Below are 72,089 nucleotides of genomic sequence, written 5' to 3'. Positions count from 1 at the left end.
TAGAACTACCATACGATCATTTGACATTTCTTAAACTACAACCCTATACTGCTTCTCTAAACATTGTCTATGAGCCACTTGCATTACATTTCTTAGGTTGCTGATTAAAGATGCAGATTGCCATGGCTAACATAAGACCTACTAATATAAACTCTTTGGATGTTGAGCCAGGTAATCCACATTCTTGCTGAGCGTCCCAGGCGAATCTGGTACACATTAAAATTTGACCAAGACAACAAATTAAAAATGGGCAATTGTTTTTATATAGCCATCATATTAGTGATACTGAAATCTGAAAAAAATAAAGAACAAGAAAATTCCAACCCACTCTTATTTATTAATACTGATGCAAAATTTAAAATCATATAATAGTAACTGGAGCCATCAGGACATTCAAAAATTTAATTTATTCCAAATTGAGTTTATTCTAGGACTTCATAGATTGATTGACATATGGTATTTATAACTAATACAAATTCAAAGGAGAACAAATATATTATCATATTTGATCAACTTAACACATGCCAAAAAGATACTTATTAATGTTTAATATTCACGCCAACTCAAAAATTAAATATAAACAAGCAATGTAGAAAGTTACAGTAGAATACGCAGCTCCATGATAATTCTAACAAATATATTTCAATTGATATAAACTAAATTTGAGAAATAGCCCTGATAAGACACAAATTTTATAAAGGGAAAATATATACTCTCTGGCTACCTTCCTAAACGTAATTGTTTCTACCAGTTAATTCTCTTGAATATTTCAGACAACAATCACATCATCTTCAATAATAATTATATTTCTTCTATCACCTATATCACCTTCTCCTATTATTTAAAAAAGATAAGTCTCTTTTGCTTTTCTAATTTTGTTGAGTAGCACCTCCAGAAAAACATTAATCAGTAATACCATCAAATATAACCTTGTGTTATTTTTCACTGTAATGGGCAAAACTATAAAAATATCTATTTTTCTCTATTACGTGATAAAATTTAGCTTGCTAGTGAGATATCTACCTACTTAGCTATTGCTCATTTTTATGGTCATGGACTCCTTTGATACAAAGTCATGAAGGGTATGGACCCCCATGCCTGAAGCCTCCCAGATGTGTATTAACATATATATTGGAGTAAAATTAAAGAGTAGTTTAGAGATGCACCTTAGCCCACCCATGGAGCATCTAGGAGTCTAAGAACCAGTCTGTGAACCAACCACCCTCAGCTGCCTGCACTCTTCCTTTTTGGCTGCTTCTCTCTTCTACCCCTAGCAGCTATTCTCTACTAACCACCTCCACAGCCCCCTGTGAATCAAACCCCTTGGCTGCACCTCCAAATTCGCCATCCTTATGCTAACGGTGCCTCTTGGTTATTGGCAGTTAAGCACTACCACCACTTGGGTAGTACTTTCTTTGAGACTTCTCCATTCCCATGGATATTACTGAGCCCAACTCTGTGATGGCCTCATCCGCTGTCATCCTCGGCTTGCAGAGAAGAGCCCCCACTGAATTTAGTGCAGCTGGTTCCCTTCTTCCCAGCACACTCCTGATGGCCTTGATGAATAGTTATGTCTTTCAGACCTTTCCTTGGAATGTAAACTCTGGCGGGCATCCTGACCTGATATAATATGTCCATTCCAGCATGCCCATTTCCCTCAGCCTCTTTACTTGTTCTCTGATGTTTGCTGGGGCAACTCAAGCATTTCCACTTCATTCAGAGCTGGCCATCGGTTATGATAGTTACTGCAGACTTCCATAGGAAACTCCAGCAGTCAGTTTGCTCCAGCCTCTGCGGATCTTATCAGGTTGTAAAGTCACGTGCTGTAAGAAAGTGCTTCAAAATCAAAGAATTCTTGCTTATCTGGTCTTGTATTCTGGCCTCTTGATTAAATATGCTCAAACTCCAATCACGGGAGTTTGGTTCCTGTCAGTACATGCAGGATAATTCTTGCAACTTTTGATGTATACAGTCTCTTTCCTCTTTATCAGGTTCAGAACATTCCTCACTGAGTGATGCTGGGATTTCCCCTTAGTTATTGGTCTGGCAGTGATTGGTCTCCAGGAGAGGAGATAGAGGCCATTCTCCAGGGAGGTACCCGTTGCTTTGAACAGGGGAGGTTTCTGCAGTGTTCTTCCACACAGCTGAAATTCGATCACTCACTAAGGAAGTATGGGCTGCTTCTGCAAGCCCACGAGTTCAGGGAGCCTGCAGAGTCAATGTCCGCAGAGGCATCTGTCCAGATGTCCCCATCCTAAGTTTTCCAAACTAGGTTTTGACTTTGCATAATAAGCCTTCCCTGGCTGAGCATTCAAACAAGTCTGAAGCTCTGCCACTCATTCACTCATTTATTCAACAAATATTTCTAACTGTTTTTCAGGTGAGCTGGTCTGGATGGCTGGGTATTTGACGATGAACAAAAATGACAGGATTTCTGCCCCTGTGGTTACACATACAGAACAAATAGAGAGTGAATAACACTCTGTATAAATGTGTAAAACTTTGCAACATGCTTCTACAGATTATAATTATTTCCACGTATTAAAATTATTTTGGAATGTTAATTAATTAATTATTTTGGTATACTGTATGGAAATATCAAAATTTAATCATTTAACTCTTCTTTCATTGTGACATTTAGGTTTTATTTCTAGTTTTTTAGGACCACAACAAACACTATAATTAGGATTATATCAGCACCCTTTCAGTTTCAGAATTTGCAGTTCTAAAATTTTTTCCTAGTTCTTTATTATCATTTCCATTTCTCTCCTGAGATTATCTCTTTGTGAATAAGGTCTATATTTTAAGTTCTTGAGTATATTCATAATACATTATAATTTACAGTATATATGTGTCTATTAATATATATATATTATGTTTCATTCCATGAATATATTTATATTATATAACATTAATATATATAATTTTGTAATTTCTGTCCTTGATAATTTCAATATGTGGGTCGTGTGGCTTCTATTAACTACTACAGTTGTTAATTATGGGTCGTATTTTCACCCTTTGTTAAAGGTCTAGGACTTTTATGATTGCCTGATAGAAATTATAAATCATATATTGTACCAGTTTAGGTTTACATTTACTTCATTTTAAAGTTACGCAGAAATTAGTTAAATTACAGATTGATCCACTTGATCTTTTTAAGTCTAGTCTATTTAAGTTTAGTGTTTAGTCCTAGAGTTTGTCCTTTATTCTAGGGCTTGGTTCTAACTCAATGGGGGAGCGTTCTACAATCTTCCAGAGTGAGGAGCGAAGCCAGAAGCTCACAACTTCCTGGCCCTGAGGACGTCCCCACCTCCACTCAGCCCTCAGCCTCACGGAGCCACCCGCTGCAAGTGTGCAGCACTGCACTTGGCAAATGCATTGGGGACTTGAATGCAGATTTCCGGACACTGACTCTGTACGACTGCATTGTTTCTAGCAAATTTCAAACAATTCAGCAGCCAGGAATTCTGATCTCTCCTCCATTAGTTCAGTGAGATTGTTCTGTTCTGCTGGTATATTTCCTTCCTGTGTTCTGGTCTGAAAAGGGCTCCCTGTCCAGAGGAGTGATCATGTAGCTTACCTTGTGTTTCCTTTGTCTAAATAGTCACTGTGTACATCAAAACGGTTACTTCATATGTTTTGTTTTGTTGCATTCTTGTTTATGCCATAAACTGAAGCCTACCTTCTAGCTAAAGAAAAAAAATCGGTCAACCTAATTCATGAAAATTGAAAAAGATAGAATAATAAAACATTTTCAAATCACTGGAGGTGTTTTAAAATACGCAAGGGAAAGATCTGTAGATTTGACATTAAAATTTTTAAATTTTTGAAGAAGGGTAAATGAAAAGTATAAAGTTTTGAAAAACTTCAAAACATATAAAACACTTGCTTGAGCTTTACAAAGAAAATACTGAGGATTCTGAAAAGTAAACAATAGTAAGGGAGTTGGGAACTGAAGTAAAAATCATAATGACACATAAGGGAGATGGCCTCATTTGCAAGGAATTGCACGAAACTATGGAGGACTTAAACTTTTTAAAAATAAACAAATTGGCATTCTGGCCAGAAGAATGGAGTAAGGACCCCTTAGGAGCCAAAGAATACAAGGCACATCCCAGAGAAGGGAGAGTTAGAAAAAGCGATCTCTTAAGTTTAATGGATGAATTGACATACATCCTGAACTGACTATTGAGCCATTAATGTACTAAACAAAACCAAAGAAGGTTAACAAAGGCAGTTAGAACTAAACTATGTCATAAACCACTGCCCACATTCAAGATTAACCTCTGAGTGGTACATACACTGAGAAGACTCAAACAATACAATAAAAGCTTTGAAAACTGAACTGATCCACAGAAGGGAAACATAATGTGCTGTCTGAAACTAACTGGGTTGATTACTGCTAAGCAAAACAAACAAACAAACAAGCATCAACATTCTTCAGAGAATTTTAACAGAACCCAGAATATTATAACATATTATTCAAAATGTCCTGAATATATAAAATATATAATATACAAAAATTATTTGACATACAGAAAAATAAAGGAAAATTTGACCATTTCTCAAAAGAGTAAACAATTAATAGATGTCAACCCTGAGATAACTCAGAGAGAATGTTCAGACAGAGACTATAAAGCAGTCATTATAACCATTCTCCCTAAGTTAAAGGTGAACATCCTTGAAGTGGATGAGAAACAGGTGAGAAATAGGTGATTGAAAATAGAAATTTTAGAATGAAAAATTATACAATCTGAAATTATAATATTCACTGGAGGGACTCAGTAGCAGAATGAAATGATAGAGGAAAGCGTTAGTGAACTTAAAGACAGATCAATAGAAATTATACATTCTGAAGAAAAAAAAGAAAAAATGACAAAAAATATGAGCAGACCTGTTGCGACAATATCAAAACATCTAATACTAGTACAGAATTAAAGGAAAAGATACTGGTACAGAAAAATGTGTTTAAATAAATAATGTCTTTTTAATTTTTTAAATTTGGTGAAAGAAAGTTACAGATTTAAGAAGCATGGTGGATCCCAAACAGGACGAAGTCAAAGGAAACCATACTCAGGCAAGTCATAATCAAACTTCTGAAAACCAAAGATGAATAAGAAATTTTGAAACTGGCCAGAAAAATATGACACATTACATATAAGGGAGCTACATTTGAGGTAACTGTTGGAATCATAAATGGTGGAAGCAGGAAGGAAGTGGAACAACAGCTTCAACATGCTAAAAGGAAATAACTATTAACACAGAAGGTTACATTCTGCAAGAAAAATTCTTCAGGAATGAAAGTAAAATGAAGCATTCTTATGTCAATAGAAGACATTTTCTAAAAAAATGCTAAAGGAAGTTCTTCAGGGTGAAAGGAAATTTACCACAGTGAAATTTGGAACATCAGGATGAAGAGAATAAGAGAAGTAATAACTGGATAAATGTAATAAAACTATATTTCTTCTCTTAAATACTTTAAAATATGTATGGTAGTTGGAAACAAAAATTACATGATTTTTTTAAGGAGGTTCAATGTATAAAGATGCAACACACAAAAATATAACATAAGGGTCAAAGGACCTGTTTGGTTATAAGACTTCTAGGTTTTTCTTACAGTGGTAAAATATTAAGTCATTAGACTACTGAAAGACAGGATCACATATAATAATCCATAAAGCAATCATTAAATACAGAATAAAGTGATATAAGCAAAAAACTATATATATAAAGTATAATGGCATACTAGAATACATAAATTATATATACTAGAATAGAAATGACAAATAGAATAAAAAACAGAGGGGACAAACAGAAAACAAGCAGCAACATGGTAGACATAAATCTGACCAAATCAACAATAACACCAATTAAAATATAGAAATTGTCATATTGGAAAAAAAAGTCAGTTACATGCTGCCTCCAATATGATCATTTTAAATATAATGATTGGATTAGTTAGAAGTAAGTGATATAAAAAATTATACTATAGAAACATGAATTATAAGAACTCTGCTACAGTGATTTTGATATCAAAGTACATTTTAGAATAAGGAAAATTGTCTGGGGTAAAGAGAGACATTGCAAATTGATCAAAGGATAAGTTCACCAAAGGAACGTAAATATCTTCAATGCACGCCCCTAAAAACAGAAGATCAAAATGCATTTAGTAAAATTGATAGTGTAAGAGGAAAAATACTCAAAAGCACAATTATACTTGGAGACTCTATATTCTCATTAACTGATACAACAAGATAGAAAATTACCAAGTATTTAGAAGCCCTGAACATCATTGACCAATTTGATTGGCCTAACTGACTGTGATGGTTACTTTTTGGTATTAACTTGACTAAGTAGTCATGTCCAGATGTTTCATCAAAATCTGGATGTTGTTTGATCCAAACAAATCTAGATGTTGCTGTGATGGTAATTTTTAAGATGTGATCAACATTTAAATCAGTAGATTTTGAGTGATGCAGATTACCCTCCATAATGTGGATGGGCCTCATCCAATCCAATCCCCTGAAGACATTAAGAGCAAAGACAGGATCCCTGAAGATGAAGGAATTCTGGCTGGAGTTTTCAGTCCATTTGCCCTTTAATTTAATTTCTAGATTTGTCAGTTCACAGTTGTGTGAGTCAATTCCTTGAAATCTCTCTCTTCTCTTCTCCTTTCTCCTCCTCTCTCTCTTTCTTTCTCTTTCTCTCTTTCTTTTTCTCTTCTCTCTCTCTTCCTCTCTCTTTCTTTCTTCCTCTCTTTCTTTCTTCTTTCTTTCTCTTCTCTTCTCTCTCTCTCTCTCTCTCTCTCTCTATATATATATATATACACACACACATGTGTATTGAAAGACAGTGATAAATACAACAAGGGAAGGGATTGGTCTTTTATAGAATGGGATCATGCCTGTGTGTAAATCAGAGAAAAACAGACGAAAATGAATAGACAGAAAGGAGGATGTGGAGGTTTGGAAGGTGAGAAAACATAGAGGTTGCTGTTTAATTGTACCTATTTTGTTCAATGAAGTATGAGGCAGGATCATCAAATGATATTGTGTGTGGAAGGCTGAAGTTTGGGAATGTGAAAAAAGTATAACATTGCAAGATGTCTAGGCAATGCTGAGTGCCATTAACAAATGTAGGCAATTTGCATAATTGTTCATCAATCGTACCGAGTGTCAGGACTCTATCAGGTCTTTCTGGGGGCTGCATAGCAGAGAGATGCTGTCCATCTCCAACCTTCTGACCAGCAGGCTGGTGGGTCTCTCTCTTCTTTCTGTTTTCTGCTAACCTCTTCTCCTGATGTGGGGGCCTGATTCTGGGAATTCTTCAAATCTTCCTCTCCACCCATCAAACCCTGGTTTAAGACTATGTGCACTCACCTAATTTTATGAATTGCAACCCAGTAATCATTTTTGCTAACTCAGCTGCTTAATAAGCATATGAAAATACTTTACCAGTGAATGATAATTTATTAAAATAATTCACATCAATTTTCTCTGAAACCCATTTTTTTCCAAACCCACTGCATCACACAGTTCATTTGCATTTTTAAATGTGTAGTCTAACAATCTAAAAGTCATTTCATAATAACTAAATTATATTAAAACTTTTTGTGTGCAATATGCCAACATACCAATTAACTACTTCTATTTTCTTAGATGCATAAATCAACTATAATTAACTATTAATTAATTAACTCTTTCAAAAGGAGAAATTAAATGACTAAAGAAAAATATTGAAAATTTTTTATTGTAGACAGTGCATTATCTGGGAGACATAATGGAATGAAAATATATGTACAGGGGTACTGAGGTACTGAGTTCTATTTTCTAACTCAGTGACAGACAGTAGAAAAAAATAATAAAATCAAGGTCCATAGGAAAATACCTCCTGATGGTAGCCACACTACACTAGCTCAGCTTATATTTCTTTGCTGAGACCCTCTCCAAAAAACTCAGCGTGATTGAATTGTGTTGTTCTCTTTAAACATTGACACAAATTTGTAAGTTTAGATAATTTAACAAGAGAACAATGGTTCTGCCTCATTCATAATTTACCACAGTTGATTCAGCCTTCTGTTCCATGGACACATTTTATCATATTTCACTCTAGTAACTTTTTGTTAGCAGAAGAATTTCATTTTTTTTTTAATCCCAGGGTACAAGCCTTGTTCAATATTTGAAAATCAATCAATGTATTCACCATATCAAATCTCAATTTTTAAAAAAACACATATAGTCAAGTAAAGAGATTCAGATTTGATCTTTATGGTCTTGGGTTAAGCAAATATTTCTTAGATAAGACATTAAAATCATGAGCTGTAAAATAAAAAGCTGATAAATTTGACTTCATCAAAATTAAAAACCTCTGCTCTTGGAAAGATACTATTAAGAGATACAGAATGGTAGAAATATTTGCAAATCACATCTCTTGAAAAATGTCTTATATCCTATATATGTAAAGAATTATGAAAACTCTATAACAAGAAAACAAAATAAAACAAAACAAACATACCCAATTAAAAATGGGCAAAACTTTGAATAGACACTTAACCCAAGAAAATGTACATTTGGCAAATAAGGACATGAAAAAATAATGTTCAAAGTAATCAACTGTTGGAGAAATGCATATTAAAACTACAATATCACCACACACATCAGAGTGTCTAAAATTAAAAAGACTGACCATGCTACATGTTAGCAAGAATATGGAGTAACTGGGACTCACATCACAGAAGACAGAAACATGAAATGGTGCAAACACTTCAGGAAATAGTGTTTCTTATGAAGTTAAGCATACACTTCCATATGACCCAGAAATCTCACTCTTAGTTGTTTAACCAAAAAAGACATGTGTCTATGAACCAGGAAATGAGCTCTCTCCAAATGCTGAATCTTCCAGTACCTTGATGTTCCCATCCTCCAGAACTGTGAGAAAATAAATCTTTGTTGTTTAGGTCACTCAGATTGTGGTATTTTGTTATGGCAGCCCTAGCAAACTAATAAAAACTTCTAAGACAGGATAAGATCTCACTATTAAAACAGTAAAGAGACTGAAAAGTTAAATAAGGGTGCTAAAAATGACCACTGAGCGCTTCCCTGGTGGCGCAGTGGTTAAGAATCTGCCTGCCAATGCAGGCGACACGGGTTCAAGCCCTGATCCAGGAAGATCCCACATGCCGCAGAGCAACTAAGCCCATGCGTCACAACTACTGAGCCTGTGCTCTAGAGCCTGCAAGCCACAACTACTGAGCCCACGTTCCACAACTACTGAAGCCTGCATGCCTAGAGCCCGAGCTCCACAAGAGAAGCCACCGCAATGAGAAGCCCACGCACCACAACAGAGAGTAGTCCCTGCTCCCTGCAACTAGAGAAAGCCCGCGCGCAGCAACAAAGACCCAATGCAGCCAAAAAATAAATAATAAATGAATAAATAAATTTATTAAAAAAAAATGACCACTGAACCAATCTCAGAGAAATATGTGTCATGTTCCACCAATAAGTTTATCATTGGGTTATTTATCAGCTTATTTCTTAAGAAGATAGGGTTACACAATTCTGATCAAAATGGAATCTCTGAATTTTAGAACTGGAAGTTCCTGTGTCCTTTTTGTAGATTTAGACACTGAGATACAGAAGTTTTAAAGAACTTGTTAAGACTCACAATTACTTGAGCAAAAATATGTCTAAATCAGCATCCAATTTTAGTTGAAAATAGTCAATAAGTCCTTAGACTACCTTTGTTGTTACCTTAAGAAAAAAGCAATCTGTCTTTGACATTTCTTCCAGCCAACAAGATTTCACTCCTTACACATTCTCCTCATTTTTCATCTTACTTTTCAGTTGCCCTTTCTTAGCCCATTATCAGGAGTGTGAATCACTTTTTACATTTCCAGTTTCTGTCTCCATGGCAATAGAAAAATCAATTTCATTGCAATATTTTTTTCTTAGCAGTTCAAATATCCTTTGGCTTTTATGTAAAATCTTCTTCCTTAATGTTTGTAGCTTTTTCTCCGGATTCATTGAAGCTAACGGTTTACTAATTTTGAAAAAGACAGTGCTTCTCTTTAGCATTCACAATTTTTCATTTGCTTTTAGCAACAATGTTTAGCTCAAATTTGCATGTCCTTAGACTTTTGCCAAGTGAGCTTGTCCTTTGACCCTTAAATATTAAAGAGAAAAAGGTCTGAATTCTTCAGTGATTGACCTATATTTCAACTTCAGATCATATTTGGTACTTATCACAATGTAGTTTCACTTATATTATTTTTTAAAGAAATTCATGAGTAGCTTTAGTGACCTCTTCATAAATAAAGCATGTGAAATGTGCCTGAATATCTCACAGTACAATTCTCAATTTAACTCCGCATGATGAAAATACTTGATTCAATTGTTTCGTCTGTGCGAAATAACAACTAAAACACAGTTAAATGCCATAAAAACTGGGCAAAAGCTTAATAAGTGTACTGTCATAATAATCATATTTCTTAAATATTATAGCTTGCTAATATTATTATCTCCCAGGGTAGAATTTGAGTCATTGCTGACAATTTAAATTTTTTTCCTTCATTTTTGAATTAGAAAGATTCCTTCCCTCCAAATTAATCAATTTCTCCAAATTAATTTTCAATAAGCACAATATTTCACATGTCAAATTCTCATGCATTGCGGGAAACTCTGAATAAATGCAATAGGTTTTTTTTTCAATTTCACCATCTTTATTTCCTCATCTGAATCACAAAATTAAAATTGTGATTAGAAACGTGTTATATGACAGAAGACTGGTGTTAAAGTCCCATAAATTCCACTAGATAGCTGTAACAAAATATATCTCATTCCTCCTATTTCACAGGCTTATTGGGTCTTAGATAATGTATATAGAAGCCCTTTGAACACTAAAAGTGAATACAGTAACAAATGGAAAGAATAATCCTTGAGCAGGCTTCCCCTGCTTCACCATTTTCTCCTGTAATGACTCAACATTCATTATTCCAGTATCAAAGGTCTCCCTCTATCATTTAATTTATTTCTCAAAGGATAGTCATTAGATCATTTCTATCAGTATCATTGAGAAGTGAGATGATTTTATTTAACTAAAGATTTCTGGGCCACATCCTAGGCCCAGAAGCATAATATCAGGGGATTTGGCCCAGGGATTTGCATTTTAATGAATATCCAAGACAGTTCTTTTTCACATTAAAGTTTGAGAAACACTAATCAATGTGTTTTTCATCTCTTTCTCACTTTTTTTCTTTGGTAGGTTAACTGTGAGAATGGCCAAATTTTTCATCCCTGTTAATACCTGTGCTCTTTGAAATGTGACTTTGCAGCTCCTCTCATCAATAGGTAGAATCTATTTCCCCATCTCTTCAATTTGACTTGCTTTTTCTAATCAAATGTCATGGAAGTGGCAGTGTGCCAGTTTCAAGCCTAGGTATTAAAAGAATCTGGGCAATTCCACTCACTCTCCTGAAACCCTGCCACTACCACCATGAGAACAAATTTAGGCCAGCCTGCTGGAGAATAAAGACGGCATGAAGAGATGAATGGGTCCAGCTATCCCAAGTGAGAACCCCCAAGACCAGCCACCCATCCACCACCTGATTAACCACCTGCAGACACATGAGTGAAAGCAATTAAGACAGAAGTATCCAGTTAACCAATAGACTCATAAGCAATAATATATGCTTACTGTTTAAGCCACTGAATTGTGGGTGGTTTGTCAGGTAGCAATAGCTAACTAAAGACTGCATGTATCTAGAAACTAAGGCTTAGATAATTTGGGCAGTTTTCCAAAGTCTTCATGATCAAAGTCTACCCTTTTGCCTTTAACTTAAACACACAAAGCATGTAAACACTTTTACAATTTGAAATTCTCCTCTGACTCTTTCTCAACTTGCAACGTTTTTTGGTCGTATCATCATGTTATTATTTAAATTTCATATATTAAATATGATCTTTAAAAACACTCATCTGAAATTATACCTCAATTATGATTTTTCTAAATAACTAAAAAATGGGCATTTTAATTTTACTTCACATAGTAAAAACATAGAACCATGTAAATGTACTTAGTCCACATCATTGTCTAACTTAGAATTGCCTTCAGGGTTGAAATGTTTGTAGACCTTTGTATGACTATATAATCTACATAATTTTACACAGATTGTTTGCATTAATTCTAAACTTCATTTGAAGAAACAGAATAATAGCTACCTGAATAACTGAATATCTAAGATATTTAAATATCTAAGATAATGTAACTATATAATATCTGGAAAGGGAGAAATAACAATGGAAATTTTCTCTTTGGTCATTGACTTTCCTCTGCTTCTACTTTTTGCTTTCACATATTCAGTCACTTGTTTACTCAGTTATTAACTGAAACATGCCTTTAACTTACACTTAAAAATTAGCTTGGCTTTTTGCATAGATGCAAGTAAAGCCTTTTTTATGCATGTTCGCTTCGTGCTCTATGACAAGAGGTAACTTCAGAGTCACTGTGTCTTTGATATACATTCACTTAGAAGGTCAGAGTCATATAAGCTCTTTCTATAACCTCCTTAAATCTATGTAAGCACAAAAGCTGCTTGAAATATCAACTCATAAAGTAACTCTATCATATACTATAAAAACATAGAATATATAAAACTCACGCTTGAGGTTCTATAGTTCTGCACCTTGATGTGACCTACAATGATTTGCCATTAAATGTTAATAATAGTTCATAGACCAGGATTTTTTTAAAGCATGAAAAGCTGACTTTGATGTGATTTCTTTGAAGAGCTATGATTTGTAGTCATATATGACATTAGCGATTTTCTGTGCTCTGTGACCCTTTCATTTGGATTAGAAACAAAAGCTACATATTTGCCACTTTCTGTCTGCCATACTCTCAAAGGTCATCGTGAATTTTTTATTTGCTCTTTTATATTTCAGTGTCAGTTGAGCATAATTGAGTCTTCAGTTTCCAAGCTGAGAAGTGAAAAAGATGAGAATAGCAATTATCAAGACTTCTTACTTTTTCCCCAGACCTTATAAGACTCTATACTCAGTCCTAGAGCTCTAAAATAACAGAAATCCTAGAAGTACAAGCTAGTACAACAAACTAAAAAAATACACTTCAAGAAAAAAAGAAAAAAAAAAAAACACAGCATAAAGCCAAGCTTCTTAGGAGCCAAAGAAAACAGAAAACGATCATCACAAACAGAAGATTGTAATGCAACATTTCAACCTGAATTTAAAAGAAAACTCTAATAGAACAGTTGCATTGACAAAGAAAAATCACAAATCAAAACTAAGAAATCAAATAGAAATATGGTCCAAACACTTGGAGTTTTAACTGAACAATGGGTAACACAAACGGAATTCACAGAACTCAGGAAAGAACTAAAGAAAAAGATAAAAATGTTTTCAGAAACGAAAGCTAAATTACAGGTGTGCTACTCGTGTAGTCACCACAGGAAAGCATAGAAAGGGAAGAAAAGAATAAAAATAAAGCAAATGAAGCAAACAAAAAGACAAAAAGGACTAGAGAGAAAGTGATTTTGGCTGGAATGACTGGCTTCATATTGCATAGCACAGGGCGATCAGCTCAAGACACAAGAGGGAGGGTATACGGGGATATACGTATATGTAAAGCTGATTCACTTTGTTATCCAGCAGAAACTAACACAACATTGTAAAGCAATTATACTCCAATAAAGATGTTAAAAAATAAATAAATAAAGCATTAAAATAAATAGATAATCACTCAGTCCCGATAAACTTTTGCTTTTGTATTAGTAACCCAGATCTGGGCTATTATACTATATTTTAGCACAAAATTCAACAAATTATGAATGATATTATAAGTTTCTCATATTTCGGATTCTTAGAGTACATTTTAAAACAAGTAATTGAAAGAAGTATCACATCCTATTGAGATTTTCAGTCTCACAATATTTACCACACAGCCATTAAATGAAGCCCGGGTAAAAAGCACAAAACATTTTTAGAGGGAAAATGTCACCCTTTGATACAAAAGCCGAATGTGTTTATATCCACACTCTACTTGGATTTCATACATTTTCATGCCAATGGAACCACAGAAATTGAAGACTAAATTATCCTATGTGAGAAGAGCCACCAGCTAAGCATCTTTAGAAAACAAATACAGTTTTATCGGAGTGGGCGGAATGTTGTATGTTGATTACTTGCATTTTATTTTAATACATTCCTACTTAGTCAAAAGGAAACTTAAATTCAACGGAATGCAACAAATTTTCTTAAGTCCTAAAGTATAATATATGATGAAGAAAGGCTTTAATGCATTTAAATTCCATTTCCATGACACTGATGCATACAAACTACCTTATTATCTCATCAGCTTCCACTAAAAGTCACACTGCCAGCTCTTGCTTCTCTTTGACATTTCTTTCTTTCTTTTTAAATATGAAAATCTGAAATAGGATGAATACTTGAAATCCATTAAAATTTTATTTGTCTACATATCATTGGTTTTAATTCCTTATCCACCTAGAAAGCAAGTAACAAAAAGGAATGATTGGAATTTTTACATCTTCTTAGTCCCAAGGTAGAGAATCAAAGGCGTAGACAGAGAGATAGTGACAGAGAGACAGCGATACTCTATAAACCATTAACAAAATAATTAGCACTAGAAAAACAAGTGGTCCTTAGGTAACAACTTACACATTGAGAATTTAGAGATTAGTCTATTTCACGTTTTCTAAAAGGCAGTAGAAACATCTATATAAATGCCACTTAATCAGGTGCTACCATGCCTACAATTCTCTAATTATAAAACTAGTTCATTATTTAAATAAAACTTGTCTCCTCCTGACCCGTACTTGTTGCTATCTTTTTTCAAGAATACCATTATTAACTTTCCTCTAGAAAGTTCTGCCCCTTACCCATTTGCTTTCCTATCCTTTCTCTTCCACTTTATTTTTCCCATAAGGATAATTTTTATAAAATAAAAGCCAAGTCATGTCATTACTTGCCTAAAGCACTTCAGTAGCTTCACAATGCACCTGAGTAAATCTAAGTCTTATCTTGCTCTACTAGGCCCTATATTATTGAAACCATGTCAACAGAACCCTCAACATATGTCACTGTTCCTTTTCCTCGCCAGGCACCAGCCAACACTCCCTCTTCCTAGAATGTGCCACTTTCCACTAGGTCATTTGTGTTTGTTTGTTTTATAAGCCCTACATGCTATTTTCTCCAGATCTTCCCCTGATTGCTTTCTAATCCCTCATTTCCAGGTTTAAATGGTGTCTCCCCGGAAACTGCATTCCCTTTTCACTCTAAATCAAGTGGGCCTTCTCTATAATTCTTTACTACCAAACATTGTTTTCTCATGGTTCTAGTCACAATAGATATGTATTTATGTGTACAAATTTTCATTGTTTAACTCTCCTAATTGAACAGAAGCTTCATGAGAGCAGGGATTGTGTGTGTGTTTTACCCATATACCCATCACCTTGCATAATATATATCACATAGTGGACAATAAATACCTTTCGAATGAATGACTGAAAGAAGGGTTGAATAGTTTTAATTATATATATAAACATATAAACACAGAATCCAGAATTTCAATGGGAGAGTACATTCTCATAGCTTTATTTCTATTGTCTATTTCATTTTTCATCCCTTTACTGAACAGAGTCCTAAAATCTAGTCAAAGACATTAAGTATTTATGATCCATACAAAGCAATGTGTTTTCTCTCTAAAAGTATGTATTTTGAGTGGTAACAAAGCCATTGCCAAAATAAAAATTCTCTCTTTTATCTAGCTGTGAAATAGACATTTTTAGTAGAAATACTAAAATATAAGTTCATAATCCTCAGACTGTTTTGAGGAAAAGATTTTCCAGAAAGTGATTTATAAAGTCAAGACATGAAGAAACTTGCAAGTAAACCTAATACTAAATCTCATTTCTTTATATTGCGTATATATTCCCCAGTCTTCAGGAAGCTGAAAGAAATAGGAGTTAAGAGAAGTAAAACAGAACATAGAGGAGGAAAATATTTGGTTTACATATTGGCAGAATATGTGTCACTTCTATTCCCAAATTTATTGGTTATTTAAAACAAATATTTTTATCATTTTTTACATAAGTATTACTTTAAGAAGTCGTTTCAAAATGTGTAGTGAGATGTTGAGTTGCCGGGACTTTTTATTAGATAACCCATGATCTGAATCCCAAGCCTGCACTTTTTTTTTTTTCGGTACACGGGCCTCCCTGTTGTGGCCTCTCCCATTGTGGAGCACAGGCTCCGGACGCGCAGGCTCAGCGGCCATGGCTCACGGGCCCAGCAGCTCCGCGACATGTGGGATCCTCCCAGACCGGGCACGAACCCGAGTCTCCTGCATCGGTAGGCGGACTCTCAACCGCTGCACCACCAGGGAAGCCCAAGCCTACACTTTTTAGTGGTACCGACTTAGACAAAACACGTCATTAGTAAGATGTGGATAAAAATATCAAATTCAATGTTTGTTGTTGAATTAGATTACGTAAAATATGCAAAATTACTACCGCAGTCACTGACCCAGAAGTCATACTAAAAATTGTGTTGTAATTGTGATTAAGATTACTTTTGATACAGGTATAAAAAGATGATGGACTTCCCAAACCACACAGACTGTTCCTGCTTTCTCTTGCCTACTCCAACCCAAGACCACAGAATCTGAGCCATTAGCAAAAAAATTGCTGCAACATTAATTTAATCCATATTAAATTTCTTAGAGTATATCCTCTCCTGATCATTGAGCAGCATTCTCAAAGAATTTGAGAAGCAGAATGTTAGATATAATGTTAAAGAAGCCTATATAGTAATTACAGTCATAAATGCTGAAGAAATAATAAATTTTGAAGAATGCAAAAAAATCTTTTGGCCTGAAATCTAAAAGCATAAATGGCATCACCATAATATATATGAAAGAAAACTGGATCATTCACTTACACAATAAAAGTTTACTGAGCATCTTCTGTGTACCATGGATTGTGCTACGCATTGGAAATACAGACCTTTTTTCACTTTTGCTCACTTTTTTTTTTTCAGTTTGTTTACTGAGGTATAATTGACAATTAAAATTGTAGTATATTTTTAAAGTATACAACATGGTGATTTGATATACATACATATTTTGAAGGGATTCCCACCATTGAGTTAATTAACACATCCATCTCCTCACATATTTACCTTTTTGTTTTTGGTTTGTCTGTTTGTTTTGGTGAGAACACTTGACACTAAAATTCTACTCTCTTGGCAAATTTCAGTGACGCAAGATTATCTACTGTAGTCCCCAGTTTATACATTAGATCCTCAGACTTTATCTTACAACCAGAAGTCTGTACCCTTTTACCAGCCTCTCCCTGCTTTCTGCACCCCTCAGTCCCTGGAAAGTACCATTCTGCTCTGGGTTTCCATGAGTTGGACTTTTTTTTTTAGACTCCATACACATATAAGTGATACCATGTAGTCTTTTGTCTTTGTCTTTCTGGCTTATTTCACTTAAAATAATGTCCCCCAGTTTAATTAATACTGTCACAAAAGGCAGGATTTCCATTTTTTAGGGTTGAATAATATTCCATTGTGCGTGTGTATATATATACATGTATATATGTAATATTTTCTTTGTATATTCATCTGTTGATGGACACTGAGGTTTTTCCATACCTTGGATGTTGTGAATAATGCTGCAGTGAACGTGGGAGTACAGCTATCTCTTTGAGATACTGACTACACCTGCTCCACGTGTAGCTGTATATTCAGTGCCTCCATGGGAGGGAACTTCGAGAACCTCCTATCTTGCCATCTTGGTCCCTCCAATAGTGCAGTTTTATAAATAGATATAATCCTGCCTTCATGGAGTTTGCAGTTTAGACATGAAGAAAGAAATTAATCAAATAATTAATATCAATTGTATTGTAAAACAGTTATTAATTGCAATAAATGCTGTTGAATAAAAGGGTTCTAAAAGTCACATGCAACATACAGGACAATGAGCTTGTAGTAGGGGGACCTGCACTGGAGTAAGGCGCTGAAAGAGGGGAGTTGCGTGTTTCATTACTAACAGAGAGTGTAGGGATAAAAACAGGAGCTAATGAGACAAAATATGCATAGAAGTCTTAAAAGATCATGATAGACTAGATGGGCTGTCACGTTAGTAATGGAAAGAACAAGGTCCTCACTTCAACACTTCTGAAAACTTACAATGGGCAGGTCAGTGTAACAGACATTGCAAGAAAAAAAATTACTAAGAAAAGATTGGAGTGATACAAGAACCATGACTAGAATGTGATCAATCATCCAATCTTACATAACAAGCAAACAATCAGAAAATAATCTCTTAATTGTCACTGGAAAGGGACAAATTCTAGGGACCACGATACTCCCAGTTCTGTCACTAAACAGTTGTTTGAATGGGTACACAACTTAGCCTCCAATGGTTTCAGTTTACTCACCTAAAAATCCTTACCAGTGAAATAGCCAATTTACTACGAAAGTTAACTATATCTATTGTAAAATAAAAGGTATTGACGTTTTGTAACACTTTTTGAGTGATAAGTTTCATCATTGTTTGTTCCTTCCCTTCAGAGGAGAAATTAAGTAGCTTCATTCCTCAATAAACTCCAAGTATGTGTAGCTAATAGTGTTCCTTCATTTCTGGATGACAAACAGTCCCAGGGAGAATTATCCCTGCTGAATTTGTCAGCTATAGAGAAGTGGGCCAGATGACACTGGGAACTGGATAAGAGCTCTCATCTGAGATGAAGTTACACAGCATCTGAAGACCATTAGTATAAGAGCTGCATTTTTAACAAAATGATACACAGCAGCCTAAAATTTACATGGAAGTTTCACATAATAGGCTTCAGGCAAAGCTCTAAAATATGTAGCTCATAACTGTATTACATCAGGGGTAAATTAGAAATGGTAAGCACCTGCTTTCTAAAATATTAGTGTGGTGATTCCTCGGGCTTTCTTATTTTTAAATTGAGTATGGATATAATAAATATTTCCCCAGTCTATCAGAATAGGTGTACAGTCAGAACACAATTAAATATCATAACAGTGTTTTTCTGCGTCTGTCTGTCACTCCAAATTTTTTTTTATTGAAGTATAGTTGATTTACAACATTGTGCCAATCCCTGCTGTACAGCAAAGTGACTCAGTCATACACATATATACATATTTTTTATATTCTTTTCCATTATGGTTTATCACCGGATATTGAATATAGTTCCCTGTGCTCTGCATTAGCACCTTGTTTTTTATCCATGCTCTATGTAATAGTTTGCGTCTCCTAACCCCAAACTCCCAGTCCCTCCCTCTCCCTCCCCCTCTCCCTTGGCAACCACAAGTCTGATCTCTATGTCTGCGTGTCGATCCAAATTTATTCCTCCGCCTCAGAAGTATGTGTGTTGCAGACAAATGATTGCTTTTCAATATGGGAGCATTTTCTCAGAATGCAGGAGTTAGCACTCCTGCAAGCACCCTGGGAAATGGTGCATCAAGCTACTAGTATGGTTCCAAGAAGGACGCAAAGGGATTGCCCACATAAAGTGACGTGAAAATGCCAGAATTACTCTGGCAGAGAGTAGCAACATGTGATGAAATTATTCTATATTCTGATAACTGTACATCAAAATCTTAATTTTACAGTATGTCATTTAATACTTTGTGATACCTAATATATAGTTAGTTCACAGGAGAGAAAATTTAGGGGTCAAAAGTGTATGACAGAATGCAGTCTTACAGTCTTAAGATTTATTGAGGATAATGGACATACAGAACATATGTCTATAAAGATTATATTTATCAATATTTAATGTATTTGAAGTTAAAACAGAAAAAATTTCAATATTTATTGCTTAATTTTGAAACAAAAATAATAAACCAATTATACATAACATATTCTTCATAAAACAACTGCATTTTTCAAAACAAGAGAACAGTGAAAAAGAGACATTGTTATACATTTTTGCAAATCTTTTTACTGCCTGTCTTAATAGAAAACACCTGGAGCTCTCATAACTACTTCCACATTCAATTTGCTGAGAAAGCACATTCCGTGTTACCGCTGGAAAACTCCACTCTGCGTTTGTGAGACAATGAGAGTGAAAAAAGCAAATAGTAACTTCTTATTTTATAAAGATAACTTTGTCCTCACAGACCCCAAACCACATTCTAAGAACTGTTGCCCTAGAGAAACTCCATACTTGTTTATAAAGAGTCATTCAAACATATTTGAATCAAATGATTCAAAGAGTCATTCAACATTTTCTAATGGAAGAAAAATGGAAACAACACAAATATCCATTCATTTGGAATTCAATACACTATTAGTGATAAATTCATACAGTAAATTTCATTTAACAATAAAAATGAATACCTAGAAGTACATGTACCTGCATGGATAAATCTCACAAATAAATTTGAGACCGAAAAAAGAGTTACAGAAGGATGCACACAGTATGATAAAATTAATATAAAATGTTGAAACAGGCAAAGAAAAACATATATTTTATGAGCATACATAGATTTGCCTTAAAAGATAAAAACAAGTATGAGATGGATAAATAATGAATCCATAGGAGTTGCCTGTTTTCTCTGGGTGTAGTAGAAGGAAACACAGGTAAAGAGGGGTACAGGTGATTTTGATTAAATTTGTTTAATTTTTTAAACTTGGTGACTATTTTATGGGTTAACTTAATTTTATTCACTTATACATTTTTGCATGTTTAAAGTAGTTTATACTTTTACTAATAATTATTATTAGTTATTAATAATTACCTGATAATTGCTCTGATAATGATTAAAATATAAATGGCACAGTGATACAGTATGAAAAGGTACAGACTTCCAGTGATGAAATAAATAAGCCTGGGGATGTAATAACTATAGTTAATAATACTGTACTGTATGTTTGAAAGTTGCTGAGAGAATAGATCTTAAAAGTCCTCATCACAAGAAAAACATTTTTGTAACTATGTATGGTGACAGATGTTAACTAGACTTATTGCAGTGATCATGTTGCAGTACATACAAATGTTGAATCATGTTGTACACCTGAAACTAATATAATGTTATATGTCAATTATACCTCAATAAGAAAATATGAATGAAAAGGTGAAATAATGAGTGAAGATTCTTTTGAGACACTTAACCACTAAAGGATACAAAAGGATATTATGTAGTAATTTTTTTATAAAAGAAATATAAGATTGAAGGAGATTTTATTTTCCTTTCCATGGGAGTGACCTGAGCAAGAGAGGGACTTGAAGAGAAGGGAGGACAAAGATACAGGGAAAAAACGGAATAATGGGTGCAGCAGGGTGCGTGCATTGTTGAAAGGAGGGGGAATCCACAGCATAGGTAGAAATGGATCTCAGAAGGAAAGACAACCTTTTAGTTGAGACTCTCTCGGGGGGTACAGAAAGATTAATGTTATTGCAGCTAAGTTTAGTAAGAGACAAAAAGTTAAGGAGAGTTCACATCCGATGGATTCTCCTTTATATTTTTTAATAAAGAATGAAGAATGTACTGTGTCAGAGTATGGAGGGCAGGTGGACGGAGCATTTCAAAGAAAAGAAGTTGACTTAAAAACTTCCACTTGGAGAGTAAGATATACAAGATTTCTGGTCAGGACTCAGGATTGTACCTACTAACTTTTTCTTCCCTATTGTTACAATGAATGAATTGTCCATGTTCCTTAGTAAAGCTTAGGCTTCTGCTGTATGGTAGATCCCATCCCCTTTCACCTTCTCAAGGCTATCATTCCTGTAGTTATATTCCATATCCCCTACAATATCAATTTTCACATTATCAATTTTCTGTTTTTACTGTGGCATTTCCATGACTTCGCTAATACAATATATTATTTCCTAACACTGAAGAAAAACTCTAACCTGACCTTAAGTCCCCTTTTAGTAGTTGTTCCTTTCCTGCTATCCCTTATAGCAAAATTTATATGTGGAATCTAAAAAAGTCAAACCATAGAACCAGAGAATTAACTAGTAGTTTCCAGGGGTTTTCAGGGGTGAGAGAAATGGGGAGAGGTTGGTCATACAGTACAAACTTTCAGTTATAAGATGAATAAGTTCTGGAGATCCAGTGTACAGCATGGTGATTTCAGTTAATAATACTCTATTGGATACTTGAAATTTGCTAAGAGAGTAGATCTTAAATATTCTCACCATGCACACACAACAACATGGTAACTAGTGAGCTGATGGATGTATTAACTTGGTAATTATTTTGCAATATATATATATAAAATCATCACATTGTACAGCTTAAAAAAATTCATATCATACAACCTAAAAAATAAAAACAATACTTTTCTAAAGTATTATTCAGACCTCTCTCCTGTGTTCTCTGTTTCATTCAGTTCAATCAAGATTTTGTCCCCAGTCCTCAAATGAAAATGTTCCAGTCAAGGTCATTGATGATCTCTCCTTTTATTTTTAATCTAAACAGTATTTCTCAGACTATCCACTCAACCTTTCTGCATCTTATGACACAGTTAAACACTCTCTCTTTCTTGGACCTTCACCTGGCATTCGGATAATTTTCACCTGTTTTTGATAAATAATTAATTTCATTTTGATAATTAATGCCATTAATATTTATCAATGATCTAACACATGTAAATACATGATTATTTTAAAAATTATTGAAGACGATTTTCAGTAGGAAAAATATTATTTTTAAAAGGTTATAAATCCTTCTGATTCTGAAAGATGAATTGGTTTTTGTAATTCTCTTTTATTCAAATTTTAATAATAGCAATAGTCTTCTGATTGCAAATATCTCCCTTCCTCATGTCAACCATGAGAGTAATTTCATACTACATTAATACACAAATTTGACTTGTTTAAAAGGAAATGAAACTAAGCAATATAATCAGACTCAATCCCTGCATGCCACATCTCTTCCTGTGTTATTTTTCTTGCAGTGCTATCATTTGAGTTGCTAGGCAGAGGTTAGAGAACACCTGATGATTGACTGAGCCTGCCCAGAATGGATTCACTGTGTAATTACTCTTCCCTATACGAGTGTCATGGGGAAAATAAGATAAATCAATAGTTCTTTCATCTGAGGATATATTTCTTAGACCCAAAATGTTGTGTGTGGGTAAGCAAGTATGTTTTTTACTTTGATAATAAGAGCAGCGTTTTGTTGAACCAATTATATTTAGTAATTGTCTAAAGATTTGTTTCTCCTTCAAAGGATATCTGGTCTCAGTGTATCTACCATACAATGCAGACATCTCTATCTTCCCTTTGTCCATTCATTTACATTCTCAACTTTTTGTGTCCCCCACTCCTCAAAACTCTACCAATGGTTTCCATTTTACATTATTTTTCTCTCTCTTCCTTTTTCATTTATGCCCATTGATGATTTTTCTCCTCCAATCTGAGAAGATCTCACAAGAGCAAAGATCATTGTTTAACAAAATAAAAAATGTCAGCTGTCACAAGCCAAAGACACACATTTATTGAATGTAGGTAAATGGTACAATAGCAACAGCAGAAGGTAACTACATATATCCATAGAAAATAGATCGCTATCAAGTAGATAGATGAGCCATTGGCAACTCAGGTTCCTACCAAAGCACCCAGCTGTCAATTTTATCATCTGACAGCATTACAAATTCCCTCAAGTCCTTAGTGAAACTACAAAATTCTTGCCCATGGGTCAGTATCCAACAAAATAGTAATCTCTTTCTATTTGTATTTTCAACATCTCTGTATCATTCAGGAAAACCTGTGCCTTTGGGTAAACAAAACGTAGCTTAAATTTTTGCAGACTTACCCTTTGTCCAAGTGAAGTTATAACAAAAATATCCAGAATATTTTAAATGTAAACATGATTGTCATAATACTGGCAGCACCCAAATGAGTGCCTCAAGGCCTTCCTGATGATGTTATAACCTATTGATGATGATAAAATTTTGACTATAGATGATATTATAACATATTGACATAACCATTTCTGACCTGGCCTTCTTGCATTTCACCAAAAAGTTAACTTCTTAAATAGATTTTCTATTTCAGTCTATTTCTGGCTCCTTAGGCCCTGAAATACCACCTGAAATCTCTAAATAATATTCTCTCAAGTTGCGGGAACAATTCATTCAGGAATTCAATGACTTTAACAAATATGCAGTTACCACGTAGGAACTAGGAATAGAAGAACAACAGAATAATAAGCATTAATTTTATGCAAGGCTTCATAATGTAGCAGGAGATAGAGACATTAAAGCCTGAACATATGATTACAACTTAAAGGTAAAAGGGCTCAAATGAACACCAAGCAACATTAGTGACAAGATATCCATGTCAACATACAATGTGCATTTTGTTTTGTTTTTGAAAGATTGGAAGTAAGAAAAGTTTCTACAATTATCCATGTGGTACCAAACAACTTATAGACACAGAAAAGTAAAAAATTGGATTGGCTCCAGATGATTCACCCACTATAACAATGCTAGAACACATTTCAAATGGACAATATTTATTTTAAAAATTCAATTTTAAATCGAGCTATTATTCATGTGTGAGGACATTCTTAGACATAGTCAATGATGTAAGTTTCCCATGTATTCTCATAAATAAAATTCTGTCAAAAATATTCCAGAGAAACCAGAAATTAATAAAAACAATGATCTGAAAAACAATGAAATGTGAAATTTTTAAAAAAGTGGTCAGTGAAATCAATAAAAGTGATCTAAAGTCTAATATATTTTAAACTATTATAAAGCTCAATTCAAATATTAATATAAACCTTAGAGGAAATATACACTATACAAAAATAATAATAATATAATAATAATAATAATATATTATATATATTATATATAAAATAATAATACATATAATAATAACATTGAGCTCATAACTATCTCACAGGTTTGTTTGTAAGGATTAAATTATTTAATACTTATAAGTGCTTAGAGCTATGAATAGTGCATAGTAAACACCTAATAAGGTTAACCATGATCATTGAATAATAATGCCAAGATGATATTACTATTCTTTAATAGCTCAGATTACTGATACCAAGTATGATCCTGGGGTGCTCCTGGGCACAAAAGCCTTTCTGTGTCCCCCATTTCTTGATTACAGGAAATAGGCTTCATTCAGCCATGACCTTCCCTGATTTCCAACAAGCAGGTTCAAACAGTTGCTAATTAGGGAAGGGAAGGGAAGGGAAGAAACTAGGGAGGAACAGTTGACAGAAACAATGGTGCAATCTTGAGGCAAGGTTCTGGTTCCCCATCAAGGGATATACATAACAATATCCTTGAACTGTTCTGCAGATACCGAAAGCCCCACCAGGTGGGAGAAGTTAACTGTATGCTGCTCACAAGCAAGGAAACCCCAGACCTTTGGAACCAGAAGGTTGATGATGCTGAGTCTCACTTACCTCACCACCAACCAATCAGAAGAATGTCCACAAGTTGATGATGCCCTCTTTGAATCATTACCATAAAACTTCTCACTACCCCCTCTGGATTCGGCTTCATTAGCTCACTAAATCCAGGGTATAAAATAAAGGGAAGGTGGAGCATTTTACAGTCTTACAGAAGAAGAGATCCATAGTGTCCGGTCTCAATTGGGCCTTAATATTACCCATTTTTTTCCTATCCTTAGACAACTCTCTTTCTGAATTCTCACTGGGCTGATACCAAATATTTAGCTTTAATTCAACAATCATCGCAGCCTTCATAACTCTGAAATAATATTGTTTCCTTCTCTATAGGGAAAATCATGCAGAAACCACCATACTGAAAATTGCTTAATTTTTACACAAGTAATTGTTTGTGTCCTCAACCATTTCTTCTTATTCAAAAGAAGAGGTAATTCTGCTCCTATGCAAATAATTAAAATAACCTTAAGGTATCACTTTACCAATTGTACTTTCAATACCTCTATTATAATATCTGAATCCTTTCAATCAGCATTTAAAATGCTTAAGTCTTGCCTATTTGAAGTAATAATAATAATTTTAAACCTAGATGACTATCATTCTGTCTTCCCCTCTTCTTCTTTTCACAGTGAAAGTTCTTGGGATGATGTTAGAAGAGACCAATAAATATCATTCCTTATACTCCAAAGTCCAGAAAAATGTCAGGTAACAAGACTTAGCAGACTGAGAGCCAAAACGTCATCTGCACTTGTAACCACTACTGCCCTACTATTGCTAATAAACATTCACTTTGTATATGTTTATTTTATTAACGCATCACAATATTTAAAATAAATAAATAATAAATTCCCTGCTATTTTGAAAATGTATTTAGTGGCTTGCAGAATTAGGCTATCTTCTCATAATTATTCTCACAGTTTTTTCTTAAAGACATAGAATGTAATTCTATCTACTGAAAATATTCTTTCTCTCTCTGGTGGAAACTAAACACGTGCATAAGGCAGAATTACTTTTACTCCCTGCAAAGAAGCTAATAAACATTTCTGGACCCAAGGAATTGGACACAATCTCCAACCAAGCATATGTTTAAACATCACAGAAACGTAAAAGAAAAAAATAATATTTGGCATATACAAACCAAAGCTTTTTGATACAATTATAAAAGAATATTTTCATAATTAAAAATTTGCAGGGCTTCCCTGGTGGCGCAGTGGTTGAGAGTCCGCCTGCCGATGCAGGGGACACGGGGTCGTGCCCCGGTCTGGGAAGATCCCAAGTGCCGCGGAGCGGCTAGGCCGGTGAGCCATGGCCGCTGAGCCTGCACGTCCGGAGCCTGTGCTCCGCAACGGGAGAGGGCACAACAGTGAGAGGCCCACGTACCAGAAAAAAAAAAAAAAAATTTGCATAAAAATCTTAGAAATATATATATATATACATATATATATATATATGTATATATATATTAGTATTATCTAAGAAAGCCACAAACACATATCTCCCATTTGGGGTTTGCTTATTAACAATCATGCTAATGAAGCCGAATCCATCCTTCATACCGTGACACCAAATTAAATCTCGGAGACAGAGTTCTGGGCAGAGTAGAAAAGACTAGCTTTATTGCTTTGCCAGGCAAAGGGGGCCACAGCACCCTAATGCCCTCAAAACTGTGTGTCCTGACCTGGAGGGGGTAGTGAGGAGTTTTATAGGAATGGTTCAAAAAGGGAATGATCAGCTCATGCACATTCTTCTGCTTGGTTGGTGAGGTAAGTGGAAGTCAGCATCATCAATCTTCTGGTTCCAACCAGTCTGAGGTCTACGTGCTTGTGGGCACCACACAGTTAACTTCTCCCACCTGGTGGAGGTTTCAGTATCCACAAAACTGCTCAAAGATATTGTTACGTATATCCCTTGATGGGGAACAAGGACCCAGCCCCAAGGCTGCATTTTTTTTTTTTTTTTTTGACTGTTCCTCCCTTGTCTCTACATTCCCTGCCTTCCCTAATGAGCAACTGTTTGAACCTGCTTGTTGGTAATCGGGGAAGGTCATGGAGGCTGAATGAAGCCTATTTCCTGTAATCAAGAAATGGGGGACACAGAAAGCCTTTTGTGCCCAGGAGCCCCACAGCATCCTGCTCAGTATCACTAATTGGTTTCTGAGAGATTTATATCCAACTAACATAAATAGAATTTAGGTACAAACATATAATTAGCTGGGAAATGTCCAGAAGGACAATTTTGGTGTACATTTTCAACGAGAAGCTTAAGTGGAGCCTCTGTTTCTCACTAAAACCCACATATAATTCTTAGGACATTATTAACAGCCTCTGGTTGGTCACAGAGAATAAAGAAGTCAGGCAGAGGGAAAGAAAGAAGATCCACTGGCCAGTCTACCACAAGCCAGACATGCTAACTAGATGTGATAAACGAAGCACAGTATACTGATCCTTCTGTACTGGCCTCTCAATTCGCAGGGACCCTAAACACTAGAATGTGCAACACAGGCAACCTTGTGACATTCTGTGTCAAAGACTAGAATTTCTTTGAATGAGAGGACAGGAGGGTCAACAATAAAGTAGTTGGCACTAGCGGCAAGCAGAGACACTGTCACCCCATAGAAAAATTGCATAATACAAAATTGTCCAGGAAAATAATTACTGCTATCCTCCTTTGTCCCACTTCTTCCGTTACATTAGCACTTAGGCTCAGTCTGTTATCACTGCAAAGACTCCTCAGTTTATACTCTTAACCAAGGCTTTATCAATATAATTAAGCCTGTATTAATATTGCTACTTTTTTTTCTTATAAATACCTATAATTAAAAAGTTCCTGACTTGTGTTCAAAGGTTTCTTTCATCCCTTGCCTCTTCCTCCCACTAAAGGTCAACACACATTTTCTTTTCTTCTCCATTAACCAGCCAACAGTGAGTTGAATCCCAGATTCAAGAGAGAATGAGTAGGGAAAGGAAGTATCACCAAGGTGGTCTTTGAGGCAGGAATATGTGTGGAATAACTCAGTGAGTAACAGTTCAGGAAGTTTTGTTTCCAAAGGCAAATGGGAAAGACTTATTGAAAAGCAGAGAGGAGCCAGCAACAGAAGGAGAATAAGGGCAGAGCTTTTCCAAAGGTTGTTTTTCCTGATTACTTCCAAATGTTTATGAATGCAGATGTCTGGAACAGTTGGTATATCACCCCTGAATTTTGCTTCAACAAAACCTCATAAAAAAGGAGTGGAGATGGATGGGCCAAGTAGCCATTTTATTTATATGAGGAGCTAAAGAAAACTAAGTGAAATATAATCCAAATAAAAAACGTATTTTAGACAGCAAAAGAGCAACAAAGAAACCAACACGGTATTCAGAAAACCAGAAACCCTAAACAAAAGCTTCAGATAAACCAAAATCAAAAGGATGTCAGAGCTTCAACTGACGTTAAATACTGCAGAAAAGGATGTCATTCTCAAATCAAAGGGCTGTCCCCAAAGGTAGTCTTTTCCATATGAAATTAAAAGGCAAAATTACTAGTTCAACTATATTCTCCTATATAAATGACATCTTCAGAGATTTACAAAGCAAATACAATAATAGATACATGTTATATGTTATACTCAAAGTAGCACTTCAAAAATTCTAACAAGTGAAACAAAAAAATTAGAATTATTAAAGTCACCGAGTAAAACAGTATCTTTAAAAATAAGTCTTGAAATCTGGACCTGATTCTAAATCCAACCTAACAGAAGCACTGAGTCATATTTAGAACTTGTTTAAACCATAAGCTATTAAACATAGGCCATATTAGTTCTGTTGTGCTATTCTATAGTAAACTTTAAACAACAAAGAATATCTTAACTGTTTAATATAACATCAACCTGAGGGAATCTTATTAGAAAACATATTATTTAAATGTGCTTAACTATCTAAAATAATTGGAATGGTGCAGTTTACAAGTATATAGATTTAAGAGCTAATTTTCAACAGGGGTGTTAGAAATATTATTTTTTCTATATTACAGAATAAATAAAACCAAATGAGATTTCTACGAAATTTACCGTCACTAATTTTAAATCACTCCCTTTAATTTACAACAAAATTAAACAGATATTTAAATACCTTTTAAAACTGATAGTTGAATATTTGTCTATTTACCTCAGTCTGGTAGCAATCTTAAAGAAAATAGCAATATGCTACCCTCACAGAGTGACTACTATGTTCTAAGCATTATTCTCATAAATTTAATCAACAGCTACCCTACAAAGTATATACTATTGTTATCCCCCTTTCACGGACAAAGAAGCTGAGATTCTGAGAAGTTAAGTGATTTACCTAAAAGGACACACCTGAGATCCAAATGCAGGGACTGCCCTCTTAATCATCTCATTATATGAAGAACATTTCCAATGATGTTAAATGAAGAATAAAGATTAGGTGAGTTGTAGTGGACCATCCTTTCTAGAGACACCAAAGTTTTCTTTTATTGCCTAGTTTTGGACTGGATATAAAATATGTAATAGTTACCATTATTCTGTGTATTCTTTGTACCCAAATGACTACTTCTAAATTATCCAACAATCCAGAGCCTGCAAGCTCTACACAAATGCCTCTCTCTCTCTTTCTATTCCCCCTCCCTCTCTTTCTCCCTCCCTCCTCCCACTCCCTTCTTTAAAAACCACTGATGGACTCAAGCATATCTAGTGAAGAATGTCTTAGGGCATGTGTAGCACCTGCACTGATGTTGACTGTAAAATGGTTATGTAAGAAGGACCTCAAATAGAACAACCAGGGGAGGACGTTTAATAGAAATACGTGGAGAATTCTGAATTATTTTTTCTGCCCTTTGGGAAGCTGTTTTTAATTGGAACTCCAATAAGGAAGCCTCCTTTTCCATCAAAACCAGTCAAAAATGACTCCTATATTATAACATAAAGGGCACAGTCCTTTGAAGAAGAGTATTGTCCTTAGAGAAAGAATATTGGTTCAAGACCCAGCAGAGGGGACTTCCTTGGTGGTCCAGTGGTTAAGAATCTGCCTGCCAATGCAGGGGACATGGTTTCCGTCTCTGGTCCAGGAAGATCCCACATGCCATGGGGCAACTAAGCCCCTGCACCACAACTACTGAGCCCATGCGCCACAACTCCTGAAGCCCACGTGCTCTCGGGCCCGCGTGCTGCAAATACTGAAGGCTGTGTGCCTAGAACCCACGCTCCGCAACAAGAGAAGCCACCGCAATGAGGAGCCCACACACTGCAACAAACAGTAGCCCCCACTCACCTCAACCAAAGAAAGCCTGCACGTGGCAATGAAGACCCAGCGCGGCCAAAAAAAAAGACCTAGCAGAAAGAGAGAGGGGAAAATCAAGTGAGCTCTAAAATTAAATAAGCAAAAAAAAAGAACAAAAACAAACAAGTAAACCCTTTTTCTCTGGGGTAATTAAATATGTGTAGTGCAGCCAAGACATTACCAAACAATATACGCAAGGGAGTCACAGAAGAGAACACACAAATGACCTATAAGAATATCAAAATTTGCTCAATCTCAGTGAAAATCACAGCAAATTGCTGATTAAAACACAGGTGACAGATCAAGAATACCAATTAGAAAATTTAGCCTCCTCTTGCCCAATTAGCTCTCTTTCCTCAAGGAATAATTATTCTGTTTATTTATCTTCGTCTTTTTGTGCTGTTGATCTCCTTCAAAATTCTGGTAGTCTTTGCCTATCAATCAGGTTTATGAACGAAGTCCTTCGTTGCTACATATAGGTGGTTGGGGCCAGTTTTGTTCTGTTACGTAAGCCTGCTTCCCATTGCCCCAGTAGTCCTGAACCAGAAGGCTGAGACCAACTTTTAAAAATCATTTAATTTTAATAAGAGACTTCAACCAAAAGACTGGTTAAGAACACATCTAGTGTTGGATAGATTTGCAGAATTGGCACAATTCACGAAGCCTCTAGTTGGTGAATAAAATGAGTATCGTACTGCACCACATTGACTCTTGAAAGACCGCTACATAGAAGAAAAGCTAAATATTTGTATGATTACCTATATCCAGATTTACCTAAAGAAAGCAACCTTTATAAATCACTAATATTGTAAAATAAACAATAGCTAGATAAGCAAATGTTAAGGAAAATAAATGAGGAATGGAAAATTTCCTTTTTTTTTTTTTTTTTTTGTATCTCAAATATGCCCTGGAGGTCTAGAGCTGGCCAGCTTCAAGAAGGATATCATTCAATAAAACAAACATATATAAAAGAAAAACCAGGAGAGGATTCTTATTCAGGATTAGGAGGGATTTTTCCATAATCTTAAAACGTCAAAAAATTTCCTATGGTCAGCTAACTGTCATGTCCCTGCCCTGTGCAGTGAGTTTCTTGGGCACTTTTATTTAGGTAATGGCAGCTCCTAGCATCATTGGCAGGTGCTCAACATGTGGTAGGAATTTAAAAAACTATTGTGGAGTGGGACGAGGGGAAGATGGTGGAAGAGTAAGACGCGGAGATCACCTTCCTCCCCACCGATACACCAGAAATACATCTACACGTGGAACAACTCCTACAAAACACCCACTGAACGCTGGCAGAAGACCTCAGACCTCCCAAAAGGCAAGAAACTCCCCATGTACTTGGGTAGGGCAAATGAAAAAAGAATAAACAGGGACAAAAGGATAGGGACGGGACCTGCACCAGTGAGAGGGAGCTGTTTCCACACACGAGGAAGCCCCTTCACGGGCGGAGACTGCCGGTGGTGGAGGGGGGAAGCTTCAGAGCCACGGAGGAGAGCACAGCAACAGGGGTGCGGAAGGCAAAGCGGAGAGATTCCCGCACAGAGGATCAGGGCCGACCGGCACTCACCTGCTCGAGACGCTTGTCTGCTCACCCGCCGGGCGGGCGGGGCCTGGAGCTGAGGCTCGGACTTCGGTCGGAGCGCCGAGAGAGGACTGGGGTTGGCGGCGTGAACACAGCCTGCAGGGGGTTGGTGCACCACGGCTAGCCGGGAGGGAGTCCGGACCTGCCGAACAGGCAAGAGACTTTTTCTTCCCTCTTTGTTTCCTGGTGCGTGAGGAGAGGGGATTAACAGCGCTGCTTAAAGGAGCTCCAGAGAAAGGTGCGAGCCGCGGCTAAAAGCACAGACTGCAGAGACGGGCATGAGACGCTAAGGCTGCTGCTGCCGCCACCAAGAAGCCTGTGTGCGAGCACAGGTCACTGTCCACACCCCCCCTTCCAGGGAGCCTGTGCAGCCCGTCACTGCCAGGGTCCTGGGATCCAGTGACAACTCCGCCGGGAGAACTCACTGCGCGCCTCAGGCTGGTGCAACTTCCTGCTGGCCTCTGCCGCCGCAGGCCCGCCCCGCACTCCGTGCCCCTCCCTCCCCCCCGGCCTGAGTGAGCCAGAGCCCCCGAATCAGCGGCTCCTTTAACCCCGTCCTGTCTGAGCGAAGAACAGACGCCCTCCGGCGACCTACACGCAGAGGCGGGGCCAAATCCAAAGCTGAGCCCCGGGAGCTGTGAGAACAAAGAAGAGAAAGGGAAACCTCTCCCAGCAGCCTCAGAAGCAGCGGATTAAAGCTCCACAATCAACTTGATGTACCCTGCATCTGTGGAATACATGAATAGACAACGAATCATCCCAAATTGAAGAGGTGGACTCTGAGAGCAAGATTTATGATTTTTTCCCCTTTTCCTCTTTTTGTGAGTGTGTATGCTTCTGTGTGAGATTTTGTCTGTATAGCTTTGCTTCCACCATTTGTCCTAGGGTTCTATCCGTCCGTTTTTTTAAAAAAATTTTTTTCTTAATAATTATTTTTTATTTTAACTTTATTATATTTTATCTTATTTTATTCTACTTTATCTTCTTTCTTTCTTTTTTCCTTCCTTCCCTCCTTCCTTCCTTCCTCCCTCCCTCCCTCCTTTCTTTCCCTCTTTCTTTCTTTCTTTCTTTCTTTCTTTCTTTCTTTCTTTCTTTCTTTCTATCTTTCTTCTTCTACTAATTCTTTCTTTCTACTATTTCTCTCTTTTATTCTGAGCCGTGTGGATGAAAGGCTCTTGGTGCTGCAGCCAGGAGTCAGTGCTGTGCCTCTGAGGTGGGAGAGCCAACTTCAGGACACTGGTCCACAAGAGACCTCACAGCTCCACATAATATCAAATGGTGAAAATCTCCCAGAGATTTCCATCTCAACACCAGCACCCAGCTTCACTCAACGACCAGCAAGCTACAGTGCTGGACACCCTATGCCAAACATCTAGCAAGACAGGAACACAACCCCACCCATTAGCAGAGAGACTGCCTAAAATCATTATAAGGCCACAGACACCCCAAAACACACCACCACACGTGGACCTTCCCACCAGAAATACAAGATCCAGCCTCATCCACCAGAACACAGGCACTAGTCCCCTCCACCAGGAAGCCTACACAACCCACTGAACCAACTTTAGCAACTGGGGACAGACACCAAAAACAACGGGAACTACAAACCTGCAGCCTGAAAAAAGGAGTCCCCAAACACAGTAAGAGAAGCAAAATGAGAAGACAGAAAAACACACAGCAGATGAAGGAGCAAGATAAAAACTCACCAGACCTAACAAATGAAGAGGAAATAGGCAGTCTACCTGAAAAAGAATTCAGAATAATGATAGTAAAGATGATCCAAAATCTTGGAAATAGAATAGACAAAATGCAAGAAACATTTAACAAGGACATAGAAGAACTGAAGATGAAACAAACAACAATGAACAACACAATAAATGAAATTAAAAATACTCTAGATGGGATCAATAGCAGAATAACTGAGGCAGAAGAACGATAGGTGACCTGGAAGATAAAATAGTAGAAATAACTACTGCAGAGCAGAATAAAGAAAGAAGTATGAAAAGAACTGAGGACAGTCTCAGAGACCTCTGGGACAACATTAAATGCACCAACATTTGAATTATAGGGGTTCCAGAAGAAGAAGAGAAAAAGAAAGGGACTGAGAAAGTATTTGAAGAGATTATAGTTGAAAACTTCCCTAATATGGGAAAGGAAATAGTTAATCAAGTCCAGGAAGCACAGAGAGTCCCATACAGGATAAATCCAAGGAGAAATACGCCAAGGCACATATTAATCAAACTGTTGAAAATTAAATACAAAGAAAACATATTAAAAGCAGCAAGGGAAAAACAACAAATAACACACAAGGGAATCCCCATAAGGTTAACAGCTGACCTTTCAGCAGAAACTCTGCAAGTCAGAAGGGACTGGCAGGACATATTTAAAGTGATGAAGGAGAAAAACCTGCAACCAAGATTACTCTACCCAGCAAGGATCTCATTCAGATTTGATGGAGAAATTAAAACCTTTACAGACAAGCAAAAGCTGAGAGAGTTCAGCACCACCAAACCAGCTTTACAACAAATGCTAAAGGATCTTCTCTAGGCAAGAAACACAAGAGAAGGAAAAGACCTACAATAACGAACCCAAAACAATTAAGAAAATGGGAATAGGAACATACATATCGATAATTACCTTAAATGTAAATGGACTAAATGCTCCCACCAAAAGACACAGATTGGCTGAATGCATACAAAAACAAGACCCATATATATGCTGTCTAAAAGAGACCCACTTCAGACCTAGAGACACATAAAGACTGAAAGTGAGGGGATGGAAAAAGATATTCCATGCAAATGGAAACCAAAAGAAAGCTGGAGTAGCAATTCTCATATCAGACAAAATAGACTTTAAAATAAAGACTATTAGAAGAGACGAAGAAGGACACTACGTAATGATCAAGGGATCGATCCAAGAAGAAGATATAGCAATTGTAAATATTTATGCACCCAACATAGGAGCACCCCAATACATAAGGCAAATACTAACAGCCATAAACGGGGAAATTGACAGTAACACATTCATAGTAGGGGACTTTAACACCCCACTTTCACCAATGGACAGATCATCCAAAATGAAAATAAATAAGGAAACACAAGCTTTAAATGATACATTAAACAAGATGGACTTAACTGATATTTATAGGACATTCCATCCAAAAACAAAAGAATACACATTTTTCTCAAGTGCTCATGGAACATTTTCCAGGATAGATCATATCTTGGGTCACAAATCAAGCCTTGGTAAATTTAAGAAAATTGACATCGTATCAAGTATCTTTTCCAACCACAACGCTATGAGACTAGATATCAATTACAGGAAAAGATCTGTAAAAAATACAAACACATAGAGGCTAAACAATACACTACTTAATAACGAAGTGATCACTGAAGAAATCAAAGAGGAAATCAAAAAATACCTAGAAAAAAATGACAATGGAGACACGACCACCCAAAACCTATGGGATACAGCAAAAGCAGTTCTAAGAGGGATGTTTATAGCAATACAATCCTACCTTGAGAAACAGGAAAAATCTCAAATAAACAACCTAACCTTGCACCTAAAGCAATTAGAGAATGAAGAAAAAAAGACCCCCAAAGTTAGCAGAAGGAAAGAACTCATAAAAATCAGATCAGAAATAAATGAAAAACAAATGAAGGAAATGATAGCAAAGATCAAAAAAACTAAAAGCTGGTTCTTTGAGAACATAAACAAAATTCATAAACCATTAGCCAGACTCATCAAGAAAAAAAGGGAGAAGACTCGAATCAACAGAATTAGAAATGAAAAAGGAGAAGTAACAACTGACCCTGCAGAAATACAAAAGATCATGAGAGATTACTACAAGCAACTCTATGCCAATAAAATGGACAACCTGGAAGAAATGGACAAATTCTTAGAAATGCACAACCATCCAAGACTGAATCAGGAAGAAATAGAAAATATGAACAGACCAATCACAAGCACTGAAATTGAAAGTGTGATTAAAAATCTTCCAACAAACAAAAGCCCAGGACTAGATGGCTTCACAGGCGAATTCTATCAAACATTTAGAGAAGAGCTAACACCTATCATTCTCAAACTCTTCCAAAATATAGCAGAGGGAGGAACACTCCCAAACTAATTCTATGTGGCCACCATCACCTTGATACCAAAACCAGACAAGGATGTCACAAAGAAAGAAAACTACAGGCCAATATCACTGATGAACATAGATGCAAAAATCCTCAACAAAATACTAGCAAACAGAATCCAACAGCACATTAAAAGGATCATACACCACGATCAAGTGGGGTTTATTCCAGGAATGCAAGGATTCTTCAATATACGCAAATCAATCAATGTGATAAACCATATTAACAAACTGAAGGAGCAAAACCATATGATCATCTCCATAGATGCAGAGAAAGCTTTCAACAAAATTCAACACCCAATTTATGATAAAAACCCTGCAGAAAGTAGGCGTAGAGGGAACTTTCCTCAACATAATAAAGGCCATATATGACAAACCCACAGCCAACATCATCCTCAATGGTGAAAAACTGAAAGCATTAACACTAAGATCAGGAACAAGACATGGTTGCCCTCTCTCACCACTCTTATTCAACATAGTTTTGGAAGTTTTAGCCACAGCAATCAGAGAAGAAAAGAAAATAAAAGGAATCCAAATCAGAAAAGAAGAAGTAAAGCTGTCACTGTTTGCAGATGACATGATACTATACATAGAGAATCCTAAAGATGCTACCAGAAAACTACTAGAGCTAATGAATGAATTTGGTAAAGTAGCAGGATACAAAATTAATGCACAGAAATCTCTTGCATTCCTACATACTAATGATGAAAAATCTGAAAGTGAAATCAAGAAAACACTCCCATTTACCATTGCAACAAAAAGAATAAAATAGGAATAAACCTACCTAAGGAGACAAAAGACCTGTATGCAGAAATCATAAGACACTGATGAAAGAAATTAAAGATGATACAAATAGATGGAGAGATATACCATGTTCTTGGATGGGAAGAATCAACATTGTGAAAATGACTCTACTACCCAAAGCAATCTACAGATTCGATGCAATCCCTATCAAACTACCACTGGCATTTTTCACAGAACTAGAACAAAAAAATTCACAATTTGTATGGAAACACAAAAGACCCCAATAGCCAAAGCAATCTTGAGAACAAAAAACGGAGCTTGAGGAATCAGGCTCCCTGACTTCAGACTATACTACAAAGCTACAACAATCAAGACAGTATGGTACTGGCACAAAAACAGAAAGATAGATCAATGGAACAGGATAGAAAGCCCAGAGATAAACCCACGCACATATGGTCTCCTTATCTTTGATAAAGAGGCAGGAATGTACAGTGGAGAAAGGACAGCCTCTTCAATAAGTGGTGCTGGGAAAACTGGACAGGTACATGTAAAAGTATGAGATTAGATCACTCCCTAACACCATACACAAAAATAAGCTCAAAATGGATTAAAGACCTAAATGTAAGGCCAGAAACTATCAAACTCTTAGAGGAAAACATAGGCAGAACACTCTATGACATACATCACAGCAAGATCCTTTTTGACCCACCTCCTAGAGAAATGGAAATATAAACAAATGGGACCTAATGAAACTTCAAAGCTTTTGCACAGCAAAGGAAACCATAAACAAGACCAAAAGACAACCCTCAGAATGGGAGAAAATATTTGAAAATGAAGCAACTGACAAAGGATTAATCTCCAAAATTTATAAGCAGCTCATGCAGCTCAATAACAAAAAATGAAACAACCCAATCCAAAAATGGCAGAAGACCTAAACAGACATTTCTCCAAAGAAGATATATAGACTGGCAACAAACACATGAAAGAATGCTCAACTTCATTAATCATTAGAGAAATGCAAATCAAAACTACAATGAGATATCATCTCACACCCGTCAGAATGGCCATCATCAAAAAATCTACAAACAATAAATGCTGGAGAGGATGTGGAGAAAAGGGAACACTCTTGCACTGCTGGTGGGAATGTGAATTGGTACAGCCACTATGGAGAACGGTATGGAGGTTCCTTAAAAAACTACAAAGAGAACTACCATATGACCCAGCAATCCCACTACTGGGCATATACCCTGAGAAAACCATAATTCAAAAAGAGTCATGTACCAAAATGTTCATTGCAGCTCTATTTACAATAGCCAGGAGATGGAAACAACCTAAGTGTCCATCATTGGATGAATGGATAAAGAAGATGTGGCACATATATACAATGGAATATTACTCAGCCACAAAAAGAAACGAAACTGAGTTATTTGTAGTGAGGTGGATGGACCTAGAATCTGTCATACAGAGTGAAGTAAGTCAGAAAGAGAAAAACGAATACTGTATGCTAACACATATATATGGAATTTAAGAAAAAAAATGGTCATGAAGAACCTGGGGTAAGACAGGAATAAAGACACAGACCTACTAGGGAATGGACTTGAGGATATGGGGAGGGGGAAGGGTAAGCTGTGACAAAGCGAGAGAGAGGCATGGACATATATACACTACCAAACGTAAGGTAGATAGCTAGTGGGAAGCAGCCGCATAGCACAGGAAGATCAGCTCGGTGCTTTGTGACTGCCTGGAGGGGTGCGATAAGGAGAGTGGGAGGGAGGGAGACGCAAGAGGGAAGAGATATGAGAACATATGTATATGTATAACTGATTCACTTTGTTATAAAGCAGAAAGTAACACACCCTTTGTAAAGCAATTATACTCCAATAAAGTTGTTAAAAAAAAAAAAGATAAACCTGCAACTTAAATAGAAAAACTATTGTGGAATACATAAATTTATATTACTAGTTTTGAAACTGAATTAGTATGCTTTTGGAACGTATAAAATAATAAGAATATATATTTTAGAAGTTATTGACTGGGATAAACATATTACTTTAAAATACATGGGTTATTTCTCCTTTCTCCATTTTCCTTTCCTAATGTTTATTGCTTCATGAGACAAATATCTTCAAATAGCATCTGAATGTATTTCCACCAGTCTATTTGCAAGTAAGATGTGGAAGAGAGATAAACATACAACTGCACATTTCCCAATGTCCAAGTATACCCATCTCATTAACTTGATCTTTAAACAGCAAAATATAGCAGCAACTCTTTGACATTTAATGTTACTATAACATAGCTTTGGCAACAGCAAGAAGTTATTTTTCCAGGAATTAATGGAGAACTAAATTTATAATATGCTGGCTTTTGTGAGATAACACAGATCTTCAGAGCTATAATTTGTTAATTAAGAGGCTAAAAATTAAGGTATTATAATCTGTCAGAAATTAAGGTATGCAATTTAATTATCTGCACATATTTTTATTGTTGAGTTTTATTGTTAACCAGCCAGCCATCTTTGTGTTTGAGATAATCTTTTAATACCACATTTAAGTAGAGGAAAGAGGACTGGGCACTGAATCAAGAAATGTAAACGTGTCCTTAGGCAATTTTCATCAGTAAAATGAAAAATTTAGGACACCTCTTGGATTAGGACATCTCTCATCTTCACTCATAAAAATTTTAAGTTACATGATATAATTTACATAATACAATATAGGGCCTAATGTATCAGTTGGCTAACTGTGGAAGATAAGGAAGAGAATGTAGATGTAGAAGAAAGATAACTGATTGAGAGTCCTTGATCCAACTCCATCACATGTTCATAATATTACTTGTGAAAGTCATATAAGGTGTCTAGACTTCAGTCTTGTCATGTGTAAGATGCTGAATAGCTTCATTCAGATCATCTCCAAAGTTCCTTCCAGCTCTCAAAACCACATTCATATAATTCATTTTGAAATACTGGGTTTCTTGTCTCAGATTGAATCTCCTTGTTAATTTGAACAAGGTTAAATCTTTGAGTAGTTTTGAAATCAGGAATGATTTAAGAAAGCAAATTGTCAATACAATTATACAACTTCTTGAAGCTTCTCTTTGAATAGATCACATCTTGATCCCGAATTGGCATCCAGCAGATGGCACTATGCCATCATAATGGGACCAGCCAGCCCGTAAGAGCAGCACTCATCTCGCAATCAGCAATCTTACTCATTGGCAATAATTAACACTGTCATACTTTATTTCTTTATGATTATAAGATGAACTTGATACTTTCTAAGTTGAATAATTATGCTCTATTTTATTCTTCTCTTGGCAGTCAGGTAGATAAAGCCTGAAAAGGGAGTTTGCTAATTCTAAAACTTGAGTAAATAGCAGCGGCAGAGGTATTGACATTATCTGTTCTCTGACAGAAAGAGGATTGAATCCCACTTTCTCGGAAGAAAGCTGGACCAAACAATGAGACTGTGAACTCTGTGAAGACAAGAACCATGTCTGCTTATGTTTGTATCCCCAAGCCCTCACTTATTAGGAGGTGCTTAATAAATTTGCTGAATGGATTAAAAACAGAATATAGGATCAATGAACATGGGATGCAGAAGGATGTACTGATGATAATATGTAGAAAATCTCTACTTATTGCTTCAATTTTCTAAGTAAAGGAGGTTGCAAAGGGATCATCTGAGAGTGAAGATGAAGGAGGAGGTTTTAGATGTTTAGAGGGCAGAGAGGTTGTGAAATGGTTTCTAGGACAGTGAGAGAGAGAATGAACCATACTAGAGTAATATGATATGATTACTGCTCAATTTTGGGATGAGCTGAAGGTTTGGGTTCTGATTTAAAATGAGAAAAATTAAGTTGTGAATTTATCTCTAGCTACATTTGTAAGTCCAGGCATGATATAGGCCAAAAGTCTGATACAGCTGTGGTTGAGATGTATCAGGCAAGAGCAGAATGGGGACAGGGGAGTAAGCTTATATGCAAGGGAATAATTGTAATCAATGCATTGGAAGTCCTGGCCAGGTTGAAGCATTGTTGGAGTCCTAGATGAAATCAAATGAAATGATATGATGGTGGTGGTCAGTGAGAGGTGTAGGCAAATATGGAAGGGATGGCATTATTGGCAAGAACAAGTTCTAGGGTGTAACCACGAGAGTTAGAGTAGGATGAAGACAAGATCATTGAAGGAGAGAAGTCCTAGAAAGTAAGAGACAAAGCTATTGGAAATATTATCCAGGTACATTTTGAAATCAACAGGACAAAGTTGGGAGTTATGTTAGAATGACAGTGAACAAAAATATAAATTATTAAGAAATAAAGAAGGGTGAGACAAAGGCTTCTTCGACGATAGCAACAAAGTTGATGATATGATCTAATGAGATGATATTCAAAGATAGAGGATTTTAAGGAAGTGGGAAGAAGAATATCTGAAAACAACCCTGAGGAACAGTAAGAACCTTTATTCATCATTTACTCATAGGTAGGATACAAAGTCAGCACTTGAGGGGGGCTGCAAGGAAGGCAGGATAATCAGAGGCAATCTAGATTTCTGTTAGAGCAAGAAGTTGAGAAAAACTCATATGGGGAGAACATGTAGCATAGAGTATTCAAGGGAGAATGTATATGAGATTTTGCCAGTGTTGGACCATGACAGCCAGAGGGCACAGTGGAAAAAGTGATGAACATTTAAATATAGAATGTAATACTATTTATAAATATTTATGGGTTCAAGGAAGATAATAGCAGGGAGGCCCTGGATTCAGGGGCAAAGGGGAGAGTGAGTTCTGGGGATTTTGTTGACTCCTGTTGATGGAGGCAAGGAGATCTATGGAAGCTGGGTTTGGTCCCACTGTATGAAACCCTGTTGACCCATGCTGACAGGATTAGAAGCCGCCTCCCTTATTCTGGGGTTTGCTCTTGACACCTGTTAGAAGAGTGAATCAAAACACCAGTGCTATCTTGAGGCCTGATGATGGAGGTGAAGCATTTCAGGAGGTCACATGTCCCTCTCTGCATGGTAGGGGCCCTCTCAGCAATGATGATGTGTATAGGAGGCATGGATGAGGCTCTCCTCAGAAAGATCCTGTTTTCTCCTGCTGGAATTCCTATTATTTGAATGTTGGGTCCTCCTGGAATGATCTTCTAATTTTCTTGTCTTTTTTCTGCATTGTTTTCGCCTGTTCTACCTGTTCTTTCTGAAAGATTTCTTCATGTTTATATTTTCTACATTTGTATGGGTAATGCGGGTGATATTTAAGAACTCTTTTTCTCTTAAAAAAACAGCATCTAGTGGTTGTTTTATGAATGAAAGATTTTCTTTTTTATCTCCCAGAGGATATTATCATTTCTTTTTTGCTTTCTTTTCCATGAATTATTTCTTTTTTTTCAAGTTCTTTTCTTTTCTTATTTAGGCACTAAAATGCCAGTTATAATTTCTGTGTTCTGGGGAAAGAGCTTGTCAATTGATGGACTTAACCGAAGTAGACTGAGTAAGGACCCAGATGTTTCACTGGACTTCTGCCAAAAAGCAATCTTTGTAGGTACTTTCTTTAGGCCATTTAATTTTTCCAAAGGAAAATATACTTCAATATCCTTAGAAAGTGAAATAGTGAAAGGTATCTAAAGTATATACACTTCAGTGTAATTTCTAATTTTAATAAGATAGGTAACTCTCCTTCACGGTGTCCTTTTTCTGTCTAGTTCTAATTATGCAGAGAATAAATGTCCTGCCATTATGACAGAGAGGGTAGTTGTCTATAAGAACAAGTGAGAAAAAACAAAAAAATTCTAAGAAGTCTATAGGTTTCTTAAGGAATTCTGTAACAATTGTCTTAGTTTTTGCCCCACTCTTTGCCACATCCTGAGGTTTATAGGGTTTCTACTTCCTTAACCTTTAAGGGCTCTGCCGTGCAAATTTTCTTGTTTCTAAATTACATTGCCTTCTGTTGGCCCTGGATTTCGGCTTTCTCAGCTCTGTGAAGCCTCTTACTGCTAATACATCTGCTTCCCAACTTCTAAAAATGTACTGATGCTTCTCATGGGCTGCAGTCTCCTCTCTTGTGTTCTTTGATTTGTAGTGCATTCTTTTTTATTCCTGTGCTATTATTTTAGTGGGACATTTGAATAAGGCAAAGATCTGCATATGTGTGTAACTTGTCCATTTTCTCATATTTCCTTTCCCCAGTAATAACTAGGACCTGGGTTGTAACATGAAGACCTTTGCTAGGGCTCCTGTGAGACCGAATGAGGCCTGGAGTTAATGCTCATATGGTCATATCATGAGCAATGATTTAGTCGTCACTGCTCTAGAGACCATAGATAAAATGAGGAAGACGATTCTGTGGATTTTGCCATTCTCTCAAATGACAGGTGATTTGTAGCCCTGTCCTATTTAATCCTGTGTATAAATGTCATTATCATTATGGACATTTTACAGCATTGCCAGCTGAACTTCACATAGGACAATTTAACAAGGTTGCTAATGGAGAAACGCACATTTGTCCCAGGTCTCTTTGAATCCAGAGACCATCTTCTTGACAACCTCAAATACACTTAATTACCTAATTAGGAAAAATTGTCTGGAATATGTTATAATTGAGTGAATTTGCATGAAATTATAATTACTGTAATTTTGTGTCCCAAGTTTGCTGCATTATGTTTAGCATAAAATACTATAAAATTATGCAATATCAAAATGAAATATTGTGAAATGTTAAAGTATTGTGGGAAATCACACTAATCATTTCAAAACCTCCCAGGTACCTTTACCAAAACAACCCCTAGATTAGCAATTTGTGAACTGTTTCCTGAGATGTCCTTTGGGCATTTGGTGGTGGTGATAGAAATGGGCAGAGGGAAGAAAGAAACATGAGGACGTGGACTACGTGCTTATTTCATGTCTGTACCTAATATCTCAGGACAACATCCTCAATTCACTTCAGGGTGAGATACCAAAAATTAATACAATAAAATATAACATTCCCCAGCCTCAAAAAAAATGGACTACCTTAAAACCAATGTAAGTATTTGAAATATTTGCAAGTGAATTTCATGACAGAGACAAGACAAATGTGGTGCCATAATTCAGTAGATGAGAGGTAAGAATCCTTGGAGAAATGGTCATGACTCCTTCTACAAATTGGATTTACAAGCTTGTATATTCCATCAGTGCTTCCCCATCAAATCTATCACATCCTAAATGGCATTACAAAAACAAATGCTCTTTTTCTAATGAGTTTTTCATGTTGCTTTCCTCTGTTTCCCTGCCAACACGCTTTTCTCATCAGGGAAGGCAACACATTGGTTCTTTAAAATAAATTTGAATTGAAATTCCAGAAGAAAAGTGGGTGGCAAATGCCTGGCAAGGTAAATAATTTGATGAGACATAAAAATAATGAAATTTCAGCCACCTTCACTGGAGCTTGAATGTTTAATTCTACCAAGAAGTACCAAGATTAATCCTTAATGAAAGCAGGAAGTAGGATGACTTACTGACGGAAGCTCTCATGTGTGAGCCAGTGATAGCAATATTCTTTTAACATAATACCTAGAATCTATATTGTAATTTATTTTTACCATTTCTGTGCAGCTTTTGTTTTCGACGTTTAAAAAATGCACAGAGAGAACTCACTTCAAATATGATCAGGTTCATGATAGAACTTTATCTCCACCTCCCCTGCCTATTATCCCTTAGCCTGATGGTAATAAAGACCACAGAGCTGCTTGAAAAGAACCAGGCGCCATGTTTCTATATGTTCATTTTTGTCTTTGCTTCTTTCTTATTTTCATTGTAAGATTTATCTCAGAGAATTACCCAAAAAATGTTTTAAATGCACTAAGGTAAAGATACTTTTTCATCATCATTAAATAATATACTGAGTACATATTTTGGCACTGTGCAAAGCATGTTACATTATTTGACTTGGTTTACTACTCAAAATTACCATTCTAGGAATGCTATTATTTTTACCAACTTGCTTTTGAGAAATACAAGGCTTAAATGGTTAAACAAAATGCTCAAGGTCACACAAGTGAGAAATGAGTTAGGCAATTCTCTCCAAGTATTCATCATTAATAATGATTTAAATTAAATCAGTAACGACATACTTTTCAGTAGAGTCTGTTAACTTAAAATCAAGTAATAGTGAACTTTAAAAACTGTCAGCTCGAGCATCTATTAAACTTTCTTGAAATGTAAGTAATTTAATGATCTTGATTAGAAATGATTTAGTCACACTTGGAATACCTTATTCCTTTTGGAAATGTCTAACATAGTGGCCTGAAGGAAGTTAATGATACCTCAAACTTGGGCCACAATTGAGCCAACACATTTGTCTTATAGAAAATATGCCCTGCCCAGTTCACACTGGAAGAGTCTAAAGAATCCTGGACAAAAAGATCAAAATGTGTCTTCTAACCCAAACTTATAGTTCTCTTTGCTTAATAAGTACCTCAGCAGCATATCGTTGAGTTGGTGTTAAATATATTGCCAAAGGTACAGATAAACATGCTTTGCAGTCAATGAACAGTGGATTTATTTACAAACTTTATTACATAGAAAAATAGTTGTTTAAGTTCAGTCAGGAAACAATGCATGTCTTCATAAGCTTTTTCTTTCTGAATTGATCTCATCTTGTGGAAGACTAGACTTCAAGGAGGCAGAGGCTCACCCAAAACGAAATCCCTTAATATGGTTATAGCTAATTAAACAAAGAAAAGAAACAAAACAAACAAAAATCCATATTCCTCAATCACACAGACCTAAGGAGAAGGCAGTAAATAGTCAATTCAATTCCCTGTAATTTTCCCCTTTCTGCACCTTTGAAACGGATTATATTTGAATTCTTTGTGAGTGGCAACCAAATGTTAGATTATTTGTTTTGTAAGAATAAAAAATGTGTTGTTTGCCATTGAAATATTCAGAACATCTCAAAAATAATAGTAGCTGTCATTTGGGGGGGCACTTCCTATATGCCATCCGCTGGGAGTGTTTTATTTATATACTTTCACTATATTTTCACCCTCTTGAAAACTGCTACAAACGTTTATCTCTAAGATTACTATACTATTCAGTGATGTAGTTGGCACTCCCACCTGTACTATAGAAATAGAATACAAACAGGAGAAATATCAAGTTTTAAAGAAATCATGCTATGTCTCTGTATAATAAAATGTGCCAATTTAAATGAAAATCTGACATAAAGATGCCAAGACTGCTGGCAGAGAGAGGTTCCTAAAGTCTGAACTGTGAAGTTCAATGTGTCAGCCTCATGGGTGGCTGTCACTGCCATCAGCATTTCCGTGCAGGCCCAAACAGCTCCTTCTAATTTGTAAGGATAATGAAATATATCAAATTGATCCTATTCACTGTTAGAAACTGTTGCACTAACAAACAGAGTATTATGGCCTTATTCTTGCCAGACTCGTTCTATTAAAGGCAAATCAGAGCAAAATGTGTCTAGGCAAAACCTCAAATGTTTTTTGCCTGCAATTTTCTTAATTTCGAATGAGAAATGTGTCGTTTCCAGTAAATATCTTCTAGGCTCATGCAGTGCAGAGATAAATTTATGCACCTTGTGATTAACTGACGAAGCATAATTAACTTAATTAGGAATATTATTTTGCCTGTCTCTATTGCTCCTATTCTAGAACAGAAACAAAAATAATACCTAAAAGTCAAGAGCCTTGATTAGAGTCCTGTCATGGCTCCAACAAGATGCTGTACATAGAAAATAAGTCAAGAAATAATGAACACCATTAGCACTTATAAACATTTCTTATCTTCATCGTTTGTAATGTGATTTGGAGGTGAGGAAATTCTCAACCCTTGCAAGTAAGTGAAAACTCATGAAACATTAGATTGCTTCTTTTGTAAGGATACTAAACACGTTGCATTGTTTGTCACTTAAATATAAAATGTATCTAAAAAGAATAGGGGCTGTCATTTGGAGGCACTTGCTGTATGCCATACACTATGAGACCTTTATTTATATAATTTCACTTACTTTCACCATTACCTAATAAGGTAATAGTTCACACCCAGTGAATAAATGAAGAAAATGAGGGCTTGAGAGGGTGAACATTTTGCCCAAGGTCAAACAACTAGTAAATGATGGTCCCTGATCCTGAACTATAGTTGTCTGACCCCCAAACCTGTTTTCTCGATGACTCTGCTACCCTCTTTTTATCAAGTATTTGACTCGCAATAAATCTATTAATTAAATTATAAAGCATAACCCTCTGGATTTATAAATGCCCTTTTAAGTTTTTAAAGCCAGTTTTAGGCTACGTACCTCCATAGAACAGGCTGGGCACATACTAAGGTGTGTGTCTGAATTTCTAGATGCTACAGATTGAAGACCCTCCCACTCTTGCTGGAAAAGCAGTGAGAAAGTTCAAGTCATCCTCCTGACTCAGCAAATGCCCATTTGCCCACTTAACTAGACTGATCTTTCAAGAAATATACAGCACCCCTTAGTTTCATAAAGTGTTTAACATAGGAATAACAGGTTCTGTAACAATAAGGAAATAGTAATCATAAATCAAATATATTATCAAGTTGCGTTCCTTGGTTTAATTCTCAATCCTTGGAACCTGTTTTTGCATCAGATAGCCAGGTAATTGTCCATTAGGATACCTTTCAATTAGGTAGTGTTGCTTGATCAAGAAATACTTTTTCCCTGATTTAAATGCTAAAAATTTTGGAACAGGATATGTTGCTATGACTTTGTTTATTGTCCTTGTTAAATATAATTTCAATGATAAATATTTTTCAGTGGTGTTCTTGTGACTCCCCATCAAGTAATGAAAGGGCTTGAACTCAACTTATCTTTGGTTGCTGCATTTTATCTTAGTCAGTATTTAGTGTGTAACTATTATAACATCATTTAAAGCTATTTATCAACAGTTTATGAAGCATATTGAGAAAAAGCAATATAAAAACATATTGGAAACAAATATTAAGGGATTCTTTCTGCTCAGATTTATAGATAGTAACAAATGATTCAAAAAATGGGATGGATTGTAAAAAAAAAAAAGGAGAATTTAAAAAAAAAGGGAGAATTTTTAAAAAGTAGAACAGTGAAATGAAGGTATTTTCCAAGTTATAATATCATGGATTAATTTGAGGAAAGAGAGGGATTAAACAGTTTTAAAAGTCAATATATTACAATATATTAGAAATAAACATTGATAAATAGCCATAACAACAGAAATAACAAATACATGTCCGTTAAATGCTTATTTGCTTCTTTCTATTATGTATTGTGATATATGATTATTATGAATTTTTTTAAAATTTAATCTCAGAACTTAATTAACTTAACTTAATTCTCAGAACTTCTCTTAAACTCCACAGCCAATATTACTGGAGCCAAATTTAAAGCACTATATTTAACTCATTTTTTTATCTTGTTTCATGCTATTTATTTTAAAGCTTCTACATTGTACATTTGATATGTGTTTGCTATATAAATATTTTTAAATGTTTTATATGCATTTTGCTTGCAAGACAGTCTTCTAGTACTTCTATTAATGTCAACATTTGTTTTTATAAGTAGTTTATATTGTCTTTAGTTATCAACATTAGAAATAAAATTATATTTTTAAATTCTGCCTATGATAAAAAAGGAGTTTATGATGCATTTACCTTCTTTCTCTCACTTCAATTTTTTTTTGATAAAACGATTTGGAAATTTAAAAACGAGAGTATTGGACTAAGTTGTATTTTTATTTTTTTATTTTTTATTTTTTTTTGGGTTTTTTTTTTTTAAACATCTTTATTGGGGTATAATTGCTTTACAATGGTGTGTTAGTTTCTGCTTTATAACAAAGTGAATCAGTTATACATATACATATGTTCCCATATGTCTTCCCTCTTGCGTCTCCCTCCCTCCCACTCTCCCTATCCCACCCCTCCAGGCTGTCACAAAGCACCGAGCTAATATCCCTGTGCCTTGCGGCTGCTTCCCCCTAGCTATCTACCTTGCTACGTTTGTTAGTGTGTATATGTCCATGACTCTCTCTCGCCCTGTCAAAGCTCACCCCTCCCACTCCCCATATCCTCAAGTCCGTTCTCCAGTAGGTCTGCGTCTTTATTCCTGTCTTACCCCTAGGTTCTTCATGACATTTTTTTTCCCCTTATATTCCATATATATGTGTTAGCATACGGTATTTGTCTTTTTCTTTCTGACTTACTTCACTCTGTATGACAGACTCTAGGTCTATCCATCTCATTACAAATAGCTCAATTTCATTTCTTTTTAAGGCTGAGTAATATTCCATTGTATATATGTGCCACATCTTCTTTATCCATTCATCCGATGATGGGCGCTTAGGTTGTTTCCATCTCCGGGCTATTGTAAATAGAGCTGCAATGAACATTTTGGTACATGACTCTTTTTGAATTTTGGTTTTCTCAGGGTATATGCCCAGCAGTGGGATTGCTGGGTCATATGGTAATTCTATTTGTAGTTTTTTAAGGAACCTCCATACTGTTCTCCATAGTGGCTGAACCAATTCACATTCCCACCAGCAGTGCAAGAGTGTTCCCTTTTCTCCACACCCTCTCCAGCATTTATTGTTTCTAGATTTTTTGATGATGGCCATTCTGACTGGTGTGAGATGATATCTCATTGTAGTTTTGATTTGCATTTCTCTAATGATTAATGATGTTGAGCATTCTTTCATGTGTTTGTTGGCATTCTGTATATCTTCTTTGGAGAAATGTCTATTTAGGTCTTCTGCCCATTTTTGGATTGGGTTGTTTGTTTTTTTGTTATTGAGCTGCATGAGCTGCTTGTAAATTTTAGAGATTAATCCTTTGTCATTTTCTTCATTGGCAAATATTTTCTCCCATTCTGAGGGTTGTATTTTAGTCTTGATTATGGTTTCCTTTGCTGTGCAAAAGCTTTGAAGTTTCATTAGGTCCCATTTGTTTATTTTTGTTTTTATTTCCATTACTCTAGGAGGTGGGTCAGAAAGGATCTTGCTGTGATTTATGTCATAGAGTGTTCTGCCTATGTTTTCCTCTAAGAGTTTGATAGTTTCTGGCCTTACATTTAGGTCTTTAATCCATTTTGAGCTTATTTTTGTGTATGGTGTTAGGGAGTGATCTAATCTCATACTTTTACATGTACCTGTCCAGTTTTCCCAGCACCATTTATTGAAGAGGCTGTCCTTTCTCCACTGTACATTCCTGCCACCTTTTTCAAAGATAAGGTGTCCATATGTGCGTGGGTTTATCTCTGGGCTTTCTATCCTGTTCCATTGATCTATCTTTCTGTTTTTGTGCCAGTACCATACTGTCTTGATTACTGTAGCTTTGTAGTATAGTCTGAAGTCAGGGAGCCTGATTCCTCCAGCTCCTTTTTTCGTTCTCAAGATTGCTTTGGCTATTCGGGGTCTTTTGTGTTTCCATACAAATTGCGAAATTTTTTGTTCTAGTTCTGCGAAAAATGCCAGTGGTAGTTTGATAGGGATTGCATTGAATCTGTAGATTGCTTTGGGTAGTAGAGTCATTTTCACAATGTTGATTCTTCCCATCCAAGAACATGGTATATCTCTCCATCTATTTGTATCATCTTTAATTTCTTTCATCAGTGTCTTATAATTTTCTGCATACAGGTCTTTCGTCTCCTTAGGTAGGTTTATTCCTAGATATTTTATTCTTTTTGTTGCAGTGGTAAATGGGAGTGTTTTCTTGATTTCACTTTCAGATTTTTCATCATTAGTATATAGGAATGCCAGAGATTTCTGTGCATTAACTTTGTATCCTGCTACTTTACCAAATTCATTGATTAGCTCTAGTAGTATTCTGGTAGCATCTTTAGGATTCTCTATGTATAGTATCATGTCATCTGCAAACAGTGACAGCTTTACTTCTTCTTTTCCGATTTGGATTCCTTTTATTTCCTTTTCTTCTCTGATTGCTGTGGCTAAAACTTCCAAAACTATGTTGAATAAGAGTGGTGAGAGTGGGCAACCTTGTCTTGTTCCTGATCTTAGTGGAAATGCTTTCAGTTTTTCACCATTGAGGATGATGTTTGCTGTGGGCTTGTCATATATGGCCTTTATTATGTTGAGGAATGTTCCCTCTATGCCTACTTTCTGCAGGGTTTTTATCATAAATGGGTGTTGAATTTTGTTGAAAGCTTTCTCTGCATCTATTGAGATGATCATATGGTTTTTCTCCTTCAATTTGTTAATATGGTTTATCACATTGATAGATTTGCGTATATTGAAGAATCCTTGCATTCCTGGAATAAACCCCACTTGATCATGGTGTATGAATGGACTAAGTTGTATTTTTAAATTATTAATTTTCACTAAAATGTGTTTTGTATTTACAATCCATCTTATAAGAATACTGGTAGTATATATCAAAAATATATCCATAATAATTATCCACTAATTTATATATTACATATATTTAGTTTGATCATAAACAATATTTTATTCCAAATCTTTTGAATCATTATTTTTTAATTTATTTCATTTTTTATTCAAATGTATGTAATTCTTTCAAGAGTGAAAGGTTTTAAACCCAAATGTACTCTTTTCCCCATGGCTAACTTCTCAATATATTTTACAAACATTGTGCAACTTATGTACACAAAATGATGTGTGAACATTTCTGATGTTCATATTAGAAAAAAATTTTAGAAGTTGGTAAATTTGGAAAAAATGCACAAAATCAATATAAATGATAAATAAACATATTTTAAAATGATCAACATAACCAGCACACAAATCTACAAAATATCCATTTTTGCCTTTCAAATTGGTAAATATGTTTTAAATGTTAATACTGAGCATTTACATGCATATAATGAAATGCGCCTTCTCATACACTACTAAGGGGCATCCAGCTGTTAAGTATTTTTAGAGGGTCTTTGGGCATCATATTTCCAAAGATTTAAATATACTTAATTCCTTGATTCTGTAATTCCCTTCAAGAAAATTCCCCTAAAAAGCTGTCTTAGATTGTGGTATTTGAATGCTCAACAGCTGTTTTGTATAATGTCAAAAACAGGACACTGCACAAGGGCCCAACAATTTGGGAAAGGTTAATTAAATCATAATCCACACAAAAAATCCAACATTATGCATTATTAAAATGTTAGTTTAAAGAATATTTCATGACATGGGTGAGAATAAACAAACTAATGTTAAATGAAAATTCAGAATAGAAGTTCAGTATATAATTTGATCCTATGATAAAAAAATATGATTAGGATCAACAATTTGGTCAGATTTAAAACAGGTTGAGAGTAAGCACACTTTCTTTAAGATATGGTTAAATTCACCTTCATACTTTCCTGTTAAATAAACGTGAAGGAGGTATCAATCATTTCTTTTACAAATTCATTTTCACATTTCTTTTGAGATACACCTCCATTTGTGCATATTACAGAAAATATATATTTCTTTTCCCCATTTCCTTCAGAAGCAATGATTATTCCTTAATAGTTAAGACATTTTTATATTTCCAAAATTTCTCCAGTGGCTTGATTCCTTTTTCTTTCTTTCTTTCTTTCTTTCTAGGGTCAGGATTCTTAGCGTTACAATTCTGTTAACCTTTTGCGATATAGTTTTAATTGAATTCTGGTTCTACTTCTTCCACTTATAACTCTATACTTCCCTTTCTTTAATCTCTACTTTTCCTATAACTTCAGAAGCCATAGTATTCTCATTTTATTTTGTCCTTTTTTAAAATTTTAATCTCCAAATGCCTATCTCTGACCTTTTTCTAATAGTTCCTCACAATTTTTTATACTTCTATAAGCTTCAGATAGAGCTGTATCTTCTGCAGCATTTTTTTTCTCTTCTAACACCAGTTTATTTTCTGCTTTGTTGCTATAGTTTCCTAAAATATTCTAAATTTTGATCATTTTACTACTTCGGATATATTTGTTGATTTTCGTCCATCCAACACTTTTAGTTTAGTCTACAGGAGTCCTTTTCAAGATAGCCCTAACAAATCATTATGGAACCAACCCTTTCATTTTCTCTCCCCTTCTCACCACCATCAGCCCATCTCCCAGACCATCACCACTTATTGTGTACCAGAAAATGTTTCTCAATTTTACTTTACTCTCTTTCCAACACATTTCTGAACCTTTCTGGCCCCCATATGTTGAACCTGCTGATCTTCATAGCTAGAATATTACCATCCATGCCTTAATTAGTAACAAGGAAGGCCAACTAATTCTCCAAGTTCCAATTAATGTTATCTCTTTGGTAGACTCTTCACAATCTACCATAGGCAAGAGTTAAATTATCTTTGTTCTTGTGGTATTTTGCATACTTCTTACAATGCTGTATTAAATATTATCTGTTTATCTATTCCTAACTGCAAAATAGATTCAGATGATTTTTTTCCAATGCTCTATTTCTGTTGGTATTTTCCAGTTCCAGTTCCAAACAAATTTGACTATTTTGCATGGATTTTTTGTACCACAAAAATGTCTTGCTAACTAAGTCCCTCTGCCTCCTCTACTCACTGCTTTATTCCTGTTGAGTGTAAATTGAATCTTCAACCTTAGCCCTCTGGGTGGAATTACCAAAATAAATTCTCCCAGCAGTCTTTTTCTTTGTTTTTTTTTAATACTTTCTCCATCATAAATGCATGTTCCTGCTGATTAAATTGCATTGAAATTCTCTACACAAGATTTTTAAATTAAGCTCAGCAAGAAAAAAATTAAATAAATATCAGTGCAAAATAAAAGAAACCTACTGATCTGTAGTTACTCATTTCCTTTTAAATAAATATTTATATAATTTAATTCCTGCATTAGAGATGGAAAATATTTTCTACACAGAGCACCTTCCTTTCTGCCAAAATGGATGGATGATGACATGTCATATGTGAGCGAATGCCAGTACCTGTAGTCAGAACTGCAAACAGATGGTTAATTATTCGGAACTCTATGGATTATTTACATGTTGCTTCCAGAAATTCTAGGTTGATTTTTTAGGCAAGGTTTGCTCGATCATACCCTAACTGTGAGAGTCCTGGAGGTATCCTTTCATCAAGCCTTTGAAAAATGCACTCAGCATCTGTGAAGAGCTCCAAGCTGGTTCTTCTCTGCAGACCAAAAAAGCAATAGGAACTTTCACCATCAATGTGGGCTCTCTGGATCCAGTGAGGATGGTGAGACCCATAAGTGATAGGGACCAGGTAGAAGCAGAGACCAGCCAGAGACCAGCAACCACAACGGGTAGCAGATCCAGGGCAGTTATCTGAAAGAATCAGAATGGTTTGACTTATGGGAAACTTTGATGTGATGTAACTAAGCATGTGTCCCTAGGACTGAAACTGATGGCAGGCCACTAAAATCTTATTGATTTGTGTAACTGGAAAAGCTTCAGATATTGTGAAGTCTAACCTTAATCAGCACAAAGAGGGTGTGCCATAGCAACCATTTTCTAGAATCGTGCCAGTTTGTGACTAGAGCCCTTAGAAGGAAAAGCGAGCTCATTTTATGCCAAATGAAGACTAGAAGGCCATGGAATTCATTATTCTCACCATATTCCCCATCTCTATGAATCAACTGGCCTTTTAGAGTAAAATGGCATTTTGAAGAGCCAATTATGTCACAAACTGAGTAATAACTCCTGTGTGTCTATGCCCACAAGGTCTATACAGGACATGCTCCTATGAAGTGGTCAAAATACAGTGGTGTTTCTTCCATAGCAAGGATACTAGAAGTTCTAATCAGACAAATCGGTGGGGAAAAGGAAATAAAAGGCATCCAGATAGAAAAGGAAGAAATAAACACCTGATGCTATTTGATGCTAGATGACATAATAATCTACGTGGAAAATAGCCAGAACTCCAAAAATTCCAACTTACCGCTTAACCTCCACAAATTCCTGTGATTTCCACTGAAATCAGTTAAAAGGTTAGTACCTACAACCTTCAATCACTACAAAGATTTCTGCAGAGCTAAAGTTCTCTGGACTGAGCTGTATGTAGGAACCTCAACCTTTTGTAGAAGGAACTACTGCTTCCTGGATGCTGATTTGGAAACCTAAGTTAGATGAGCCAGTTCCATTCAGGCAACATGAACCTGCTTAGTATTCAAATAATCTTTGACCCTTACTGTATAATGAAGAGAAACCTGACAAAAATCAATTAAATACAGGAGAGATGCCTAGGGTTTATAGGATTAGCTTTAGCTTCAGATAACACAGTTTGAATTTTCTAGGCTCTGTACTTCTTACCTCTAATTTAAACAAGGTTTTGGACAAGATCTCAGTTTCATTATGTAGAAAATGAGCATAATTTCAGGGTTGAGGTCAGAATTAAATGTATTATGTAAAGAGCTTTGTTTAATGTCTAGTACAGATTACGCAAAAATAACTTGGTGGTTCCTTTCATTAATATCAGTATAGTCATGTTTTTATAATAAACTAGAAACATAGTAAAAGATACAGCAGAAACAAAATAATTTCTGTCTGATTTTATTTCATATCCTTGAATGTTTTTCTGTCATCATATCTTTCTTATATTTTTCTGATGTAGATTGCCTTGCTCTTTTGTATCCAGTATTAAAAGCTACTTCTAATTGTTTTGTAACAATGTGGACTTTATATAAAAACAGAGATCAATAAATAGGTATATACATATATAAATAATCTCGGGCTACAAAGGAATAAAATGTCACAGAATCTTAAAAATTTGGCATTTGCATAATAAAAAAGATGAAGTGGAAGACATAATCTCAAGGAATTACACAAATGAACTACACTTTAAAATGTATCTACCACCTCTTATCAAATCTAAATATGAAAACTACTAAAAACTAAATAGGTTAAAACATTAAAATATTTTGAAAGAGAGAGTGACTGGAGCAATTGTTTTATGAATGTATTCAGTTTCCAACCACACTAAGGAACATATATCCCCAAATCTCCATACTCCTCATTAGCTGGTTTACTCAAGTTACCTCTCTTTGTACACCCTGATCCAAAAAGAAAGTTAATTCTATGCTGTTTTGTATTTTTCTAGTATAGCTACAGCTTATAAAATTTACATGTTGCTAGAAATAAACCAAGTGAGGAAGGATTCTGAGAGAACTCACCCCATTATTCATGTACACTTCTTATTTTTGATTGAATCATTCAGTTTAATTACATACTGAGAAAAATACCTAGGTATTTTTAACTAACATATACTGTGAATACTAAAAATAGCCATCTGCATTAGAAAAACATTTTCTTTCAAAACTAAAGACTTGGGGTAGTTTTCAAATATAGTAGAAATCAATTTGTATTGAAAATGTTATAACAACAATGTAGTATTTACTCTTTGGTCAGCATATGCTTTCAAGTGATAATTTATTAATGCAGGTGTTTGGATAAACACTACCGTATGGTAAGAAACACAAAATCAAAAATGGGAGGTGAGGCATAAAGGGTTAACAAATAGCATTCAATGTTGTGTTGCCCATAATTCAGGTTGTTTAGTAATTTCAGAAATTTCTGTTAAAACATCATCATGCAGAATTGAAATTTTACTATATTATATGTAATATTAATATGACATTCTGGATTTTTAAAAGCAAATTATAAAGCTGAATAGTTAATTAATGTGACATTTGGGTATATCAATAATCATTACTGACATTACTTAAAAAATTTAAAGTTGGATTTTTGAATAAACATGATTTTGAACTTTTTAAATGCTTATTTCGAAAATTTATGCATAAATTATTTCCTTTAAACATGTCTGTTTTAACACGTTTTGCAATTGTGTAGAAGATGTCTGAGTATAGCTAAGATGCAAAAGCACGTTTCTCATCTTTGAATATGCCTTTTTTTAATAAAAAAATCTCTGGAGGGTTTCCCTGGTGGCGCAGTGGTTGAGGGTCTGCCTGTCGATGCAGGGGACACGGGTTCGTGCCCTGGTCCGGGAGGATCCCACATGCCGCTAAGCGTCTGGGCCCGTGAGCCATGGCCGCTGAGTCTGCGCGTCCGGAGCCTGTGCTCCGCAACGGGAGAGGCCACAACAGTGAGAGGCCCATGTACAAAAAAAAAAAAAAAGAAAAAATCTCTGGAGACTGCAGTGCTGTGCAGACTAGACTATTAAGAACTAGGCTTACTCTCACTAGGACGTTAGAATGTATTCAAATTGACCTTAAAAATCTCACATCTGAAACACATATTTTGTTGTATAAGTATATTATTTATTGCTGTTATTTTCAGTAGAGATATGATTTATTAGATTTGCCAAATAATATTCTACTTTTGAAGGGAGTACTTTTATTCTAAAAATAGAAAAGCAGAACAAGCAATAAACAAAAGACATAATTTACAAACAGACTTTTATTGCTATTCTTTTGCACAGTCTTAAAATAAAATTGCTTTGGTGTTTTCTTATTAAAGGGTTACATTATGGAATGCTTACCAGAAAATTATATCTTACACATATTTTCTGAATTGATGAGGTTCAACTTCCTAATGTTACTTTTACTGAATCAATTCAGTCACATTTTTATGAAAAGTAAACCATGTATTTACTGGACAACATGCATAGTTAAATAAATGTTGTAAATGGAATGCACTTTGATATAAACTATTAAATTGTTCACATCCACATATGTTACTAATTGTGAGGTTACACAGGGGTAAACAAAGCAGAGTCATCTATTTATACGCATGACCTTATGGTACGACGGCAAATATATGTTTCCCATTTATTTAAGCATTTAAGGAGTTCATTTTGAAAGACGTGTTTATTCAGATCTTGAAAGAACTTTTATCTGTTAAGAATTTGGGGTAAAAATATAAATCCAAATAAATGGAAGTTGTATCATATGACTGATATTGATAACTCACTAATTCATTATCAAACAATATTTTTGAAGCACAATTTGCATGTTCTCTGTGCATTGGTATTCCAGGCAAAGAATCCACTGTCAAGTAGTTTTAGGAGTTAGGGGAGTTGTCCAGTGACAAAGCAAACACATGGGTAATTTCAAATTGTACTGATATAAAGTTTTATGTCCCAGAAAGTAATGTGATAAGGAAGTTTTACCTTCATTGACCAAGATAGGCCTTGTCTTGTTTTTAGGAGTTTGTGGCTATGAAAAGATGAGAAAGAATCACTATTTTTCTCCCTCTTTGTTTCCCTATTAAAAAAAAAATGCCCAGCTTGTAGAGAATCAAACTGGAAACAAAGAGTCTCCTTCAGGAGTCCAGGCAAGATTAGATGGGTGACTCAGACCAGGGTGGTTGCAGTGAGAGCTGAGAGAAGTAAATTCATTCAGGATATATTTTGGAGATAGAACTGACAGGTTTGAATGTTGCATTTATTTCTAAAACGAGAAAATAGAAGGAGCTAAGAATGACTCTCAAACTCAGTGATAAGGTAAGGAAAGAAGTTAATTGTTTTTTCATTTAAATTTTTTATAGGTATGTGCATCAATGTAAGGGATCAAGATATATGTTTTAGTCATGTTAGTTTTAAAGTAACTCTTTGATACCTGGAGACAACAATTAGGCCATTTGATGTATGTTTGAGAGTTCATGGGAGAAATAAATTTTTGAGGCATCAGCATTAGGTACCATTTAGACTATATGAGCAAAATGGATTGTCTGGGGAGAGAGAATGTAGATAGATACAAACAAAACACAGTCCCAGGACAAAGTCCCGGGGTTTTACAAAATATTGATGTCTAGCAGAGGAGAAGGAAAAACTCAAGGAGACTGAGAAGGAACCAAGGAGAGGATGGTATCACAGAAGCTAAGAGAGGAAACTACATTAATAAGGAGAAGACAGTTAACTTGCTGAATGCTATTAAGAGGCCAATTGAAGAAGACAGGGAAGTTGCCTTTGGATTCGACAATATGGATGTTGTTAGCGACATAATCCTGAGCAGTATCAGTGGATCAGAAGCTAGAATCTACTGGGTGAAGGGCCTATGGAACTTTCCAGTTCAACATGGTGGATAGAACACATGCTTCTACCTTCATTTGCTCCCAAAACTACACTAAAATGACAGCAAAGAAATTTAAAGGATAAAAGGTTGATATATAGCACTCTTTGACTTAAGTAAAAACTGTGATCTGGCTATAGTGGTAAAACAGAGAGATGGGTGATGTGTGTTTTATCTGACAAGGTAAAAGAGCTAACGCATTATGAATATGAGGTAATCTATAGTTATTGTCTTAATACTAAAAATCAAGACCTATTAATGTAAACATTTCATTTGGAATTATGAAATTAGTAGTAATAACAAAAACAACTACAGTAATATTTATACACTATATATACAATGTGCTAAACATTGTTCCAATCATTTTATCCTCACAATGACCCTTTTGCTAGGTAATATGGTTATGCCTATAATGAAGAAAAGGCAACTAAAGTACAGAGAGTTAGCTAAGTGACTTGACCAGGTCACACGGCCAGCAAAGAGCAGAGCTTTGAAGCAAATCTTGCAGCCTGACTTCCATTTCTGCTCTGAAGAGGTTAAAGTGTTGTCTCCAGAGAACCAGCATCAGGGCTGAGTAAGTAGGAAGGAACAAGTTTTCTCGCACTAGTGTCTTTGTTCCTTAAAAAATATATACATGTATTACTTGATATAATTTCAAATTAAACTGTTTAAAAAGGAAGAAAATACATCCAGTTTTAAGCTTGATTTTCTCTAGGTGAAGGAATTATTGATAGTTTTAAATTTGTTCCTTTTCCTTGTCTGTATTCTGATTTTCTTACAATTGAGTCCTATCAGTTGTACAATTAAAAGAATGCTTTTTTATAAAAAAATTTTTAAAGTGTGAATAGGAGTTGAAAAAGTAAAATATAGACATGTCTTTGTATAAATAATGCTCTGAAAGGGGAAATAGAAATGAGGTCTTGAAGATGTGAGACAAAGATAGGAAATTCCAGAGCACATTGATATGGTGATACGAATAATCCAGCAGTGAGGGGAAAAGAGATGAAGGAGAGAGAGGAGGTAATTGCTGGATGAAGTCTTTGAAGAGTTGAGAGGGAATAGGATATATAAAAAAGGATCTTCTTGGGAGCATGAATATTTCATCTGATTCATTTCTATAGGAGTGAAGGCAGAAGGTATAAAATTCAGATTAGAAATTTCAATTCTGATATTCTACATTTTCCAAATGACATTTGAGGCCAGTTCATCAGTTAATGGGCAGTGGGGGAAGGACGGAATATGGAGATTTTGAGGAAAAATTAGAAGTTATGAAAGGGTCTGCAATTGACTCATTAGTAAAACAGATTTCTTGACCATATCATTTGCCTAATTGAGATTTGTGGCCACTAACTGAAAGTGAGAATAGACAAATTGATTATAATAAAAGTAAGTAATAGCCTAACATATTGTAGGTTATCACAAAGCGTTGCATATTATTTAATCATCACACACATCCCTAAGCAGAAATCTCAGAGTTCAGAACATCTGTCCCTGGCTTCACCCCTCTCAGATAGCCTGAGACTTGATTCCAAATCATCACCTAGATGCCCACAGATCTCCCTGCACCATACAGATCTGTAATACAGCATTCTCCGTCCACTTTCCACAATATACAAGCAAGCAAAGCAGACCAAACGCTTTCTCCATTTAATAGCCTCATACTTTCTCTGGGGATGAGAGAATAATTGGAAGGGGTTAAGCCAGGCTATTACATGGGAATGGTTCTCTAAAACTCATTTTTCAATTGCTTCTTGCCAAGCCAAATATCTTGCACACTCATATTTGTATTAGTCTCTGGGAGAAAAATCCCATAAGATCTCCCCTTTAAAATAAGAATTTCCAGAATTTCTTGTTCCTCGTATCTGTTAATTATTGTAGACTACTGACTGTTGACTCAGAATCTGCTTTCCTGAATGCATTCAGTTGTTCCCAGAAATTAGTGTTTAATCTTCATGATCCGAGGTGTACGTGTTGAATTCCACCTTACTAATAATTTGCATGGGTGTTGAGACAGTCAATATACCAATATTGTTCATAGTTTTCAAGAAGGTAAGAGAAATACAGTTGGGCTGAGTGACCTGTCCAAAGTAATACGGCTAAAACCTAGCAGAAAAGGTTTTAGGTTTAGTTCAATTACCGTCTTTGTAACTGCAGTTCCCAGATTTCATAATGCATCATAATAACCTGCAGTGTTTGCTAAAACATTTCTAGCTTCCAAGTCCAAAGACGCTGATTAAATAGGTCTGTGGTGATGACTGAAAATCTAAACTTCTAGCAAGTTCCCAGGGGATGTTGATGTTGCTAGTCCTTTGCTATAGAACAAAGTTAAGCTTTTTGAAGTTCTGCATTTCCAAATCTCACCTTCTGGCATCAAGTCCAAGAAACTTACTAATTCTTTCTGTCTCCCAGTATGTAGATGATCTCTTTAGATGTGCATGCCCTGGTTTTGGGCTCAATTGGTGCTATTTCTGCAGTTTAGACAGAATACTGGTAATGTCTCCTTGCAGTATTGTTTTTAAACTTCTAGAAGTTACTCTTGGAAGGGTCCCCTGTTAATACTTCTACATAAATATCTATATGATTTGTAGAATCTCCATTAATGAACAGTTCCTCTATAAGAAATGGACTTGTAACATCTCCAGGTATCAAGAGTGTAACATCCTTGGCTCTCTCCTCTATGCTCTACTATGTATGTGGGTTACATTTTCCCCAACTGTCTTCTCAAGGCACTGATATTTTAAAGCGAAGTACTTATTTCAAGTAGTGCTGAGATTCACGTATGCATAAAAATTCAAATTATGTTTTCACAACACTACTATACCATTTTATATAAGGGACTTGGACACTCTTGGAATTTGGTGTCTGCGGGGGGCCTAGAACCAATCTCCCACAGACAGTGAGGAACGACTGTATCTAAAACCCCAGCTGAATCTCATCTTCAGGTTTTAAACGTGAAACATGATTCTTTAAGTGTAAAATGTCGCTTTGAATTTAGTTATCTATATCTTAAAGCTTAGGTACTGACAAGATTTTAGACACCAGTGTAGTCAATCGTCAGGAATATAGCTGTTTGGGGTGTTTTCTTTTTCCCTTTGCCAATTGAAAAAAAGTGCAGTGGGAAGATACCTTTAGACAAATGAAACAACCTCAAAGTAAAACTGACTTTTTGCCAAAGTTTGATTTGAATGTGAGTTACAACAATCCAAGAAGAGATTTTCTCACTTTAAAAACAGTGGATTTGAAAGTATACTTTGACATGGAACACTGTGTACAAAAAAAATCTAAAAATCATTAAAAGAACCTAAGATAGTAAGCATTTTTCATTAAATTGTCAAGAAAGATTTCTAAACAATAAAACAAAGTCATATCATAAAAATGTTAAACGACATATCAACTCAGATAAGTATTTTGTGATAGGAGACATGAAGATTAAATGGCATCAAAAAGACATTTTTACGCCATTGAAGATATTTATTTGGTTTGATAACAAGTATAAACTTCTAAAATGAACAAGCTTAATTAAGAATAATAATTTCAAGAAAATCTCTATATCTGTGCTTATTGTTCTATATCTCAATTTTGAATATATGTCTCTAAACCTGTAATAAGAATCGTTATGTACCTTTGGAAAATAATAAGGCAAAAATACATCCAAAAAAATGAAAGTTAGTAAATCATTTGTATGGTCTATCCCTGGGAAAACAGTACAGCTTCTCATCTAAAGACTAAGCTGTAAAACCTTGCTTCATGTTTTTTTTCTGGGCTTATAGGGCTATCAGCTTCAGTTGAGGTCAGCCCATCCTCAATATCTCCATCTCTGACTCAGCAAGGGCTTCTGTGCATCTTCCTGAATACTTCCTGCCTTTTAAAATTCCTTTCTAACTTTATTTAATGTTATTAATAGCAACTTGTTCATTCACAATTCTCATTCAGCAATTATTGTCTTCCTCTTCACCCTCTTCCCAGTCTCTCAAAAAATAAAAAACAAAAAACATATTTTTCTTTCACCAGTAATTCCATGTTGGAGTATACAATACATATCCAATTCTTTCCTAGAAGAAATGCCCCAGCATACAGCCCAAGCACACAGCACCATTTAGCATAGACCATCTCGAGTTTGACTCCGTTTACTTAACAATCACCTTCAAGTGAAAAGCTACAAGAAATTTTTGGAGAAGTGTTTTGTTTTATTTTATTTTGTTTTGTTTTAATTACCTAAAATTCATGAAGTTATCACGATAATGTACCTAAATAACATCGATGTAAAGATTCCCTAACTTCAGAAGAACTCAAGAGTTCTCTAATCAGTTATAAATACTACTTGGTATAAAGAAGGTAATGCATCTACATTTTGAAAATGTGAAAAACAATGAGTGAAAGTGATAGGCACAGTCATGGTTAGAAGGTTGCAAATAAAGCCCACCTCTTTTGATTTTCTGTGACGATATTATTTCAAAATAGTTCAATGCTAATAGTACTATATACAGCATCCTTTGACCTCAATCTGCATTAGCACTCATGAATATTAACTTCCTCACGAGTTCCAAAAGAACTACATCTTTGCCAATTTGGTAAAAAAAAATAATACCACTTGTCTTTTATTTCTTATTCCAATCATATACCCAATTTTCCCTCAGCAAGAAATGTCTTTATCCCTTTGCTGTGATTAATTCAAGAACTCCAGCTTAGTCATTTCAAGAGTTCAGTCCTGATTGTGAAAAGGTAGCCAGGATCACGTATTTGTCTGTTCCAGAGGTCTCTTTTTCCTGTTGATATGGCTGCTCTCAGCACCCCACAGTATCCCTGCAAGAACACTGGGGCTACAGACTTCAGGGAAGAAGCCTGTTGCTACCAAGTATCTATTACTCTTGATGGCTTGGTTTTGTTGATTGTGGTTTCAGGGAGATAGTATGAGAAAAAAATCTTCTCTCTAAGAAGCAGGTCTCATTCTCTTCCATCTGGTCAACTTCAAATAATTTCTCAACCCATGTCAGTGAAAGTTAAAAAAAAAATCAGAAGTTTTCCTTGCCTCTAGTCCTGCTCTACATAGCCAGGAGCAGCACACTGCCACCTATGAAATGCTTTTTTCAGAAAGGTCTTTCAACAGCTGGGCAAGAAAAACTAGATGGTCCCTTTCTTTTTCAGTTTTTAAACCTACCTCTATGCTCCTGTATTAACCACATTCCAATATTATTAACAGAAGTTCATTTCTTTCATTCTTATTGCAAAAGAGGCTTTGTAACAAGTAATATTCAATACTGATATGCTAATTATCCATTCTATAACAATCATACATGGCTCAGCCAAATTGGAGACACTGAGAAAATATCCTGGGTTGAAAAGATGAAGTCCTATTCTTATGGCCCCTTGAAGACATACTGAAAAAAATTAAGGATAAATAAAGATGTTCTTATATGTAAATATTACTATTTGCTGAAAGTATTACAGTCATCGGTTTGCGCCTTGGAACTCAAAGCATTCTAGAATGGAAAAGTCTCTCTGTCAAAAGCCAAGAGGCCTGGTTTCTGCCCCCTGCTTTCTACTGGTTAATTGTGTCATCTTAACCAAGTCATGAGGTTTCCTGAACTTCATCTCTAAAATTAGGACATTAAAATTTATAAAACCTAAAATTTTCCAATTACTGAATTTCCACATAAGAGAACAAAAGTTTAGCAAATATTCAGATCACGAGGTCCTTGTCTATCATTCTTTAAAAAAAAAAAACCTGCATACGTATTAGCATTTCATTTCCATAAATATTCACTGCACACCTGCTTTCAAGGTATTGTCAAGTCTAAGTATTGTTTGAGATGTAAAAGAAAAATTCTCCAAATTTTAGTACAGCAATGGAAATTAGAAATATTATATGCTAATATCTGAATTTATGATGTGGAACTTAAGGTCACAGGTAAACCATGCCACAAGAACCTGATATTCTGACTTTTATTCTAGTGACCCTTTTTGTGGTATGCGTCTTTGAACAATGTATCCTATATCCCTTTCCTCTGAAAACCAGTATCATCTATGAGAGGGCAGAGTGAGTTGGTATGACATGTACAGTTATTACAGCATGTACAAAAATTTTTTAGTAAAAACACATCACACTAGATTCCCCATTCATTAATTCATGTCAACATTTACGCAAAGCACTACGTTAGTGACTGTGAGAATCCAAACGTAAGTCAATTTTAGTCGTTCACCTCCAAGAACTAAATCTAATAATATAGAGACATGATGATAAGTAACTATAATTAAGGCCTAATGTGATTGTTACACTTACGGGGTTAGAAAACAAGTTCAGACAAAGAACTAAGATGGTTTCCTGACATGAAGCTAGTTGGGATCAGTTTGAAAAAAGGAGAAAGGTTAACAGAGTTAGGTATGAGGGTAAAGAAATATTTTACTTTTTTAAAAAATGTAAAATTAATATCAGAGAGTTCAGAAAAAGAAGAGAGAATAATGTTCACATTGTCCAGGAGATCCATTTTAATTGTATAAAGTTCATCCAGCATACAATATCTGGGCAAATCAATCTACAATGTAAATAAAGTATGGATTTTAGAGGCAAGAGTTGGGATGAAGAGTGCCACTTGGGCTGTTACCAAATGTACGTGTAGGCAATTAATGTCAGAAATGAGGACCTTAAAAAAGAATAATTGCAGTGAGAGTATACAATAATATTTATTCAGAAGAATAATTTATAGAACATACAGAACACTTTAATTACTCTATCAAAAAGAACTCATAACTTTTTTCAATTTGTACCATTCTCTGCATTTTACAGATGAGAAAAATAGAATTAGAGAAGTTAAATGACTTTGTCTAAGGTCACACAGTTTATAAATAGTGATACCAGGATTAAATTTCAGATTAATCTGATTCCAGAGTCAGTGTTCTTTCCACTTTACTACCCTCTCTCTGAATGTATTTATAAATCAAAAGAATGAGTAAATGGAAAGCATAATAAATGTAGAAGGAAAGTAATAGGTAAGAAGCAAACAAACACCCCAATCCCCCAAAAAACCCCTACAATTATAATTATCCAGTGGAAGAAAAAAGCCAGAAGGGAGGAAATAGTCAAACATATAATACTTAAAAATCTGAGCTGAGAAGAAAACAACTCCACAAATCAAAAAGAGGCTATGATTTCTAGGCAAAATTAGTGATGAAATTCATCTAAAGTCAATCAAATTTTGGAACTTGTTCATATTTAAAGGGTTGGAAATAATCCCATGAGTTCCAATGTAGAAAAGTATACAGTACTTATAAAGGAAGAAAAAAATTAATACTCAGTCATATTTCCTTGGCAATACTGAGTGACAAAAAAATGATGAAAATCTTAATTGTTTGAGAGAAAAAATGCTGTGAACCAAGTATTCTATATCTAGTACATATTAAACATTTAGAGTTGTGTCATACTAATGGTAAATACTGAATAAATGATAATTATTATCACTCCCAATTCACAGATTAAAAAAAAACGGAACACAGAGAGATGAAAAACCTTGCTCAGCTCACACACTAATAAATGTTGGAACCAAAGTTTAATGGTAAACACCCAGACTCCAGAGCTCGGCCACCACAAAACACGACTCTTAGCCATGACACCAAGGCTACCTTCCTGAGAACAGAAAGATACACTGAGATACGCAGGAAAACCATAGTCATGCTATTCGTCTACTGAAAAAGCATTCAGAAAGGAAAATCAAGGACTCAGTAAAATGAGTTAGTCAAAAGTAAGTTTTGTATGCATATAAATCAGTTAATTAGGTGAGGTGAGTTTAAACAGATGTTATAAAATTAAATGCAAGCATTTGAAAATTATCTTTAAAAATAATGAGTTTGCCTTTACCAAACTTGGTTTCAAAAGACTTTGAGAAAACTTGAGTTAGTTACCAAATCATTAGGAAAACAACTTTTTTATTAAGAATCTTAAAAGAATAGGAAATGTTAAAAAAAATACAAATAAAAGAGGCTATCAGGTTTATTCTATAAGCCATTGTACCAAAATAAGACTACTGTCCAATCCTAAAGTAAACTGAAAAATCTAAGTACAATGGGCATGCGGGTGGGGAGAATAAAAGAAGTATGCCAAAATGCTAACAGTTTTGAAAACTATATGTAAATTAATTTTCTTCTTTTTTCCTCAATTATATTTATAAAAGTCATGTTAATTTTATAGTTTATTTTAAATTATTTTAAAGTGAAAAGTTGTAAGTTAATACAGTTATAACTGTGATGTGGATGGATTTACTTCAAACCAATAGGATTTATCATTAAGAATTAAACTTTACCTGGAAAATAGTCAAAAAAATTCTAGCAATTTCAAAATGTTCCACATTACAGTATATTTCAAATCAATTGTTTTAGGAAAAATAAAATACATGGTATCATTTAGCATATAGTGATTAGCATTGCCATTCTGTTCACACAGCGTTATTCATTTAAGTCAAACTATGGCATTTATAAGACTAAGCTGTTATTTCTTGGTTATTAATAGTAGATATCATGCTGTCTTCATTATGCTATTTCAAAAGCTATAAAAGTTTTGTACCACTTATTTCTGTAAATGACCATTCATGACACTTTATGTTCAATCAACAGAATTTTTTCTGCACATAGTCATGTCATAAAGTAACTCTGCCCAAAAATTAGTTCTGCAAATTAAATTTTCTTTTAAAAATTGTTAAAGAGAGATAAACAATCAATGTTTCTAGCACTGCTGAAAAATAAACTCTTCTTAATTTAGAGTAAAAATATAATTTTATAAATGTATTAGCACAGAATATAGACTTATGTAAAGGAATATTTTCACAAGTAGACATCAGTGTTCCTGGGTGATTAGCTTCCTTTTCCCATTCTTCTGGTAAGAACACCCAAATTCTCACAGGCAAAACTGTCCTGCTTATTCTGTGATTCTGATAGTGCTGTCAATCACATGCTGGGTACATGCCCATTGATGATGGATTTGAGGATACACCACTATCCACAACACCTGCTGGTTGATTCAAGCACAGGCATGTATTCTAATCCAAATTTGATGTATGGATACTAGGAAATAAAATTCCCTTTTTACCTTTTGGGTCCAACCAAGATTTAAACTTAGAACTGCCAATATCATTATTCCTGTGGAAAAACTCTGCTTGAGAGGGAAATCAATACATATAGGAACAAAGTGGAGAAATACAAATAGAGAATGAGGGTAAGAAAGAGTGGGAGTGCCTTGAGGGTACTCTTTGGATATTGAAACAAATACTCCAAACCAGATACACCTTTCCTAGTTACATGACCCAAAACATTCCATTTTTAATAAATCTAGAGACAGATTTCTATGATCAGCTACCAAAAAGGTTGGGGGTGTGTATAAACTTCAACTTAATTTAAAATCGCTAATACTTTCCTGCTCAGAGTTTGCCTATCAGAAAGTCATATCCATTAGATGTAAAATAAAGAGTTCCAGAAATGTTTGGTTAAACACTTTGATATTTTCCATGCACATTAGAAACTAAAGGTTTTTAGAATAAGTTCAATAAGAAAATGTCAAATTGGCTTAATTCAGATTATCCCACAGCTATTGGCACTGAACACCACTTTTCTACTTTTTTTTCCCTCCTAGGAAAACTGCTAATATAGACATATTTGGGGAAACACTATATTAGGTTAAAATGGAAAAAGCAAAAAAGAAATTTTTAATGCAATTTTAAAAATGCTTGAGATATTTCAACTTAATGCTTTTGGAGACAGTCTACATATGGACATCAGCAAGAATATTTTGCAGTTTATAAATGTTAAACTGTTAATAAAAGGTAAAAACACTGACAGCTCATGAGTGACTCAGACACTCTATGATCCAGGAATTACATTTTGTTCATTGGTTTGCTCACGGTCTCTAATTTTTGGTTATACTCTTCTCTTTTTCCTCCTAATAGGATGGTTGATAGCTATCAGCCCCAGGTCCACATCCTGTCAGCTCGTGACCCAAAGGAGAAAAGAGACTGTCTTTTCTGTTACTCAAATAGCAAATCAAGGATTATAGTCCCATTCTCAATCTAATCATTATGGACAGTGGGTCCAATTCTATGATTGGTCCAGCCTGGTCTTGTGGTAGAGAAGGAATTCTGGGCTGTACCCCGAGATTACCAATCACAGGAATTGGGTAAGAATTTCTAAAAGTAATAAAATTGAAATGGAAAAACAAGACATGCAGACAAAAATTATAGTTCCTACAGAGTATACATAAGATTTATTAAATTTATTCTCAGCTCTACAGAAACAAATAACTATGAGTAAGTGATAAATTGCTGAGAAGTTTTGCATCGTTCTTCAGAACATACTGATATATTACAGCACACAAAATGATTCTGCCATCAGACTAGGAAAGATGAAAATGGTAAATGATACTGTACTGTAAACTGCTAGAGATTCAGAAAAAAACACGATATATATTTATATGACATTAAAAGTCCAGTCTTGACTTTATTTCAATGGAGTGAAATTCCACAGAGAAGAAAAAATGATTTCCACATTAGCATATTGGGCCAAAGATATATTATTATCCATATCTCCTATGACTTAACAACTTGTCATAAATACAGTTAGGCAGAGAGCTCTAAAGTTTGCAAAATTGGAAAAATGGATCAGTGAAATTGGGGCCATATTTGCCACATGTTACATAATGGTTTGAAAACAAAATACAACATAAATGTACAGTTCTATAATGCATTCCTTAAAGTGAAAATATAAAATAAAATAATAAAGCTATACATTCAACTGTACATTAATGATTGGAGAAGAACAACTCCAGAAAGAAGTAAAGGTCTTATGGATTTTATACCACCAAGTAAAAAAAAATAGTTAAAGGTTGAATTATGTATGTCATTTAACATTAGACCTTAATAAGTACAAAAGTAGTAAGTTTTATTTCTCTCACTCTTCTTCTCAATCTCTCACTCACAAAAACACATGCACTCTAAGTTTTTTCATCTCACTTCTACTCTGCCTTATCTAAGAAAGAGGAATAAAAGTCAATCAGCATGGAAGAGCTTGAGAAGCATTTGTATTAATTCTTGTTTGAAAGTTTGGTAGAATTCACCAGTAAAGCTGTCTTATCATGGACTTTTGTTTGTTGAAATGTTTTTTAATTACTGATTCAGTCTCCTTTCTAGTAATCAATCTGCCCATATTTTCCATTTCATCGTGATTTGGTCTTGGTAGGTTGTATGTTTCTAGGAATTTACCCATTTCTTCCAGACTGTCCAATTTTTAGTGTATATAGTCCCTTATGTTTTTTCTTTCTGTGATATCAATTGGAAGGTCTGTTTCATATCCAATTTTACATTTTTGAGTCCTCTCTCTTTTTTTCTTGATGTTTCTAACTAAAAATTTGTTAATTTTGTTTATCTTTTCAAAGAACCAGCTTTGTTTTATTGATTTATTCTACTGTCTTTGTAGTCTCTATTTCATTTATTTCTGCTCTAATATTTCTTATATTTTTCTTTTACTAACTTTGGGCTTCAATTGTTCTTTTTCTAGTTCCTTGAGGTGTAAAGTTAGATTGAGACTCTCCTTGTTTCTTGAGGTAGGCATTTGTCACTATGAATGTTCCTCTTAGAACTGTTTTTGCTGCATCCCATACATTTTGGTATGTTACATTTCCATTTTTATTTGACTTAAAGTATTTTTGATTTCTCTTTTTATTTCTTCTTTGAGCCCTTGATTGTTCAGTAACATATTGTTTAATCTTCACACATTTGTAAGTTTTCCAATTTTTTTCATGTAATTAATTTTAGTTTTATGTCATTGGTGTTGAAAAAGATGTGTGATATGATTTCAGTCCCCTTAAATTTATTAAGACTTGTTTTGTGGCCTAACATATGATCTATCTTGGAAAATGTTCCATGTGCCCTTGAGAAGAATGTGTATTCTGTTGCTTTTAAATTGAATGTTCTATAAATATCTGTTAAGTTTATCTGGCCTAAAGTGTCATTTAAGGCCAATATTTCCATATTAATTTCCTGTCTGGAAAATCTATCCATTGACATAAGTGGGGCATTAAAGTCCCCTACTATTATTATATCCTTGAACTCTTCCAAAAATTAGAAGAGGAGGGATATCTTCCAAACTTGTTTTATAAGGCTAATATTACTCTGATATCAAGATCAGAGAAGAATGCCAAAAGAAAAGAACATTACAGGCCAATATCTCTGATAAACATATCTGTAAAAATCCTCAACAAAATATTAGCAAATTCAATAATACATTAAAAGGATCAAACACCATGATCAAGTGGGGGTTATTCCAATGATACAAATCAGTCAATGTGTTACACCACATTAACAAAATGAAGGGTAAAAAAATCATATAATTATACAACAGGTGCAGAAAAAGCATTTGAAAAAGTTCAACATCAATTTATAATGAAAACTCTTAACAAAATTGGTATAGACGAAATGTACCTCAACATAATAAAGGCCATGTATAACAAGCCCACAGCTAACATCATACTCAATGATGAAAAGCTAAAAGCTTTTTCTCTGAGATCAGGAACAAGACAACGGTACTCAGTCTCACCATTTTTATTCAACAAAGTATTGGAAGTCCTAGCCAAAGCAATTAAGCAAGAAAAAAAGGCATCTAAATTGGAAAGGAAGAAGCAAAACTGTCACTCTTTGCAGATGACATAATATTATTTATGGAAAAACTTAAAGACTCCATCAAAAAACTGTTAGAACTAATCAATTTAGTAACATTGCAGGATAAAAATCAATACACAAAAATCCATAACACATTTCTATACACTAATAGTTTAATACTAAACTATCAGAAAGAGAAATTCAGAAAACAATCCCATTTACAATTGCATCAAAAAGAATAAAATACCTAGGAAAACATACCTAACCAAGGAGGGGAAAGATCTGTATATTGAAAATGACAAGACATTAATGAACGAAATTGAAAAAGACA

This window comes from Delphinapterus leucas, chromosome 12 (genome assembly GCF_059928025.1).
Source record: "Delphinapterus leucas isolate spDelLeu-1000000601 "Yukka" chromosome 12, BTC_Dleu_Yukka2, whole genome shotgun sequence".
NCBI lineage: Eukaryota > Metazoa > Chordata > Mammalia > Artiodactyla > Monodontidae > Delphinapterus > Delphinapterus leucas.
This window is presented reverse-complemented; position numbering follows the sequence as displayed.